Consider the following 72,089-nt stretch of genomic DNA (forward strand, 5'->3'; position numbering starts at 1 on the left):
GCAACTTTGGTGTGACTGAAGACTGTCGTTAGTGCGACCGAAGTATAACAGAAGTGCATAAAATTGAAGTCAGTGTGAATTTTTCCTATATAAAGGGGAGTTTCAAGCCATGGTAGATATGAATTAGGGTAGAGGTGAAAGAGCAAGGAGTTGCAGAGCTTTTACGGAGTCCTTCTTCTCTAATCCTTCAGTTCTTCTTTGAGTTTTTTATTTTTATTTTTAGTTTAGTTCAATCATGTCTATGATTGGCTAAATATCTTAACTAGGTCCAAGAGGTGAAGCTTGTAGTTGTTTTTAATGTTTTAATTTACTTTAATTCAAGTAATTGGTTTGATTGTTGAACAATTTATCGATATTTGATTTGAATAAAGATTTACTTTTAGTTTACTTTAATCCACTGTCGACTTGAATAATTTATTGATATTTGGTTTGAATGAAGATTTATTTTTAGTTTATTTTGATCCATTGTCGACTCCAAGCAAATTTGATGGTTAGGAAAGTTAAGAGTAATTGCTTATCTATTTTGAAAGGGATTGATATATAAAATCCATCAATTTATCATAGACTAAGGGCACGATAGATGATTTGAATTTCTTGTGATCAATACTTTTGTGCTTTATGTGAGAACCAATTCAATTGAAGTTTAAATCTATTTTGATTTATGAATAATGATTTAACCGCTCTATTATCATGTTGGATATGATAAGACTTCGATTCCAATTGAGTAATAGAATTGAATCAAGTGAATTAAACATTAAAAATTACTATAAGTGGATCTTTAGTGTTCTAGTGCTTTATTTCTATTGATTTTCCTTTTTTACATTACTCGATTACATCATTAATATTTCTTAAAATCAACATTTATAAGTTAGTTTTAGTTATAGCTCTAAAGTGTTCTAGAAAATACACAAATATAAGTCCCTGTGCGGGTTCGACCTTGATCTTACCGATTAAAACTACATTGTAGTTGTAATGCCCTGGATTTTTGCCAGCTGGGAATTGGATGTCCTTGGGTAGTACCTTTGATTTATTGACTTGAGTGCATGTGCGTGTGTGTATTTGCACGTGTTTGGGACTAAAAGGATTGACCTTGGATCCATAAAAACTGCCCGACTGAGTTAAACTTAAGAATTTTGAAGAATATAGACAGCAAGGTTCGGTTGCACTAAGAAAACTGGGGCAACTGGGGCAGCACTACTCGGTTGCACTGAGTAAACATCAAACAACCGAGAAAATTTGGACAATAGGGTTTGCTTACAACTGAGTAACTCTATTTAGCAATATTCTGCACATTCAGATTTTGACTTCAAAAATTCATATATATTTTTCTACAACTCTAATTGAGGTGATTCAAAAACTAGATTGAATCTTGATGAGTCTACTTTTGTGAATAAATAAATAAATAAAATAAAGGAGGTATATTTTAGGACTTTTTGGAAACTATACCAAAATCATTAGTTTCAGGCAGTTGGTACTCCCAAAATTTTTAGAATTTTTCTATAACTCAAAATGTAATGAATTTTGGTAAAGATAAAGTAGACTTAATAATGAACTACTAAAAAAAATAATCTAATAATTAAAAGTACTAAAATTATTATATGAAATAGACCTATTGAAACTGAAAATTTCTAAAACTACACGTTGCCAATGAATCGCATATATCTTTTTCATCTTAGAGTTTTTGTATTTGATGTCTTCTTAATTGCTTATAATCATACTAGGAATCATCCTATTTAATTTAATTAATATTTTCTATTCTTTAGTATATTTTACCAATTTGATAGCTACGAGTATAGTTAAATTATGTCCTTGATTGGGGTGATTAGAGCTGAGTTACCATTTTCACTAATTGCAAGTAACCTATACTATGAATTTAGCTAATCCAAACCCCAATAATAGTGCATGAGAAATCTCGCTACCCAATTCATCCCGAAAATGCCCAGATTCACCGAATTAGATATAGATCGCACATTAGTGGTCTGCTAGACTCAAAACTATAAAATAATGATCGTCTTACTAGGCTTGACATCCATCACGGATGTCGAGCCGGGATAGTGTCTAGAATCGCTTAACTTGGACTGAAGGCTGGGTGCATGGGATGTGCAAATGCCCTAAGCAGAAACCTGAAATTTAAGTGAATTGGGCTCTCTACTCTTTATGAAGTTGTGATTTTCCGACCGTTGGGTTTCAACCAAACTCGATGTGTAAGTTAAGGATATTTCCCCACACATATTCGTATAGCTGCGGCCTCGATCGATCATCGATGATCATCCATCGCAAGTGGGGCCCCCACGGCTAATCGGAGTGTCCGATTGCCATCCGGTTGTGATGAAATGTAGATCCCATAGTGGGACACCTACCCCATGGTGTAAATAAGCCGGTGGGCCCCCATAAGACCCTGTAAGTCGAAAACAACATCTCTTAGGGCAAATTTATTAGAGAAACGGTCACCGGGGCTATTTGTGCACATTCTGCCACTATAAATAGCCTCCCATTTTCATTCTCTCACTCCCATACGAATTTTGAGTTGTAAGATCATGGAGAGGGAGAAGAGGAGAGGAGAGAATGTGTGAGAGAAGGATTGGTTTGAAGGATCCTCCCCGCTGCCACTAGCTGATGACATCGCCACACCACGCTGCATTATCAGAATCTCACCGATAATGATTTGAGGTAAATAGCAAACCCTTTCATGAAGATTTTCCTTTGAGAATCGAATGCATGGGGCCTTACAAGCCATCCGTCTTGGGATAGGACGCCGGTGAGCCAATAGGATTGGAAACCCTCTTTCATTTCCGTCATTTTTCAAAAATCCTAATACTATGGTTTAATCATGCTAGGACTTGGGGTCTTGTAAATGGATTAGGAGTGACTCATGCTATTATGAGAGCTGCATTTGGGCATGACCCCGTGTGAATGTCGTAGTACGCCAATCCCGGGCCCCTACTCATCGAATCGAGTTGGGATTTGCTCAAACTAAGTTAGGTAAAACCCTTAACCCTTAGTTAAAATATAATTATATTAAAATTTACATCACTAATGATGAAATTGTCGATGAATTAGGGTTTTGAGCATTTTTCCCAAATTCCCGACACTAGGGCAGCATTCGAGCCAAGGATTTTGACTATAAGGTGAAGATCTACCCCAAGCCTCTACTTGACATTTTAGAATAATTAAATGTATTTATTTACTATTTAATTGATAACATGCTTGATGAAATGCTTGAATGACATGAAACTCTTAATATTATAAAATTCTTGGATGTTGAATGCTTAGAAATATTAGGATGATTGAATTGATTGTTGCGGTGGATCGAGCTTCGCAAATTATCAAAATATATGGATAACCCACTTTAGGGAGGCTATCCCGGGCTTATACGGCCGACCGAAGTTGAACACGGGCGATCGACAGTAGTTAGAGCTATGCGGGATGCTTTGCACTTAATGTCGGTTTGCTTAGGGTCCTCTGTAGTCGATCGCATCAGTCTAATGCAAGCTCGATCATTCTTGTGCTTAGTGATTGTATAACATTCAATAGAATCTGGAATACCACCGTTACCATTAATTTAGTCTACTTATAACCATTAGTGTGTTATGATCTCCAAAGACTCATGAGCCGAGCATGGTGGTATGGGATATCGTGTTTGAGTTGTCAGTCTATGCAGCCTCCCTATAGTGACCATTGAGCACTGATAGAGGTGATAGAATGTTGTTCGAACGGCCCCCGCTAAATTACCTGACCAATGATTTCATGCCAGAGTACCATTCGAACAACCGGGCGTGAGCACAATTGAGTGACGAGCCCCTTTTCTTTGTATTTATTTAGTTTTGAGTGATAAGCCTGCACATCTGAATTGATGGTTTATACTCGGTATTGGGTGATGACTTGTACCTTGTCAATGCTTTAATTTGGATCAAGGAATACTGGTGAGGAGCCGCCACATGCCGCAATGAATCATGTGATCAGGATAATGACTCATGATATAATGGCGATATCCTAGCTTTATTAACCTGCTGTATGAACTGAGACTAATAATCATTTGGCTAATTATGCATATCCTAGGATATGTTGTGATTTGGCGATCAGTAGTTATGGGTATTATATTACTATGGAAAACTAAACCTCTAGATGTGTTAAGTTAGATTTCACCGTGTATAATGGAACTCAATGTTTGGGTGGTTTTAATTGAATGATTAATGTTTTGAACTAAATTAAGTTATTTACTAAGTTCTAGATATAGGATATTAAGGGTTTTTAAAACCAGTCTGCCTCGAAATTCTATCATTTGGAATAACCTAAGGATTACATGAATTTACAAGATGAGTTTTTTCTATAAAAAAATGATTTGGATTTGAAAATCTTTCATGTGTTTTGCTAGGGACTAGAAAATGCTAGTTTTGAGGTGTGATCAAACTCAAATATTGCATGTTTAGCCCTATTTAAGCATTGTTTTCCCTTTGAATTCAAGTGATAAAATGGACTTAATTATATACAGTTTCTCATGCAGGCTAATTTGCAAGTCTAAGTCAAAACTGACCTTAACTTGATGAATTAAAGCCCAAAATAAATCAAGTTGAAGAATTAAAGAATTGGAAGCTAAAGTTGAAGATATGAAGACCCAATGAACCAAGGAAAAGAAATACTAAATGTGTGAAAGTGGCCGAAGATCAAAGTGTACATCAATCGGAAAAAGACAGCAGAATCTCGAACAATTGAAGACATGGTTCAATTGATCAAGCAATTAAGGCCTTCTTAATCGATCAGGCGGAAGAGATCTAAATTAATCGAATTATGATTGGAACTATCTTGACACTTTTTGCAATGTTTGATCGATTGAATCAGGGAGTTCAATCGATTGACCATATAATGAAATTTTAAAATTAGTTACTGGACGTTTTTGAGAACTATCGATTGATGGTTCATGCCAATGTATATATTTTAAGTCAGTTCAAAATTTTCCTATATAAGGAGATGTTTCTAAGCTTTTCTAGACCCAAATTAGGTTTAGGAGAGAGTCCAAGTGAAGGCAAATCTCTTTTAACGTCGTTCTTCTTCTTTAATCATTCATTCATAGTTTGTTTTTCTTAAAGATTTTAGCCATGCTAAGTTAATTTCTTGATGAATTTTATTATTTAATTCATTTTTAATAAAGTTTGTAGGATTTAAATGTTGAATTATAATTATTTTGATTGAATTACTAGATTGGAGGAGTTGATTTATAAAATTGATTGATTTATTGTGAACTTCAGTATAATAGATGCTTTTGATTCCCTGCAATCAATTGTCAAATCTTCATAAGAGATTAATCTATCTCGATTCATATATATTGTTGGATATTTGTGATTGAATTTACGGAGTTATTTTCCGATTAAAATGGATTGGAATCCAGTTTTAGTTGAGTTATCGACTTGAAGAAGATGAATTAGTTTCAGAATTTATTTAGTGGGGATTCCTAGATCCTTAGTTGTTTTTAATTATTGTTTAAACCCTCTTTTTCTTCCATTGGATTAAAAACCTAGACAATTAGTTTATTTCTAATTGTGTTCTTAACCACAAGTCCCTATGAAATGATTTTAGTCCCACCGAGTTATTACTACATCACAATCCTACAGTTGGGATTGTTGCTCAATGAACCTATAAAATGCCTTTGTAAGTCTCCATGTGAGACACCGACATAGGTATGTTCGTGTAGTTCCTTATGTAAGACCGCTACCAACATGGGTGTATATGTGTAGGTTATTGGTGAAATTATAGAAAACCTATTCCGCCTTTCATTCTGCAGGGTAATTGTTGGCAAGTTGAACATTCATGAATGCCAAATTTTTTTTAAAGAAAGTTTCAAGCGCTCCAGTGAATTAGTTTACTTGAGCCCTGTTGCCCTCTATGACATGCTGGAGATCTTCTCGCAAGTCAAAAATGTGATTCACGACATCTTCGAGGGTCGATCGCTGCAAGGAAGATCCTACACCCACATTGACGACTTCTAAATCTTCTTATTCATCTCGTGGTTCCCTTACGAATTTAGGGAGAGAACTAGGCCTTTCACTCTACCTATCATTTTGCTTTAAATGAGAAACACTAAGGATAACATGCCATCATCCCACTAGGCGTGCTAAAAAGATGCTATTATATCAATAAAAAATGAGATCACATGTGTTAACAAATGGCCTGTATTTAGTACAACATGTGCGATTAGGATAGTGCGGGTGTGCCAAAGTTGTAATCGACTCAAGTTCAATTGAACAATTGCGACCTCAAGTGTCAAATTAGTCGTAGGATCAGACCTGTGCATGTTGACTTGATGACTGTCGAACCACAAATGCTATAGCAATCGAATGATGTATAAGCGAAGGATTAGTCCTTCTAAATGGATTCTTTTTGCTATGAGCTAAGGACTTTTCTTTCAATAATGATCATGTGCCTTAAGTTTCTCAATAATGCAATAATGTATGAAAAAATAAAATAAAATAAAATAAAAAACTAAAGGTTGAATTGTGAATTTTTATTGATTATAATGAAGTTTAGTACAATCAATAGAGAAATAAAAATAAGCAAAGAAACAAATAGAAGATACATACATAAAATCAACTGTATGGACAAATAATTAAGGTGAATGGTCAGTAGGATGTGATCGAGGTGTGATCTTCCAGGTAAGGACTCAGCTGATTGGGGGTTTGACGATGGCAGGCTGTGGTTATTTACATTACTCCTATGCATAATTCAAATTTCTCATCGCATCCTTTAATTTCCTCCCAGTTTAGAAGAAATCGGCTTCTCAAACCTTCATAGTCACCGTGAAAGCTTTGATCATCTTTAGGGAGGTTCCCCATTTAGGCAAGATTGTATGAGATGGGCTTACCTAGTGTATTTAGATTGTGATAGACATGTTATCTCGATGAGTCTATATAAGCTTCTTCTTCTTCTTCTTTATTTATTTATTTAATGCATATACCCTCACACACACACACACACACACACACACACACTCCTATGAGTCTACCACCAAGCCTTATCTCAATGGGTCTTTATAAGCCTGTTGAGCACACTACTGCTATTAAACATGTCACTTGTGTGAGAGCCATGTATCCTTCGTCATAGTGTTTTGTCTATGAGTGTGCATGAGACTTTGAGTTGTTCTGTTTTTGACAAGTGACATGTTGTCGAAAAATATGGGGTGAAAGATATCCTCGAGTAAGATTTTGTCCATCCTTTGTACATAGTGCCAATACATGGCAGCATCTGATTGGTCCACGTAGATGTGTTGGGACAGGTGCAAACATTGTGGTCCACTTGAGCTTTGGATTGCTTCATTTATATTTATGTCCTAAAATGATGGGGCAAAGCGGATGGACTGCGTGGATATGAAACACATACGTTACGTTGGGCCCCATGGTGCCTAGGATCAGATTAGGTGAGAACGTTACGTTGGGCCCCATGGTGCCTAGGATCAGATTAGGTGAGACTCTAGACTCACCTATGATGGTGTGGATCTCACCATGGGGCCTACCTTGATGTATGTATTCTGTATCCACATTATCCATCCGCTTTTCCAAATCATATTAAGGCATTATCCCCAAAAATGAAGTAGATCTAATTATCAGGTGGACAATACCATAGGAAACAATGGTGACTGACCATTAATGGGCCACAAAAGTTTTGGATCAAGCTAAGCTGACATTTGTTTTTTCCCTTCATCCAGGCTTTTCTCACCATATTAACACATGGGATGGCAAATAAACACTGCATGCACTTTAAGAAGTTTTTAATGGTAGGGTTTTCAATCACCACTGCTTTCTTACCGTATACTCTGCTGAGATTTAGATATTATTTTTGGGATTATGCCCTGAGATGAGCTGAAAAACGAGTGGACCGTATGAATGTAGGATACATACGTCAAGATAGGCCCACGGTAAACATCGTACACTGTCATGGGTGAGGCTGGGTCTTACCTGATCGTCTCCCCTTTCTTGAGGAGCCGACTACGTGCACCACCGACCTCGTGGTGGTGTGTTGACGAGGCAAAGTTCTGTGGGCCCACCTCATTTCAGGGCAAACCCAAAACTGAAGGCAGATCCAAAGCCCAGGTGGATCACATTATGGAAAGCAGTGTGCCATAGGCCCTAGCAAGGTTTCGATGGTAGCGTCATTGTCCACACTGCTTTCTGTCTCGAGGTCTACTTGGGCTTTTGGTTTTCTTTATTTTTGGCCTCCTGCACTAAAATGATCTCAAAAACATAGATGAACGGTGCGGATATAACACATACCTCATGAAGGGCCACATAACTTTGCCACGTCAACACACCACCGACCACACGATGCAATCCGCATCAACCGCGTTCCTTCCCTGTTTGATGGATCGGAGGGGTACGCGAGTAGGGACTAGTCGTACTTAGATTAGCAAGAAAAAAAGGAGAAAGCGGACAGATGGAGTGGTTTCACTCTCCGAAAAGCGACGTTTATGCTCACCGAATTTCATCCAATAATTTTAGCAATTTCTCTGTAAACAGGACCAGCAATAATGCAAAGTTTGGATTGACTGGTTATTACCTTCTCTTTCTGTTATCCTCTTTCATTCTCATTCTCATTCTCCTCCTTCAATGGATCATCTACTGGGCCTTCTGAGAGTTCGAGTGGTGAAAGGGATAAATCTGGCCATCCGTGACGTCAGGACCAGCGATCCTTATGTTGTTCTCAAGATGGGAAAACAGGTCATCCTCTTCAATCTTAATTACGCATTTTATTTTCATATCAATGAGTTCTCACCCAATCATGAAGTGGGCTTCTTCTTTTTGGATCTAGGAATGGTCACAGTGGTCTCCACCTGATCAATGGCCTGCTGTCTCCTCTCCTGATTCTACATACGAATATGTTTGGATGACCAAAGGATATATGATGTTAACAAGGGAAACACATGACCTATCAGGTTTGAAATGAAAGCAAAGAAGCCAAATTTCGATACTTGTCCATGTGGCATCTTGGTTATAGCCCACTAAATGAATGGTTTGTATCATCGGAGGCCACACTGGTAGACATACATGTAGGGATTTTTGGATATGTAAATCTGTAATTATGGAAATTCGGAATTAAAAATTAATTGTAAAGAAGAAATTAAAACAAAATTACAATTTTGAATAAGGAAGAATTTAGAAAACTTATTTGATTCGAGGCGCGACGAAAGTCACTCGGCTTGAAATTGATTTATCCTCCTTTGGACGATGTCTGTAGTGCAACAGGAATATTGGACAATTAATCTCCAGGATACCCTCGAATATTGTCTCGTCAAATTGGCGCATTTGATGTATGAAGACCCAGACCATCACTATTGTCTAACCCGAAGATTGAACTAGATAAAATCATTGCAAAGATTTGAAGTGAGAGAGAGAGAGAGAGAGAGAGAGAGAGAGAGAGAGAGAGAGAGAGAGAGAGAGAAGATTGAATTGAATTAAAAATTCAGAACCAGAGAAGGCCATTATGTAAACTTCAAAGGTTGCCTCGAATGGGTGTGTACGCACCCCTGCCAACAGTCATAGCTGTTGGGTTTTTTAAAGAAGAAGACTTTTCGTTTTCCGGCTCTGTTCGAAAATACAAAACAAATAATCATTGCAAATCCAAATTTCAAAAGGCAACAAAAACTTATAGGCTTGCAAGTATACTCACGTGTGCACGCACACCACACCCACCACGCTGTGCCATGGCTTGGCCCGGCGCGTGCGCGTGTGGCTCATGGCATAAATTGGGGTTGATGGCATAGCCCCTCCAAACAACCAAATTCACATGCCTCTTGAAAAGGGCTTAAGCCCTATGCAAAAAAATTTTCTTATAAACCCAAAGGTTTTTTCTTGCCTATCCAATGTGGAACCAAACTCACACCACTATAAGACAAAATGCCTTTGTTGCTTTTTTGAAAATTTGGAGGGATTTTTTCAAATAATTTAAAATTATTTATTTATTTATTTTGAAATACAAAAAATACAACAATCCCCTACATGTTTCAAAATAATGACTTTTTGAATTAGATAAAAATAATTGTGCACTATATTAATGTTTAGTAGACTTGAATCGATACTTATAATAGACAAGGTATGTTCACAGGAGTCCGTTGACAAACAGTCTTGAACCAGATTTCTATTAATGTAAAACAACTACATATGTCACTCACACAATTGTTCCGATATAGATGGTTCTGTGTGGTTTGATGCTTTTTGGTCATGCATCTTTACCTGGATTTCACTAGTGCTTTAGAGAATTCGTCCTAGTTCTCATAGGAAGCGGCCTCACCTTCACACTAGTATAGGTGAATTCCATCAAGTGTACGCAACAACTGAATACACCACCAATAAGTATATGACATATGGATTCATTAAGAGTTCCAGACTCTACCTCACTAATTGCTGCTTGCACTGTCTACACCATAGAATGAGCTTTCTTATCATAGTGTTATACGTCTTGTAGTGTTTTATTGTTTACCCATTTGAAACCTATCGCATGTGATCTCCATTTGTATAGGTTGGGTTACCAACACTGGTACCTCATGATATTGGAATCGGCCCAATTCCCTTCGATATATCTAGGACTAGTTGTTTACTAAGTCCTTTAGTCAGAGGATCTGCCAAGTTCTTCTCTGATCTCACAAAATCAATGGCTATTATTCCCGTCTTGTAGTAAATGTTTTACTATATTACGCCGGAGTTGAATATGTCTACTTTTGCCATTATAAATCTTATTATTTGCCATTGCTATATCAGCTTGACAATGACAATGTAGAAATATAGCCGAAACAGGTTTTAGCCACAAAGGTATATCAGCTAATAGATTTCTAATCCATTATGCTTCTGTTCTAGCCTTTTCTAAAGCAATGAACTCAAATTTCATAGTAGACCGAGCAATACAAGTCTGTTTGGTGGATTTCCAAGAGACAACTCCTCCACCCAAAATGAAAACATATCCACTTGTGGATTTTGTTTCATCTGAATCTGTAATCTAGTTAGCATCGCTATATCCTTCCAATATAGTGGGAAAACCAATGTAATCTATACCATATGTGATTCTACCTTTTAGATACCTTAGTATTTTAGATAAAGCATTCTTGATTAGGATTATGAGTGTATCTACTCAATCTATTTACTACATAAGCTATATCAGGCCTTGTGCAATTCATTAGGTACATTAGGTTACCAATGATTCTGGAATATTCAAGTTGTGATACACTTTCACTTGTGTTTTTCTTTAGATGTATGGAATAATCATAAGGAGTGCTAACAGGTATGTTATCAAAGTGATTAAAACCTTTTAACACTTTCTTAATATAATGAGATTGAGATACAATAAAACCATAATATTTTCTGATAACTTTTATTCCAAGAATCACATTAACCTCGCCTAGATCTTTCATATCAACTTGTGATGACAAGAATTTCTTAGTAGAGTTAATAAACTTAAGACTAGTTTAAAAAATGAGCATGTCATCTACATATAAACAAATGATAACTCATTTGTTACCTGTGAATTTACTATACATGCATATGTCTGCATCATTTATTTTATAACAATTAGATTTTAAAGCATTGTCAAATTTCTCATGCCACTGTTTTGGAGCTTATTTTAAACCATATAAGGATTTGATTAATCTACATACTTTATTTTCTTGACCTTCAATTTTATAACCCACAGGTTGATCCATGTATATTTCTTCTTTTAAATCCCTGTTCAAAAAAGTTGTCTTGACATCCATTTGATGTACAAGAAGTTTGTATACAGATGCCAAGGCTATAAGGACTCTAATAGGAGAGATCCTAGCTAAAGGAGAATATGTATCAAAGTAGTATAGTCATTCCTTCTGTCTAAAACCCTTAGCTACTAATCTAGCTTTAAATTTGGCAATGGTACCATCGGGTTTTAACTTTTTCCTAAAAATTCATTTACATCCTATTGTCTTATTCCCAGGTGGCAAGACTACTAATTCCCAAGTTTTATTAAACCGAATAGATTCTAATTCATTATTTATAACTTCTTTTCAGAATGATGTATCATAGAAATTGATAACTTCTGTATAGGTTAAAGGATCATCCTCAATGAGAAAAGTATAGAATCCATCTCTTAAGTTAGTTTCTTTCCAAACCCTTACGCTCCTCCTTGGTTCTATGTTTTTTAAAGTTTCCTTTCTCTAAATTCTTACTACTTGAGGCAATACTTGAAGCATTATTATTTTCAATTTCTTTAGATGCAACTTTCATTGGAAAAACATTCTCAAATAATTTTGCGTCTCTTGCCTCAATGACAGTATTAGGGTATAGGATATTATCCTTAGATTTCAAAACTAAGAATTGGTAGGCTGCACTATTTTCCACGTATCGTATAAACACTTAGTCTGTTGTTTTCAGACCTAATTCCATTTTTTAAAAGTTTCCGGTAACTCTACTTTTGCTAAACACCCCTACACTTTAAGATATTTATAGCTAGTAGAATGTTTCTTCCATAGTTCATAGGGTGTCTTACCCTTAACTTTATAAGGTATTCTATTCAGAATGTGACAAGCAGAAAGAATGACTTCTCCTCACATGTTTGAGGGTAAATCAAAACTATTCAACATTGCATTCATCATTTCTTTCAAAGTTTTATTTTTCTGTTCTGCTATACCATTTTGTTTAGGTGTATAAGGGACAGTGGTTTCATGTATAGTGCCATTCTTTTCACGGAATTCCTTAAAATGTAATGATTCATATTCACCTGCTCTATCTGTTCTAATTCTCTTGATTTTCTTATTTATCCGGTTTTCAACTTCTGTCATATACTTGATAAAGAACTCGAATGCTTCATCTTTACTTCTTAGTAAGTATACCATTGTGCACCTTGAGAAATCATCTATGAATGTTATGTAGTATTTTTTTCATTTTTAGACATGTGATTCTTAAAATCACCCATGTCACTATGAATTTGTTCTAGAATATCAGATTCTCTAAAAACTGATTTGAATGGTTTCTTATGGAACTTATCTATATACACTTCACATTTGGTTGGTTCTTGATTTGAAAAATCAGGTATAAGGCCTAGTTTCTTTATTCTTTTCAGAACATCTACATTTACATGTCCTAATCTATTGTGCCATAAATCAAGTGACTCAACCAAGTAAGCAGAACTGGAATTCATCTTAATAATATCAATAGAGGATACATTTAGTACAAATAGTCCATCACAACAGTAACTCTTCCCAACAAATGTCCCATTCTTGGACAATACAACCTTCTCTGAATTGAAAACCAATTTGACACCAACTTTATTCAGGAGGGAGCTAGAAATTAAATTTTGTCTGATGTTAGACACATGTAGAACATTAGTTAGTGCAAGAGTCTTTCCAGAAGTGAGCCTTAAGATCACTTTTCATTTTCCGATTATTGAGGAGGTTCGAACATTTCCCATGAATACTTGTTCATCCCCTACAACTTAGTAGGAGGCAAACATGCTTTGATCCTTATAGATGTGATGAGTAGCCCTAGTGTCGAGTACCCAATACATCATGTTGACAAGGTTCACTTCAGATACTACTGCAACTATTTCATCTTGTCCATTTTGTTCAGTTAGATTGACTTGAGCTTGAGAAGCATTCTTCTTATGCCTGCACTCTCCAATATGATGTCCAAATTTTTCATAATGAAAACATTTTCTTTTTTCTTTGACCAGTTTCCCTTTCTTATTTTTGAGCTTACATTATTCAACACGATGGCCTAGTTTTCCATAGTAGAAACATGTTCCTTTGAAGTATCGGCATTAATCAATAAGGTGACCTGCCTTTCCACAGTGAGAACATGATCCTTTGATCCTTTTATTCTCCTTATTTGTTTCAATCAGGTTAGCCTTTGAAGCAGTGCCACTGCCATTAGCATTTTCCTTTTGATCCCTTATACGATTGACTTCCTTTATTCGGATATGTACGATAATGTTTTCCATGGAAATTTCAATTTTCTTGTGTTTCATCTTATTTTGGTATTTTTCTAGGAGAGATGGAGTTTTTCAATTAAAGCACTTCCAAGGAAAACATCATCCATTTTTAATCATTCAGATATAAGCCCATGCACTAAATTTTGATATTCAAGTTTTTGATCAGATACAAGTTTATTATCTAACATAGAAAAGTTTAGAAAGGAGTAAATATCGTGCTTTTTGGCACTAACTTCTTTTAACACATATTTCTTAGCCAATGCCAACCAAATATCATTGGCTCTTTCATATGTAGCGTATACATCATACAGTTAATTAGAAAGAGAATTAAAAATATAATTTTTGTCGTTATGGTCATCGCTTACAATAGTTTCTTTATCAGTTTCATATTAGAAAGTATCAGATAGCACATACAATACTTTTAATGTATCTAAAGCAAAGGTAAATTTTTGTTTCCACCTTTTAAAATGGTTCCCAGAAAATTGTTCGATTTTAGATAATTTTGGTGGTCGGGTTTACTGTTATGTTTGCCATTGCTTCAGATGTACAAACCAATAAATCAATTTCAAGATCGTAGGAATTTTTGGATATGTAAATCCTTAATTATGGAAATTCTGAATTAAAAATTAATTGTAAAAAAGAAATTAAAACAAAATTAGAAATTTTAATAAGGAGGAATTTAGAAAACTTATTTGATTTGAGGCATAGTGACCCGACTTGAAATTAATTTGTCCTCCTTTAGACGATGTCCGTAGTGCAACAGGAATACTGGACAATTAATCTTCAGGATACCCTCGAATGATGTCTCGTCACACCGACGCACTCGATGTACGAAGACCCTAATCGTCACTGTGACTGAACTAGGTGAAATCATTGCAGAGATTTGAAGTGAGAGAGAGAGAGCCGGAAGATTGAACTTAATTAAAAATTCGGAACTAGAGAAGTCTATTATATAGACTTCAAAGGTTGCCTCAAATGGATGTGTATGCACCCCTGCTAACAGTCATGGCTGTTGGGTTTTTTTTTTTTTTTTTAGAAGACGCCTTTTCGTTTTTCGACTCTATTCGGAAATCCAAAACAAATAATCGTTGCAAATTGAAATTTCAAAAGGCAAGAAAAACTTATAGGCTCACAAGTATACTTGCGTGCGCACGCACATCGCACTGCGCCACGCCACGGCCTAGCCTGGCCCGGGGCGCGCATGTGTGGTTCATGGCATAGATTGGGGTTGTTGGCATAGCCCCACCTCCCAAACAGCCAAATTCACATGCCCCCTGAAAAGGGCCCAAGCCTTATGCAAAATTTTCTTCTTATAAATCCAAAGTTTTCTTCTTACTTATCCGATGTGGGACAAAAATGCCTTTGTTGCATTTTTGAAAATTTAGAGGGATTTTTTCAAATCACTTAAAATTATTTATTTATTTATTTTAAAACACCAAAAATATAACAATACATATTGTAGATATTTCGGGTCAACCATTGTATAATATCTTGGCACAGAAAATGAAACAGAGCTGTGCGTTTGGTAGGTTTGCTAGTGAAACATGTGCCAACCTCTCATGTCTGCAAGACACCCGAGCTAATGTAACCCACCTTGTAGATAATCATCATCATTATCATCATAGCCTTCTCCAAGTTACTTGGAATTGCAATTTAGCTAAATACTAGTTAAATTACAGTAGAAAAAATTTACAGTGTTTGGATGAGGCAATGCCATTGATTCGAAATACCATGTAAGGCCCTTAAAATTGCTATTTCCTGGTTTCTATTCCAAGTAGAAACTAACTACAATTTGAAAAGTGGGTGAGATTCTCACGTCTTTGACTAATTAGGATCCTCGAATGAAAATTGTTTCTTTTGAGGTGTAGGCAACCAAACATGGGGTCCCTACAATGGAAGGTACAAATGTTACCTTTGGGCATAGTAAATCAAACATGGGCCCATGTGATAGATGGTGCAAAAACTACCTCAATGTGAACTGGTGACTTTATTGGCTATTGATCTAATGGTTTGGATTGTCCAATCCAACTGATTGTTTAGAAGCATGGGCAATCAAAGTGGAACATATGCAATAAAGGATCAAGATCTATAATCATAACCTTTCTAGTATTAATTAATATGGGCCATCTATTTTAATGACCATGGACCGGTTGGCTAGAATCACCAACAAAAGTGATTCTTAATATGTGTGTGTGTGTGCGCGCGCGCGTACGTGTGTAATATATATATTCAATCAACTGTGGGATTTGCTGATAGATCATGTAGGTCAATTAACAAAATTTTTTCTTAGTCATTGTTTAGATGGTAATAATTATCCAATTAAAGTGTTTCTTGAGGATTATCGTCAATCAAAGGGGATCTATATGATTGATGGTCTAGATCAATGACAAGACCTCCACTATAACAAATTTAGACCGTCAATTTTCATAGTCACTGATTAGATGGTTATAATTAATAAACAAAGTGATTTTTTAGAGTTATAACCTTTTTTTCAATATAATTGTCCATACTGTTCATTTTCATATCCGTTGATTGGATGGTTAGAATCACCTGATCAAAATGATTCATGAGAGCTATTCTCAGTCGAGGTCAAGGTGGGGCCTATGAGATTCACGGTCCAGATCATGATTAGATATTTTTTGGCACAGTCAATCTACATCATCTATTTTCTTGACCATTAATCAAATTATTATGATCACTGGGTTAAAGCGATTCTTGAGATTATGGTCAATCAAATGCAATGCGTACATGATAGATGGTTCAAATTAGTTATCAACAATGAGGCCTGCTTGTTTTGCCAATTACCCTGGTAATGTAAAGGAAATGTGTCATCATTACCATTTTACCACTGTCAAACGAAACATGGGAAATGTTGGTCAAATATAGATGTATTTAGGAGACATGTAAAGGAATTTGTAATCATTGTACTTTTTCATTGCATTACTGTGAAAATCTTGAATCCAAACAGCAACATCGGTATAATTTGGTGATGATTTGACATTAAAGTAACGTACAAATGCTATCATTACGATTTTACCTTCGAAACCAAATACAAGAATCGACAGTCAAGTGTAGATGTTGTTAGGAGATAGTTAAAGTAATTTATTATCATTTTACATTTCCTTTACATTATCGTGGTAATTGATGTGAAACAAACATGCCCTACCGTAATCAATCTAGACCATCCATTTTCCTAGCCGTTAATTGGGTGTTTAGAATCCCTTGTCAAAGTGAATCTGTAAAGTTTTCTCAATTTAGGGTGGGGCCTAGATGATAAATAGTCCAGATCAATGTATAGACCTTTTTTAGTGTAATCAATATGAACCATCCATTTTCTTGGTCATTGATTGAGTAGTTAGAACCAATTGATCAAAGTGGTTCTTGAGACTTATGGTTGATTAAAGGTGGGCTACTTTATTGATAGTCTAGATCAACTGTTGGAATTTTATTGTAATCAATGTAGACCATCCATTTTCTTGGCCATTGATCGAATAGTTACCATCACTTGGTTGAAGTGGTTCTTGAGAGTTATCATCATTCAAGTTTGGGGTGTTCTTGATAGATAGTGTAGGTCAATGATCCGGAATTTTCCAGTAAAATAATTTTGGACTGTCTATTTTTATTGTCCATTGATTGGATGGTCAAAGTGATTCTTGAGGTTTATAGTCAACCAAAGGTGGAACGAACGTACATGGTGGATGGTCTATACCAATGATCAAACCTTTCTTAACACAATTAATTTGGACCATCCACGCCTTAATTTATAGTCGTTTTGAAGCTAAAAAACGTATGCGCGTGCTAGTGCACAACTGCTTCTCAGCCCTTGCTTGCTTCATAACTAAAGCAAGCTAGCGCTTCAATTTATAGTCGTTTTGAAGCTGAAAAATGTATGCGTGCACTAATGCGCAACGTCTTTTCAGCCATTGCTTGCTTGCTAACATACCAAAAATAGTCAGACACTATTTCCTGTTTTCCCAGCCATAGATCATCCAATTGAAGCGATTCTTAAACACATTTCATTGGCCATTGATCGGATGGTTAGGATGAATCTTGTGACCCTGTATGTCATGTGCATCTTATGCTACTTGACTCTAAGAAAATGTCAAACCAAATTAGTTGTATCTGCCAATGATGCGCAAAGACCAAATTACAATTTGGTGATGCGCTAGCCAAATAAACAAAGTGCAGTTTGCAGTTAACTTCTGATTATAAGGTTGCTCAATATTTTTTGAAGTTCAAATAGTATTTAGTAAAGTTGTGTTGTGTTGAAATGCTAACTAAGAATTTTGTTTGGCCATGTTCCATGGAACGGTTCTCGTGATTGCATAAAAAATTTCCACGATTGCTGCCCAACTTACAAACCCATCCTCTTTGCATAGGCTGGCACACTGCTAGCAAGTGGAGAATACTTGTGGGCTACCAAATAGTTGATCGGTCTCATTCTTTGGCTAGATGATTTACATGGTCCCACCTGATACACAATTGGGATGTCTTACACAATCCAAGTGGGCACTTGTGTGTGGGCTTAGCAAAGTTGGCATTTGTGATTAATAAGAACACACCCATATTATTCATTGATTTATATATGGTTTACTGATCCAAACTATTGCTCTGGAGCCCCCTAGTTAATGGATGATGTGCTATAGCCTCCCCAATCCTCCATTTTCAATTGTTGACCCACAGCTAGATGGGTAAGAAAAGCTACACCAACATTCCACATTCAATGAATATAGGCCAGGTATCCCATTGCTAGGATTTTTTAAAGATTTTTAGGGTAAGTCCACATATGGGGGCATTAGATCCATTATCTTGATCATAATTCTAAAGCTCACTTGAAACTCGCCTAAGTCTACTCGACTTGGTGACAGCTTGAGATGAGTCACTAGGAAACTTGCTTTTGAGTGTGACTCAATCTCAACTTGACAAGATCTATCAAGTCAACTAGCTGACTAAATGCTACTCAAGCCAAATCATTATCTTGTGAAGAGTGGGCTAGGTAAGGTAAGGACCGTCCAATTTCAGAGATTTTTATGGCATGGTTGATTCATGTTGGGGCATGAGATCAATGACCTGGATTATAGTTCTACTACCGGGCGACTTGACTTGAAACTTGTCCAAGTCAACTCAACTTATATTTTGAGCCCAGTTAGTAGGAAGCTTGCTTTTGAGCATCTCTCAATCTCAACTTGACCAAGTCTTTACATGACTATATATGATAATTAAAATTTAGAAGGGTTGTAGCGCATTAAATATTAGAAGTATTTATGTTAAAGATAAACTATAAAAACTAGCCAAATGGAATGAAAACAACGGTCATGGTCCTTTGTTCAGAGGTATTTTCTTGCTAACCCATTGTCAAAGGTTTGGATCTCACTATTTGTGTTTTACATTTAAACCATTCACAAGCTAAGTGATTCAGCTGTAGCTCGAAAAATCTTGTCAAGTCGAGATTGAGAGATGCTCGGGCTGAGCTCGAGCTTTCGAGTCAAGTTCGAGTTCGTGCTGTCGAGTTGAGTTTGAATTTGACCCTTTTTTCTCTTTGAGTTCGATTTTGGTCCTTTTTTTTCTTTGGAGTTCGAGGTTACTTGTCGAGTTCGGTTCAAGTTGCTGAGTCGACCTAAGTTCAATTTGAGCTCGTTTCTTTTATGAGCTCACTTTGTCTAGTCAAGTTCTTATTTAGACTCATTTAAAGTGTAGTAAGTCGAGAATTGTGGAACCCAATATGTAATGTACATAAAATCCGATGCATAAAATCCAATCCATCATATATATATAGAAGTGAAAATCAAAGTCGACTTACAAACGGAAGAGTGAAAATATTACAAACTTACAGTGTTCGCAACATCAACTTAATATCTTCCATAGGAAGAGTACCTTCCTAGCATATAACTATAGATGTGTTCATGATAGTTACCTCTTATAACTGAACCGGATCCATCACTTTAGCAGTCTGATCCATCCTTAGATGCATTTAAAATTTTTTTTTTTTTTTAATTTTTTACAGGAGATTCATTTGCCGAGCTTGAGCTACTTTCTAAATCTTCATATAAGTACTTGTTCACCTCTCTTGAATAAGAAGGTGGGGAGAGTTTTCCATCATGCTCTTGTATCGATTTAACTCGATTTTTCAAGTTTTCTTTGTGAGTAGATTTATACAGAGTACCAACACCCTGTAAAATGCAGAGAGATTAGAGAGAAACTTTTATGCTCTGTTACTCTTCTTCTTTTTTCTTGTGCTCGATCCTGCTTCGACATCATGTTGTCTTGAAGGACATCATTGATGTTTAGAAGCCTCCTCCATACTATGTTTCAAGGTGAGTTGTAATAGCTCTTCTTCCAATGTTAATAATTTGGCATCCTCTTCTCTACTAGTTCTCTCCACTCTTCATGTATCAAAACTTTCATCAATTAGAAGTCTTTTATAAGGTTTGAATGGGGTGGAAGGTTTCTTATTTGAATCTAAAATGGCTTGAAAAAGAAGTTGGGCCTCCTTTGGGGATTTAGGACACGGTTTTGCATCTTCACCCTGACACGCTAGGTGTGACTTAAGCCGATTGGTTTTGTTAACAAATTTTTCTTCACACAAATGACACATAATCTTCATTTTTTTTCCTAGACCTTGGGGAGTGGACTAAGAAACCGTAGTGCCAAACGTTTGTCGATGGGTCAGATGAAGAGATATCTACACTCAATTTTTTGAAAAAAAATAGTATTTTGGCACAGTTAGGAATCAAATAGAAATTATAAACGAACAACTTGACGTAAAAGCTACACAAAAGCAATATGATAAACAAAACAATAATGAAATATGTTATGATGAAAGCATAATATAAAGAAAATGAAATAAAAGTCATTCCATTTCTTTAGATGTGTAATATATTCAAGTACACAGTGCACCACTTTCAATGTATTAACAATAATTTATAACCTCCTTCATGTTGATGTTGTTGCAAGTGTAGTCTTGTCTTGAGACTCAATCTCCTCATCCTCATCTCCAATATCAAAACTACTACCTCCTCAAATTGGACGCAACCAATCTTATATACAAATTAATGCGTCAACTGTTTTTGGTGAAAGTGAGCTTCGATGCTTGCTCACGACCCTACTCATCGTGCTAAAAGTGGATTCTAATGCTACTGTTGAAATTGGAATTGACACTGTCCCGTGCTATCACCAATAGTGTAGGGTATTTTGATTCATTGACTTTCATCTTCCACCATCGCAAAACATTAAAGTCTAAGCCCGAATGCTTTACAATTGACTCTTTGATATACAAGTTTAGCTCTGATTCCTTTGTCTGATCATTATGTCTTCTTGTGCTATGTAAGACATGTTCTCATTGAATATATTGTCATCGTTTGTAGATGAACTACAACCATCTGCAGCTCTAACTTCTTTATTACCTACTGTGGGTAAAGTAGAAACATACGAAGTGTTTAATTCGTCGATTGCGTCACGAACATTGGAGGTTTCGGTAACCACCCTTTTAACAAAATAAATTTTCATAAAAATGAACTTAACCAAGCCTATCTTGCACCAAGGAACAAGAACAACCACTAATGCTATTAACAAATGAAATTTGTCCCAGTACTTATCGAACTTTATTTGCATACCAATTCCCATCAGTTGTAGAAAATCTGGACCCTCACTCGCACTTTTTTAAGGGCTTCCTTAATCTTCCAAAGAAACGGAAGAAACATATTTGTGAGGGGATACTTTTTTCTAGAAAAGTCATCGTGCAGTCATAAAAATCTTTAAAAAACTTGTGAACTTGTTTTGCTTTGTTCAAATGATCTTCATTAGGCAACCAAGTATACGTTCTATCACACGCCACATATTCAAGGACTACAAGCTCTAATTCCATGACCGAATTCAACATTTTAAAGGTCGAATTCCAACGTGTGCAAGCATCTAGCTTTAACATTTTTTAGGATTTCACATTCAAATGTTGGATTATATCACTCCATATACTCAATCTTGAAGGTGACCCCCTTATATATTTTACACTCTCTTATGTTCTCTATAGTGGGGTCACTTGTTTTCAATCATCCTTGTACAATCAAGTTTAATATGTGGGCACAACATCTAACCTGAAATATTTTTTCCTTTAAAAATAAATTTATAGTTGCCTTTAATTGGTTATGTAAAAATGAAATTACACTGTCATTTGCAGAGGCATTATTAAAAGTTATTAAAGAGATTTTCCTTTAAAGTCTCACTTTAGTAGACAACTGTAAATACAATCTGAAATAACTAGACCAGTATGAGGAGGAGGAAGGTGGGGGAAGTTCAAAATTGTATTGTAGAGTTTCCAATTTTCATCAACGTTGTGTGCGGTTAATGAAATGTATCCCTTTATTTGATTACACGCCGTCCACAAATTAGAAGTCAAACTTATTTTGGAGACAAATTCCAGAACTTTTTTCATTTTTATCTTCTCGTTTGCGTACATCTTCATGTGCTCTCTTCACAGTGATGTAGGAGTTCTTCTCAACTTGAGGGGTTAGGAATTTACTGTATTTCATGAAAACTTTGTTCTTTATCATTTTAAAATGGTTTTTCTTCAACGATAACTAATCTTACATACCACTCTTTCAGCTCCCCTTTGTCAAACTTATGAGTGGAAAGTATACGTTGAGAGTTGTCCCCTTAAGACTGGCTTTTTTAGGATCTAAGTCTCATACTTCATGGGTAATTGAGTCTAGAACGTCTGATCATATGATAAGTTAGTCTGGTGGGTTTTCGTCTATTGATGGCTCCTTGACAGGCTCTTCTGTCACTCTAGCAGATAGTACCAAACCCAAAATATGTGGAATGAGTATTGTTCATACAAGTCCTCTTTCATTATCCTTCGTTTTGTTTGTTCTAAAATTTCCTTTAAGCCTTCTGTCTATTAGTGAACTTACAAAATCCCTTAACTGTTGCGTCAATTTTTATCCTTTACATTGTGTTTTCTAGGACCTAAAGATGAAGAAGAAGATAGGAAGAGGATATGAGCATGACGGGCTATACTATCTCGATCGTGACGTTGTGAGGACAACAACATAAAAAGACATCTAAGCTTATCAATGGCATTCTGTCATTGAAGATTCTTAGTGTCATTGCTTGTTGTCAATTCCATTTTTGGAGTGATGTGTGTGAGTTAAGTAAACACTACCATGCTATTTTTTCACCCCGTATTGGGAAGCGTCGTTTAGTTCATTTGTTTTTTTTTAGTTCATTTAAATATTTGGGGTCTAGTTAAAATATCTAGTAAGTTTGGGTTTAAGTATTTTGTTATATTTGTTGATGATTGTTTACAAATGACACAACTTTATTTAATGAAAGATAGATTTGAATTATTTTTGCAGGAATTATTTTATATTTTTTAAGACTTTCTAAATAAAAGTGCAAAATCGATTTAATTTGAAAGTGTCTATATTTCGATCTAATAATGCCAAGGAGTACATTTCCCAAGCTTTTAGTCATTTTTTTTTTCTCGAAATAAGAATTCTACATCAGACATTATGCACACATCCTACAACCAAATGGGGTTAAGAACAGAAAAATCGTTACCTCTTTGAGGTGACTCATGCTTTCTTAATTCACATAAATGTTCTTAAGAGTTTTTGAGTGATGCGGTACTCATAGCCTTTTTTTTTAATAAATGGATGCCCTTGTTTAAAGGGTCAATCACCTCATCAAGTTTTATTACTAGATACTGTTATTTCCTCTACTTCTTAAAGTTTTTGGATGTTTTTCTTTTGTCCATCGGTTGGAGTCTGGCCATGATAAGTTTGATCTTTGAGCATTTAAATATGTTTTCCTTAGATATTCTCATACACGAGGGTACACTCAAACACATGGTGTTGATTATAGTGAAACCTTCTTTCTTGTTGTCAAGTTGAATTTCATTTAGGCTATATGGTTGGTCCCTCTTCCAACTTTATGTAAAAAATGCATTCCTTCATGGTGATCTTACAAAGGAAGTTTATATGGAGCAACCTCCTAGATTTGTTGCTCAATGGAGGTGACAAAGTGTGTAAACTACAAAAGGCAATTTATGAGTTAAAACAATCTCCATCTATTATTGGATATTGTACATTTATGGGAGGAAATTTAGTCACATGGAAAAGTAAGAAGTAGAGTGTAGTGGCCTAATTTAGTGCCAAAGCCGATTACTGAGCAATGGCTCATACCGGTTCATACCTCCTGTGAGCAAGGTATTTTGTAATGGTAACGGTTACCTTTATGATACGGGATGCAATGGCTATTACGGGAGCCATAATGTTTGTTACGATCTCTCTTATTTTCTTTTTTATTGAAAAAAAAAAGCCATTACGACCTTTTTTCTTTTTAAAATGAAAAAAACTCAAAAACCTATATCGGCCCTGTAATGGACTGTTATGGGGTCGTTACGGCCTTTATTTGGGGGGGGGGGGGGGGGGTGGGGGGGGTGTAATGAGCTGTCATGGGGGATGTAATGGCCTTTATGGGCCATTTTTTCCCCTAATGGCCATTACAACCACTACGACCCTGTAACATGTAACAGTTGCCGCCATTACCTTTACATAATGGCCTTTATAGCCCCGTAACGGCCTTTACGGCACACCATGGTTGTGAGTTGATGTAGATTAAGAAATTAGTGTAAGAAATGGAATTTACTATCTATACAATTATTTTGTGACAAGTAGGTTGCTTCAAACACAACAAACAATCCGATTTATCATGAAATAACTAAACACATCGAAACTGACCGTTACTTCATATGTGAGAAAGTTTCTAGTGGTGAAATCTCTACTCCATTTGTTCGATCTCCGCACCAACTCGCTGATGTGTTCACTAAGGTTCTTCGTTCCACTCAGCTACACATATTCCAAGCTTGACATAGATTATATCTATGCTCCAACTCAAGCTACACTTATATTCCAAGCTTGATATATATAATCTTTATGCTCCAACTTGAGGGAGAATGTTAGGGAATGTGATATGGGCCTATGTAGGCACACATAGATGGATTATTTTGGTCTAGTACATGGATGGGATTTTTGGTTTTGTTTTTAATGGTATTTCTATAATTATGAAACTTTCATAATATAAAAGGAGAGGAGGGGTGCGAACCCCAAATTCAGCCCATTCTCTTCTTCTCTATTCCATATCTCGTTCCACTATTTTACAGTTACGATCCAGTTATAGAATGTAAATAAACCATAGCTTTCAGTTGTAAAATGCTTTTATAAGGGAATTTTAACCTTGCCAAAGTATGAAATTGCTATGTTCAAAGGTTGCTTGCACGTCCTTATGAATTTTCCCAAGCCTTTTGCGAATTGGAAAGTTAAGAAATACTTAAACGTGTGAAACTCATGATATTTTTCCTAAAGCCCTTTGAGTTGAAGGGCCAAAAAAAGTAATAGAATTTTAGGAACTTGAAAATTTTGAAGGGCAATGCTAACCTTTTAAGGTGAGACGGCTAAGAAAAAAGAACATAAAAAAGTTTGTTCGACAAAAAAAAAAAAATCCCAACATTGGTGGTAAGGATCCTTCAATCTTGAAGATGTTTGGCGCATGGGCCATCTGCGTGATGGGACCCAGCAGTTCAATGGTTTGGAATCCTGATCACAAAGCAATCAATCACTCTTGCACAGTCTGAAACCTAATGTAATGTGCATATTTTAGGTTGAGGATCAAATATATATATATTTTTTGGTTAGAATGGCTTCCATTTAGTTGTGCCCTTGAACCTGCAATAATAACCACTCAGATGACCATTATGTCATATTGAGGATCACATAATTCATCAACACTTCCAACAAAAAGGTTAACAAAGATGGTTTCTTCATGTACTAGTTTTTAACTAGCCGGAGAACTTCAATAAATATTATTTATGCGAAATTTAAATACACCCTTATTTGATGGCCTTTATTTTATTTGTTATCTAGTTTTCCTGGATCAAAATTTTATGTGCTGCTTGATCAAATTTCTTGCTAGTGTGAGTTTCCTAGGGAGGTTGGTTTTCCTAGGGAGGTTTGTTTTTCGTTTTCTTTTTGCAGCATGCCAGTTGTATTCTTTGCCTTCGGGCTTTCTTCTAATAAAATTATTATCGTAAAAAAAAAGGATTAAATATGGGTTGCGTATGATTTTATTGGGGTTGGAACCAATGAAAAATGGAAAGCTTGCCCATTTGAAAAGCTCATGCTCTGCCTCGGTAGCTAATACTCAATTGAACAGGTGCATGTCATTTCTTCTACCAAGCATGTTCGTTCACTCTTCATACAATTTATGGATGCTGCTTTTGGAGTTCACATTAGCTTCTTGCTTTTATAGATGTTAGGATTAGTTTGTACCAGTGTTTTAAGTATCGATGATATCGGCTGATATATCCCACGATATGTCTTGTATCCAATGTTTTAAGTATCGACGATATCGGCCAATATATCCCATGATATATCTTGTATCCCACCTATGCGATATGAAACGCATAGGTAGTGCCGATATATCCCACATGTTCGATCCAATGAGCATTTTCAGATCCCCTTTTTTTTTTGAAATTATGTTAAATCAGTGTCAAATGGTTATAAATCCATTGGTTCTTCATGGTTTGCATGAAAAATCATGGAGTTGGAGCTTTAATTTCGATATCCATTGGTTCTTCATGTTCTTTATGGTTTTTTCGAAATTTTTCTTCAACCAGCTATCAATTAAAACTAATTTCGAAGTATTTAGGAGTATTTGATGAAATAATTATTAAATACAGTCTAATTTCGAAATTTGAGTGTAGGTGGTCCGATATGGGAAAAATTGGGAGAAATTCAAAATTTTCCTAATATCTCCCAAATTGATTGCAATCAATGTTGCACTCCAAACATGAAATCAAGCATTTAAGAGGGCTGATCTACTCCTTGTCAATTTTCAGAAAATAAAAATCATTTTTTAATTAAATAATAATAAAATATTAATTTTTTGAAAATTTCCTCCAATCAGCTGTTAATTGGGACTAATTTTGAAGTATTTAGGAGTGTTTGATGAAATAATCATCACATACATTCTAAGTGTTATGCATCCAATTTGAATATGGTTACATTAGTTCAGTCAGACAACACATAGCTTAGAACCCTATACAAAGGAAACCTATTATGTGAACTTCTCTTTTGAGATGTTATGATTTAAAAGTGTGTATTAAGGTCCCTTTTAACAATCCCAGAAGTTTCATTAAAAAATTGAACCATTTTTCCAATGTTTTCGCATGTTTCCTAAAAAATGCAATAAATTACCCAATATAAATGATATATCCCATGTGATAACCGATATGTATTTGTATCTCAAGGATGCGATATATAATATGATTTGAACCAATATTTCAAACACCGCTTGTATCCCACCTGTGCGATGCGAAACACAAAAATAGTGGGATATACCCCCACATGTTCGATCATTTGAACAGTTTTTTCCCCCCTGCAAATCATGTTAAATCAGTGTTAAATTGTTACAAATCCATGATTCATGGATTGGGAGCTTCGATTTTGATATTTGAAGGAGATGGGCCGAGTTTCGGAAAATTGAAAAAAATCAAAATTTCGTAATTTCTCGCAAATCAGTTGCAATCTATGTCCAAACATAAAATCAAACATGTATGTAACCTGATCTAGTAATTCTTCGTTTGCTTTCGAATGTATTGCTTGTGTTTTCACACGTCTTCTTACATTTATAAATTATATGAATAGACTTTGAATATACTTGCATCAATTTAGTTAGATAACGCATAGATTAAGACCTTATACGAAAACCTATTATATGCTCTTGTTTTTTGTAATGGTTTGATTTATAAGTGTGTATTGATGTCTTTTTTAACAATCATTGAAGTTTCATTGAAAAACTCGACCAATTTCCCAATGTTTCCCCATGTTTCCAACAACAACGATACATTTTGCGATACAACTGATATATTCCATGTGATAACCGATACATATCCATATCCCAAGGGTGCGATATGTAACGGGATACCGATATTTCAAACACTGGTCTGTACCATGCTTTGTGTCAGATACTTCGCCTTTAAATGGACTCATCCCATCACTGTGAACTATTTGTAAATATCACTTACCCATACAATCATTGTCAATATTATACCTTTTGTTATTAGGTTGATTTGGCTTGTCCTTGGATGTGACACTAAATTCACATTTGGTGCTCTTTACTCCGAAATACATTTAAATGGACTCATCTCATCACTGTAAACTATTTGTAAATATCACTTGCCCATACAATCATTGTCAATATTATACCTTTTGTTATTAGGTTCATTTGGCTTGTCCTTGGATGTGACACTAAATTCACATTTGGTGCTCTTTATTCCGAAATACATTTTGTCTGTGGAAGTGTGGAAACTCCATTCTAAAGTCTACTTACTAAGAAAATCCATCAAACCAACACTTTTCTCAAGTGAGTGCAATTTGGCTAGTGGCTAAATTTATGCTCATGGCCATTGAGCAAAATACAAATACTACAACATCCAAAACACACCCTTAAAAGCTTTAAAAAAAGCTTGCATAACTTGCATACGTATATGTGGGGCGTGCCTACCACTAACGTGGGTGTAACGACATTACGTGCATGAGATCCACCTGTCCATCAGGGGTGCCACCCCATCTTTGGCCTTGATCCCAAAAATCAGGAAAATCCAAAACTCGGGTGTTTATGCTTGCTAACAGTGTGAATTTGAAATAGACTCCCACTCCTGCACCCAAATATCACACTGATCAGACACTCTTAACCATATGATTTTGACTATTGAAGTTGGATGTCAACCATTTTCCTTTGGTATGTCAATCTGATAGTCATCAATTTGATGGTTAGGATCACTTTGATTTTACAGGCTGTCCTCTATCCACAGTTGGTCTTACGATTTGTAGATTCTGGATTTATTTACTTGTGGGCCACATATATGGTGCAGAGTTTTCACCATTCAATAATTACTGGCAATCATGCACCTTGGTTGGTTCTGACCTTCATGCAGAACATTCTTACATCAGTAAGCATGAGTGAGACTTAACAAGATTGAAATCTATAGAAATCATACCGAATGACAACAAGATGTCACTGCAGGTCCCTAAAGAAGCCACATGTGGACCAAAAGTGCACCCAAACCAGCAGAATTAAAAAAGGAAGACTGAGTTGTCATTTTAGTTTAAGTAATTTTGAAGTTGATGATTATGGTCTTTAATTACAAAATAACTGTGGATGGATAAATATGAAGTTCTAGAATGTTGAACCTGGTTTCTCAAGAGCTCATTGATTGTCAGTTCACTCATTTAAGAAAGTCATTTAAAAACTTTAATAAGGAAAGGTATGGAATCAAAGTTCATTGCTCAAGAAATAACTGGTTAGGTTGCTTAGGATTGATGTCTAGGATTAATCAGTGCTTACATAGGATTTCTACAAAGTCAAACACTTTCATACACACATGCACCTACCATTGAGGAAAATTCTCAGTGATATTTCATCTTGGAAGTTACTAGGTGTGACGGCCAATTTGCATGTTCGAATGTTATGCTTTTGCAAGGTCTGATGCTTAAATATAATTAGTATGGCCATAATCATAAATTTTGGAAGTTTGCTTTGTTATCTGCTGGATTCTTTTTCCAAGATTGAGTTAATTGATTAGTTTGAATCGATTATAAGTTGGTAAAATGATATCTACAATACTAGTTAGAATATTTCTGCTTTTTTGTTTATTTATTTATTTATTTCTTTCTTTCTGTTCATGTCCCTTAACAAAATCATTATATGCTTTCACTTTATTGAGTGAGCATGAAACAGGGATGCATAATGCCCTTACCATGGTAGGACCTTAGTTAAGAATGGGTGGCAATAGAGGATTTGCAAAGCTGGTCATGAATGGCTGTAACAAGGCTATGCTGATGATGATTATAATTGTTTGGTTGTAGCCATTTATTTACAAACCACTTCCTGCTAATGCTATTGCAATGCAGTTCATCATCATCTATTGCAATGCAATTCAGCAGAATAAAACTTAAATTCACTTCTTTGATCTTTCTTGTAGTTGTATTCTGCACATATGTGATTTTTTTTATTATTATTATTTTGTATTGCAGAAACTGAAAACCCGTGTTATGAAAAAGAATGTCAATCCTGAGTGGAATGAAGATTTAACTTTCTCGATTGCAGACCCTACTTTACCAATCAAGCTTGTACGTGTTACCCTACCTCCGCTTATTTTATTATTGAGTTGTGGTGTTTATTTGGGTGAAAATGTTGATAACTTTTGGCTCCATTACTGGCAGTAAGTGGTAAAATAATTCTGTTCAGCATGATAGATGCATGCAAATGCAATTGGACTGGTAAATGGTAAAAAATATGTTTCTGCAAGGGGGATCGCAGTTTGATGATATTCGTGAAGTCATCTTTAAAAGTTTTACATATGTGGTGTTGCTATTTGGCTTGAAGAGGCATACGATTAAAAAAGGTTGTATTCTTGTGATTTTAGTGCTAATCAATCTATTAAATGTTTGATTATATCCAATACACATGAGGGAATAAAACATGATTCCCTATTTGTATCTCAAAATGTCCAAAATTTCCATTTACCTTCATGTACATGCCATGGTTCAAAAACTCGACTCGACTTGATCTCTAGTTATAGTGGGTTGACTTGAAGACATGAATGAGTATTCACATGACTTGACTTGATATTTGTCAAATAGTCCCACGGTTAAGCATGGAATGCCGATGATCAACAAGCAACAGAGAGGAAGAGAAGCACGTAGTAGAAGAAGAGAAGCATGGAGATGAGAGGAAGAAAAGATGTGTTTTGAGAAAGAGAGAGCTAATGTGAGGAGAATAGGAGAGGGTTTTTGTAATACCAAACCCTAATCCTCTTTCCCTTTTTTATTAATGCATAAACTGCATTTTACAATAGAGCCTAAGCCTAAAAAGAGAGAGGCCCATGGCCTTTCTCTTCCCATGAGGTCGACCGCATGGAACCATTTTCACATTATATATATATATATATATATATATATATATATATATATATATATATATATATATATATAGGGAAAAGGTACTATGCGCTCGACCTCACGATAAGCTCCCGTGAGGTCGAGCTGTGTGGGCCCCACCATGATGCGTGTTGACCATCAACACCGTGCATTTGATGGGTCCCCTTTAAATTATGGGATATCCCAAAAATCAGCCGTATACGGAACTCAGGTGGGCCATAACATCTAAAATCATGTGAAGACACCGTTAAAACATATAAAAGCACTTGGTGGGGCCCACCTGAGTTTTGAATGCTGCTGAAACTTGGTCTTAACCCTCATCCAAGTGGGACACACATAATGGATGGGCTGGATTTGCAAAACACATCTCGGTGGGCCCAAAAAATGATTATGAATGTTTTAATGGTGCACGGCCCCTCCCCACTTCTGTATGTGGTGTGGCCCACACAAGTCACGGATTGACTTGATTTTTGAGACATAGGCCCACGATGGAATGGTGCATCTGACTGATGGGGTAGATGTTCGAAACGCATCACGGTGGGGCCCACACAACTCGACCTCATGGGACGGACTCGTGAGGTCGAGCGCATAGTACCTTTTCCCATATATATATATATATATATCAGATACAACTAGAAAAGGTAACTACGGCTAGATCTCTGCTTCGCTTCGCTCCTCGACTAAACTTTATGCCCTGAAATGTTATCAAATTCGGGTGAGCATAATATCTTAGTGGGATCATCTCCTCACAAAGTTTTGAAATTTCTGAATGTATACAATTGACGAATTTTATTCAAATTAAAACGTAAAGAAGGTCACATAATACAAGAGATGATATGCATGCAATGCTTTTTATGCATAATGACTTAAATGATTGTAACTTCATGTTCTCATTACTTTTAGGGATAGACCAGGTTAGAGGACCCGTGCATTTACTTTTAGGACCATTCCAGGACATATCACCCGTGATACTTTTAAGAAAATCCTAAAGTAGAGCGCTTGTGTTACTTTTAGGGAATCCATAGTAGAGCACCTGTGAATATATTTTTAGGGAACCCAATGCAAAGCACCTATGAATTACTTTTAGGAATCCCAAGGCAAAGCACTAGTGACTATACTTTCAAGGAAACCATGGTAGAGCATTTATGAATTACTTTTAGGAATCCCAAGGCAAAGTACTTGTGAATATACTTTTAGAGAAACCAAGACAGAACACATGTGAATTACTTTTAAGAATCACAAGGTAGAGCACCTGTGAATATACTTTTAGGAGAACCAAGGCAGAGCACCTGTGAATATATTTTCAGGAAAACCAAGTTAGAGCACCTGTGAATTACTTTTAGGGATCCCAAGGCAGAGCACTTGTGCTTTCAATTCTTAATTCAATAATAACATGCACATGATATGAATGCAACTTGGTGATAAAGAGAGATATCAAATACTAAAATCCACCAAAAACATGCATCCTTCAAGTCTTAAATTAAATCACAACATAACTCTTGGAATTTAAAGTCTATTTGAGATTGTAGTTTTAGTCTTAAAAAATTGAACACGTTTCATAAGTTTTAAAGGCCAAATGGGATTATAGTTAGGTTAGTCCTGGGGTTTTAGTTTTAGACAGATTCAGAGTGTTGAGATTGTATGTCATTTGATATTGAATATGTTTAAATTAACATTATAATTTAGAATATAGCAAAATTGGAGGGATCACCCACTTGTCTTAGTGCGAAAGGATCCTGAACTCAGCTTGACTCAACTCGACTCGATGCGACTCGGTTACACTAGGTTGAAATTCGATGTGGATCGATGCAAATTTAGCGTATGATTGCTCGAACTGAATTGTCTCTCTCCAAAGGGTCCAGTAGGGCTGGATTCGAACTCGACTCGAGTTTTACTCAACTTAGTGTGGCTTGGTGTGATTCAATTGCAATTTGGTGCAACTCGGCACTAAACTTGGTGCACAGATTCTTTGGATGGGCAGGTTCTCTCCAGTGGTTTTTTAGCAAGGTTGGATCGAACTTGGCTCAAACCTGGCCTTGAACTTAGCCTTGACTCGGTGAGTTGACTCAGCGACTCCTTTTTCTCCCTCGTTCTCCTCTCTCTCTCTCTCTCTCTCTCTCTCTCTCTCTCTCTCTCTTCTTCTTCTTCTTCTTCTTCTTCTTCTTCTTCTTCTTCTTCTTCTTCTTCTTCTTTCCCCCAACAATGGACATTTGACTGACCAAACTTGGCTCGACTTAATGAGTCGAACCCAACTCTCTCTCTCTCTCTCTCTCTCTCTCTCTCTATCTCTCAGAATCCTCTTAGTTTTTTTGTGATTCATTCTCTGCCTCTACTGTGAGGGTTTTATAATCCTCTTAGTCTCTTATGGTTCCGGAAGGCAGAGTTGTTGAAGGTCTCACGATCGTCCATATTCTCATGCATGGAAGATTCTAGTGAGTTTCTTACGTAATTGTTGATTTGGTTACTATTTCTATGGTCGAGATCTAATCTTGGTGAAACTAATTGTGATCATAGGGTAATCAGATGTTCCTTATAGTGGTCGGTTTGGATCTTGTATCATGAATCATACAAGAATCTATGGCCACAATTTCTTGATCAAAGGAGGGAAGGTCGTTAATGGATAGATCTCGACAAGCCAATCTTTTTGGATGGTTTGGATTGAGTAGAGGATGCTCAGGGACCGAAGTTTTTTGAGGTTCAAACAATTCTAGGTGGTTATGGAGACAGAGATATTCTCTGCAGCAAGCTTGTGCCGATCGCGGAGAAGAAAGCGGAGCGGGTGGAGCTAGTTCTTTCACTCATGACTTCTTGTTAGAGAATCATAGTGGGTCCCATTACCTTAATCGGTTTTGGATTTGTGGGTCACGACCCTTATTGTAATAGTGTTCCATGACAACTGGAATTTAAGAAGAAAGAGGAGAGGAAAATGGAGGGTGGCGTGTAGGACGCAGATTGCCTACAAAAGTCTTTGCATGCTTCTTTGTGACGGGAAGTTAGGTGGGGCCCACCGTGATGTCTGTGAGAAATCCACTCCGTCCATTTGGTTTGCCACATCATGTTAGGATATGGGCCCAAAATTGAGGCAAATCCAAAACTTCAGTGGGCCACATGATTAAAAAAGGGTAGGGAGATGCCTAATGTTGCAAACTTCCTGGAGTCCACCAAGATGTATGGTTTGGATTAGAGGTGGGTTCGGGACCCACCCCCACTGCGTCATCTTTTGAACTGGGAAGAAGAAGAGATGAAGTGGGAGATCTCTTGCTCAATCACGGCAACGTATACATTACTATGATTTCACAACAACATATGTTGCTGTAGTGTTTTCTTTTTCTTTTTCTTTTTAAAAAAAAAATTTTTTTTTTTAAACAAAACCCCCTTATTCACACGTAAGACATGTCGGAGTTGGGGAACATCCACTGATAACGACTAAGATGGTTGGTGGTTCTGATTGTTGAACGATTTTGATCAAGGGTACCCAAACCATGTGGTCTAGATTGATCCAGGATAAGGTAGAATGGATGGTGTATATTTATCTCCTAACACAACTCACACATCCGGATACTTACTGGACTCCCCATGACATTTAAAATTTTTTTTTTTAAAAATAATAATAAAGTCAAGGTCCCACACGTTGTTGGAGTCCCGTGGATCAGGATGTCCACTGGGATTTGGCTGACGAGGGGTTGAGATTGATAGATGGTTTGGATGTAATGCACAGTTGTGTCAAAGCTAGTATAGTTGGGTGGATGATTAGATGCACAGTGGGATGCATGATAGATGGTTAGATCTAGAAGGTGGGTGGACAACAAGGATGTATAGATGGACGACTAAGATGTGTAAACCACCTTGGACAGTTGGATCTTGATGCATATGCAATTGATGGACAATTTAAATGATGTTTTGGTAGATGGTTTGGATGGCAGGGTGGTTGACATGATGATTGATTGTGATCAAGGGTTAGATCTACGTCACGCGGTTTGATCTACATCATGCTGCCAGTGTATATATATGCTAGTGGGTTTCACACTCCTCAAACATGTCAACCAAGAGTCTTATTGGGCCTAGCATGTCTTCACTATATTATTATTATTCCAAGGACCTTGGACACGATATGGCCCCATTACACCTCTAGTTAGAATTTTAGCCATACACGTTGCTTTCTGCTCACTTTCTATTCATGTTAAACCTAAAGCATTGCTACCCCTATGTCTTGTGCACGTGTGAAGTTCCACAGTCAGATTTCAACTCATTAAACGCTCACTCAGGTGGTCCAGACGACGGACGGTTTGGATCAATGTTTAGGAAGTCACTGTAGGCTAATGGTGGCTCATGTGTGGTGGATAATAGGGTGTGCATTGTGATTTTGGTGGATGACTGTAGGTCTAATTTGATGAGCGGTCTCGTTTGACAAGAGGGCTGGGCTAACGGGCCACATGATGTGATGCACTACTGAGGTTGTTGGGTATAATGAATGGTCATTAGTGTTGTGAATCTATGGTGGATATCATATGTCAAATGAAGACGGATTAATATCCAACTTCATTGGTTTGTTGTGGGTTGGTATGACTTGATGTTGGATGGTTAGATTGGGTGTACAAGTGGGTATCTCACTCGGGTAGATTTTTAGTGTAATTAAGTGGTCCTAGTTGGGTGGTCTTTGTGAGTGTAAATGACGAGAGTGCAAGTGTACATGTACACACACAAAATCATATAATTGATAATTACACATGTCAATGGTTCACAGTAAACAGATCGATCATGCATACCAATGGTCACATCTTTCACAGATTGATGGATGCATGTATGCATGGATGTGTGGATGGATGCATGTATACTTAGATGAATGCAAATGTACTCGCATGCACATGTACGCATGCGCACATTATACATAGGCACCTGATGACACAACTCTTAACACTCTTCTCCCTCAAGCTAGTGCATAGATATCTATCATTCTTAGCCTGCCAATGAGAAATAAAAACTGATCGCGAGTTAAAGATTTGGTGAACATATTAGCATGTTAAGCTTTTGAGTTTACATATTCTATGGAACTTCATTGGAGGCAATTCTCTCTCTAATGAGATAGTAATCAACCTTTATATGTTTTGTCCGCTTATGGAATATGGGATTGCCAACAATGTGCATTGCAGGTTGGTTATTGCCAGTGTTCACAATATCGATATTATTGGCTGATATTATTGGTATCGCGGTCCAGCCAGATATGAAACCCCAACAGAAGAGGCTAAGAAAATAAATAAAAAATTCACGGAATCCTTGGTATTGATCGATATATCGCACAATATTAGTCGATATCACTAAATATCATGCAATATCAATGATATTATCACTTTTATCGAGATTTTAATATGTTTTTTTCGCGATATTTCGCTGTACAACACTTACCCGATGACGGGAGACTTGGGACAACATAAATATCCAAAAAATTGGATTTTTTTTTTTTTAAAAAAAAAAAAAAAAGTGAAACTTTCAACATGCTGGATTTTGGTACCTGTACAAGAGATTGCCCTGATTGGAAGCTACATTTGGTGGGCCATTCAAATTGAAGCAGTGCGCCGTTTGTAGGTTAGTGCAAACAAAGTCTTTGATTCCTTTCTCTCTCTCTCTCTCTCTCTCTTTTCGATTTTTATTTTTTTTCGAATAGATTATTGTTTGTAAACGTTTGATTTTAGTAGATAATCTGAAAAAATCTTGAGAAATTTGGAGAAATCCGGAGATTTAGGAGAATTTTGGGGTTTTAGGGTTCCGAAAGGACTGAAACCCTCTCGTGCTTTAAAAATGGCTTCCGGGCCCTTTTTAGGGTGCAAATTCGAGACACTGGAGACGGATAGTCTTGTCAAGGGCTTTGTAGGGCCCACCATGATGTATGTGTTTTATCCTCATCATCCATCCATTTTGATAGGTCATTTTAGGGCATGAGCCCAAAAGTAGCTAGATATAAGGCTCAAGTGGACCACACCACAGGAAACCGTGGCAGCATTGATGTCCGTCATTGAAGCTTTCCTAGGGCCTATCGTGATGTTTATTTTCCATCCAATCCGTTCATAAGGTCTGATGGGCCTAGATGAAGGGAAAACATAAATATTAACTTGATCTAAAACTTTTGTAGCCCCCTAAAATTTTTTAATGGTGGCCATTCAATGACTATTGTTTCGCGTGGTGTGGTCCACCTCAGATTTGGATTTGCCTCATTTTTTGGCCCATGCCCTAAAATGATCTTTCAAAATGAATTGATGGTGTAGATACACTATATTATGTCCAGGTGACCCCATAGTCAGCGTCCCACCCAATTCGCGGTTGGGCGTGTGGTATGGATTTGGGGAAGCGGATTGCGTACGTGAGTAAACTCATTGGGGCCCACTTCAATGTATGTACTGCATATCCACACCGTCCATCTGTTTGGACTACTTATTTTATGGCATGGTCCCAAAATGAAGTAGATACAAGTTTCAAGTGGACCACACTACAAGAAATAGTGGTCATTGATCTCCTACCATTAAAAACTTTGTAGGGTCCACTGTAATGGTTATTAACCATCCAACCTGTTGATAAGTTCATACAGACTTGGATGAAAGGAAAAAAACAAACATCAGCTTGATCCAAAAATATTTTGGCTCACAAACGAGTTTTAATGGTCAATAACCACTGTTTTGTGTGGAGTGGTCCATGTCCACCTAAAATTTGTATATACGTTATTTTTGGGACCAACCCTTAAAATCATGTGGCAAAACAGATGGACGGTGTGGATATGCCATGCATGCATCGAGGTGGGTCCTATTGTTAGGATCCCACCCACATCGCTGGTTCCGCGTCGCACATGAAGACGAAGGGGAGCGGATTAGGTGAGACCTCGGATCCACTGAGGAGGGTGGGACTCGTGATTGTGGGGTTAACATTGATGTATGTGCCTTAATCCACACCATCCAACCATTTTGAAAGCTCAGTTTAGGGCATGATAAAAGAAATGAAGTTGACTCAAAATCTTTTTTTTTTTTTTTGAAAGATCACTGAAATTTCATTAGAAGAAAGAAAAACAAAATAGGAAAAGGCAAGAAAAAAGCAACAAAACAACGAACAAAGCCACCACCCAGCAAAGAGACAGTCCGCCGAGAAGGTGGACCTTACAGCACTGAGAAAAGGAAAAAATCAAAATTTCTAAGACTAGCGTGAGACGCAGCCCACTCAACATAAGCTGTAATACTGTTCACCGGATGAGAGGTTATCAAAGCATCTGCTATTTCTTTCGGTCCAAACGGCCCACTAAATTGCAAGAATCGACATCCTCCATAGCCGCTTTAACTACTTGCCCAGGCTGACCCCATACCAGGCGTGGAGGAGAAGATCAACTGAGCTCGGATTACACCAGCTTATCCTGAAGCAATGCAGAAAATCTGCCCACACAGACGCTATGAACGGACAGTGGAGAAGGAGGTGATCGATCGTTTCCTCACCCTTCATGCAACAAAAGCAGATGTTGACCATCGGCAATCCCCTTTTTTTCAGATTATCAATCGTTAGATTTTTTTTTTGTGCCCCACAAGCCAGCCGAACACCAGAATTTTTTGGGGGGCCCCACATCTCCAGATAAGGGAAGACGGAGGAGAAAGCATGGCAGGAGAGGAGGATAGCTTCTGATACAAGGATTTGACGGAGAACGCACTCGATTTATCCCATCTCCACTTGATACGATCAGCAGATGAAGGATCCAGCTTGATACTTTGAAGCTTTTGAAGAAGATCAACATAATCGGAAGCCTCCCAGTCCTGTAAGTGTCTTCTACAGATCACGTTCCAGACTGTCTCTTCACCAGATGTTATAACGCATCTGTTGATGGTTATTTCATTGCTTGGGGCTAGCTGGAAAATAGAAGGATACTGATCTTTGAGGGGAGCATCTTCCAGCCAGGTGTCTTCCCAAAACCGAACTCGATCTCCCTTCCCTGGCTCGAAAACAACTCCTTAAAGCACCTGCTTGCGCATCGACAAAATACCCCTCCAAATCGCTGAGGCTCTGTAGGTAGAAGAGGGCTTAGACCACCAGCCCCCAAAGGAACAACCATATTTATGTTTGATCATCTGATTCCATAGGCTGTCATTCTTAGTCCCAAGTCTCCAAATCCATTTTCCCAAAAGAGCGCCGTTCATCACCTTGAGGTCCCTTATGCCTACGCCCCCCATTTTGAAAACTACAGCACACCTGCTTCCACTTCACAAGATGATGTTTACTTTTATCGGACTTGCCGTTCCAGAAGAAGTCCTGCCTCAGCTTATCGATCGACTTCAAAATACTAAGAGGGCATCTGAAGAGGGACATGAGGTGCACAAGCAGATTGGACAAGGCCGCCTTTATGAGAGTGAGCCGACCGCCTCTCGAGAGAAAACGACACTTCCACTTGGCCAGATAGGAATCGATACGATTTATCACCGTGTCCCATGCAGATTTAGGGGGCGCCCTCGTACATAGAGGGAGGCCCACAAAGGAGGAAGGGAGGGAGGCCGCAGCGCAGCCCATCTTTTGAGCATGATCTGACACCTCCTTGAGCTCTATATTGATACCGCATAATTTTGATTTGGCCAGATTAACTTTCAGTCTCGACACCACCTCGAAGCAATGAATGACAGTGTAAGTTATCCACCAGCACAGAATCTGCCATGCAGAAAATAAGAGTGTCGTCCGCGTATTGAATGTGGGAAATTGCCTTTGGCATGCCTTTTATTCTGATACCACTGATGAGACCTTCCTCTTCTCCTTTATTCAATATTCTGGAAAGGGCCTCTCCAATAATGAGGAACAAAGGTGGGGATAGAGGATCGCCCTGCCGCAGGCCATGCGAGCCCTTGAAGAAACCTTTGGGGGAGCCCTTCAGAAGAATGAAAAAGTGAGGTGAACTGATACATTCCCCCATCCACTGTCTCCATTTTGCACCGAAACCCATCCTACTAAGCATGTCCTGTAGAAAATCTCAATCGACATGATCGTAAGCCTTTTCGATGTCCAGTTTGCACATTAGAACTTTGGAGCCGGCTTTGTGAGCAGAGTCCAAGCATTCATTAGTAATGAGAGCGCAGTCCACAATATGCCTACCTAAGATAAACGCACTCTGATTGCCCGATATAATCTTACCTATAACCATATTCAACCGAGAAGCAAGCACTTTAGCCAGGATTTTATAAGGGCTCCCAAGAAGACTAATGGGTCTATAGTCCTTAAGCACAGCAGCCCCTGAAGCTTTCGGAATGAGCGTGATGAATGAAGCCCCCAGACCCTTCAACAGTCTGCCTCTTTCATGAAACTCCCTCACAAACTCCATAAGATCTCCCTTAAGAATTTTCTAGAATACTTGAAAAAAATAAATCGGGAAACCATCCGGGCTCGGGGCCTTGTCCCCACCAAGCGCCGCCACGGCCTTCCACACTTCCTCCTTGCTGAAGGGGGCTTCTAGGTTGCTAGAGTCGATATCAGATAAGTTCGGCATATGCAGATTGTCCAATCTAGGTTTGCCTCACCTCTCACCTTGAAATTGCGCTTTAAAATAGCGGATCGCTTCTTCAGCAATTTGCTCCCTGTCTTCAATCCGGGTGCCGTCAACCACAATACTACTTATTTTGTTTTTTCTGGCATTCATACTGGCAATAGCGTGGAAATATTTCATATTGCTGTCACCTTCCTGAATCCATCTAGACCGAGATTTTTGTTTCCAATTTATTTCATCTTCAAGAGTGCGAGCAGATAAGGCCTGAATAATCTAAATGCGTCTAGAAAGAAAATCAGGTGGCTTAGCACCTGCTTCAGCTTCAGCATCGAGCGCTTGTAATTCTTTCAGTAAGGCTTCCGAATTTAATTCCCTATTTCTGAATTCAGACTTCTTCCAAATCTTGAGTTTCTCTCTCAACATCCTCAGCTTGCAGCCAAGCCTGTACCCAGCGAAACCTTCCACTGAGAAACTATCCCACCAGTCAGCAATCATTTGCGAGAAACCATCAATTTTGGTCCATGATAACTCAAACTTAAAAGGTTTTGGGCCCCAATTTTGGTCATCCGATGCAAGAAAAATCGGGCAGTGATCCGAAGTTGTTCTCGGGAGAGCTGTCTGGGACACTAACGGGAACTCTTTCAGCCATTCCAGGGAAATCATAATTCTGTCCAACCTGGAAAAAATCAGGTCTGCTCTACCGTTAGTCCACGTGAATCTGGCCCCGAGAAGGGGAAGGTCCAACAAATCTTGGTCATTGATCCAGGAGGAGAAAGCACGCATCGAGGGGGATGTCCTGTGACTGAGAGATTTTTCTTCGACATATCTGACCACGTTGAAGTCTCCCACAAAATAGCATGGGCCCACAAATCTCTGCCTGGACCTACCTAATTCTTCTAAGAAAACCTGCCGACAAGAGTCCTGCGTAGGGCCATAAACCGACGAGATGAGGAAGCGAAACGAAGACGCTTTATCTTGGAGGATAATCGACACCGAGTAAGTCCCAGACCAACTATCAACCAACGACCATTGGGCTGATTTCCACGCCACGAGGATGCCTCCCGCAGATCCAATCGCATCCAACGTCACACAGGATGCATCAGCCACATTCCAGAGCGATCTTAAGAGCCAGTCGTCAAATTTTTGAATCTTTGTTTCCTGGAAACAAATTACATCAGGGTTTCTCCTCCCACACGAGTCCTTGATGATTCTTCGCTTCTGAATTGAGCCCACTCCCCGCACATTCCATGAGAAGATCTTCATGTGATCACCGCACTTCCCCGAGATACCTGGGTGGTCACCCTCGACTCGATATTGTCAATTGAGAGAGGTTTCTCAACAAGCCTTCGAAGCTCCCTGTTACTGCAGGATTTAGATAGACGTCTTGTAGGGGTTCTGGACTCGGAGATTGGCCTCCCACGAGTTTCCACACAATGGAATAGAGCAACAAAATCTTTTGGGCAGTCCTCGAAAGAAAGCCTTAGAGCCCTTCCCACGTGACTAACAGCCTTTCTCACCCATTCTTTCTGATGGATTTTATCAACGAGTTGCGCTCTAGCCCTGTGCTCGTCCATCTTCTCCTTAAAAGTGCCATCCTTTTATGACGGCGAACCAATGCACATTTGAAGTAGTTCCGCGTCGAGAATATCTTCTCCAATCCCATCTTGGAAGAAAGAAGATAGATCCTGGTCAGATAGAGCATCCCTAACAACGAGGGAAGAAGACATCCTAGAGGTTGGCGATGTGGGCCCGTCCGAATCCCATGAGGAATATTCAAACTCAGCTTCAGAAACCTCTGCCACTTGATGTTTCTCCTTTACTTTCTTTCGACGTGTTGGGGACCCTTTATGTTTGAAGGCGCAAAGGGTCGGATTTAGAGACGGGGATGTATGGACCGGAATGAGGCACCGATCGAAGTTCAAGTCGGCTTGAGGGGATAGGTTGAGATTGAATGCAACCTGTCGAGTCTAACCATCCATTCCCGAGTCTATATCCAGGGCTGGATCTGAACCGTTGCTCCTGCAACAGCTGTCGAAAAATTGCACGAGATCAACATCTGCGATGCCAGGTGTCCACTTTGGAATAGCATGTGATGCATTGGAGACTTCGGCCGGCCCCTGGTGACGTGGTGTAATCTCGGGAGGCCAAATGGATGATCCCGAGTGTCTCGAGCCCCGCACATAAACACGCGTCGATTTCGCAGGAGAGAAGTTGACAGGTCTGACGCCAGACGTCTCCTCTCGTGTGAGTGGCACGCCTAAAGAAATGGAGTTGTGAGTCTCGCCAGGAGGTTCATGCGAGACAATCGCATACGTGTCACGCAGATTAGAGCAAGCGCTACCTATTGCAATCGGAGGCCTTGCACATGGGAGTGGGGACGCACGACTTTCGCTAGGAGGAGAGACTGCACGCGAAACCTGAGCAGCGTCCTCGGTTGGGACATGCGTCTGGCATCCGTGCAGATCACGCATACCAGAAGAATCTCGAAGCACGCCAGGAGAGAGAATTGTTCCATGCTCCAGAGGAGTATGGAACAGGAGATTGCGTCGAGACCAAGCCCGCTGGAGGTGGAGGAGAAACTCTCCTTCAACTTCCAGAATCCTCCCCACCTAGGATGAAGCTCCTCCTTCGTCTGTCTTTGAATCGGCAGAACCACCACTCTACCTTCCACCATAACCTGCAGTTGAGATGGCAATGAATCGCCTTTTTTTCTTCTGATTTGAGCTCATATTACCGCCATTTCCTCCCCCATCTTTGTCTTCGTATCTACCTGGATAAGAGTACTGAGCCTGTTGGCTGCTTCGATAAAAAATTCATCATACCATAGCTCGAGCAGGACCCCCCAGATGAGAATGCAGAATTCTTCCATCCCAAATATGGAATAATCGCTCCATTTTTGAACCTTCAATATCAGAGCATCAGAGTGGAGAGCTCCAGCCATAGTGAGAAGCTCCGGGTTTATTCCCGGACAAACCTTAATCCACAAATCATAATATCCTATTGGCTTGATAGAATAGTTTGCCGGACTCAAACCACAACACTCCGCGATCCACTGTCGGACCTGAGAAACCGAGGCACCATCCCGGGTAGTCACCACTACCGTATCCTGCAACTCCCTTTTTGAATGCTCCAGTCTATCATTGCTAATACTAATGACCCGTTGATCAGGGGTGGTTGTGACCTCGAAACCAATATCTGGACGTTTCTCCAGAAAGGAGGAGAGATTAGTTTGCGGTCGAATGTGAGCGGTCCGAGACAAAGTTCCCCCGGCGTTTAGCAGTGCATCCTTGAACGAAGTCCCGCCGAGATAGTGGGCAGCGTGAGTAATCCTACTAGGCCCCGCTGAATTCCCTGGTTTCTTGATTGATACCTTTCACTCAATTGGAGTTTTCTTGGGATCCATCCTTTCTTGGGATCCATCCTTTTTGGGCCAACTCAAATCTTAGTTGGACCACACTACATGAAATAGTTGTGATTGAATCCTTACCATTAAAAGCTTCATAGATTCCATCGAAATGCTTTTTTGCCATCTAACCCGTCGATAAGGTCACAAACACCTAGATGAAGAGACCACACAAATATCATCTTGATCCAAAGCGTTTATGGCCCACAAGAAGTTTTTAATGGTCAATCACCATTATTTCCTGTACTACGGTCCATTTGGGATTTGGAATTGCTCCATTTTTTGGATAATGCCCTAAAATGAGCTTTCAATATGGATGGACGACGTGGATGTAGTCACATAGATTGTAATATTGATGATATCGGCCGATATATCCTACCTGTGCGATACGATATGCACAGGTAGTGCCGATATATCCCACATGTTCGATCTAGTGAGCATTTTCAAATTCTAATCTACTTTTTGTTGAAATTAGTGTCAAATGGTTACAAATCCATTGGTTCTTCACATTTTGCATGAAAAATCATGGAGTTGGAGCTTTGATTTCGATATCCATTGGTTCTTTTTGTTCTCCATTTTTTTTTTTTTTTTTTTTTTTTTTTCTTTTTGAAATTAGAGTGTATGGTGTTCCGATTTGGGGAAAATTCATAATTTTCCTAATTTCTTCCAAATTGCTTTCAATGTTGCACTCCAAACATGAAATCAAACATTTATGGGGGTTGATCTATTGATTTTTCAAGTCCTTGTCAATTTTCAAAAAATAAAAATAATTTTTACTTTAAAATTATATATATATATATATATATATATTTCGAAATTTCCCTTCAACCAGCTATCAGTTGAGACTAATTTCGAAGTATTTTGGAGTGTTTGATGAAATGATCATCACATACACTGTAAATGTTATGTATTCAATTTGAATATAGTTGCATTAGTTCAGTTAGAAAGCACATAGTATACAAAGGAAACCTATTACTTGCACTTCTTTTTTGATATGTTAAGATTCAAAAGTGTGTATTAAGGTCTTTTTTAACAATTCCTGAAGTTATCATAGAAAAATTCAACCATTTTCCCAATGTTTTTCCCATGTTTCCCAAAGTGTGCGATAAATTATTTGATACAAACGATACATCCCATGCAAAAACCGATACGTATCTATATCCCACGGATGTGATACATAACGAGATACCAATATTTTGAACATTGGTCACATACATCACGGTGGGCCCCACGGTCAGGTTCTCCCACTAATGCAGGGGCATTTTCACACCAGGCTTGAGTGGGGTGGCCTGTGGGATGCAGGGGCACACTTGGGGTGGGCATCCTACGGAACCCATGGATTTGGGGCCTGTGTGAGGCGGAACCCATAGATTTGGGGCCCACGAGGGGGTGGAACACATGGATTTGGGGCCCACGAGGAGGGTTTGGCCAAGGACCTAACCCTTGGATTTGGGGCCTAGGCTATGAGATAAAGGGATTAATTCGTCATGTTTTATTAGTTCAAGCTTTTAAAGCAAGTGATTAATTGTCTTGCATCACCCACCCACCTCAGTGGATCCGAGGTCTCACCTAATTCACTCCCAGACGGAAGTCGCGCTTGGCGTGAGCGGGATTTCGCTGTGACCCCAGAACTATTTTTTATGGGAGGGTCTACCTAAAATTTTCATCTACTTCAATTTTGGGACAATGGCTTAAATTAGTCTGGCAAAAATAGATGAACGGTGTGGATGTACAATGCATACATCTAGGTGGGCCCTATGGTCAGAGTCCCACCCACATTGTTGGTTCCAGGGGTCGCAGCGAAGTCGCGCTCATCAAAGTTTAGGTGGATACCTGTATCCACCTAGGTCGGTGGATCCCTTGCTATGGGGCCCACTGTGATGTATGTGCTTTACATCCACGCGGTCCATCTATTATAATAGTTCATTTTAGGGCATGATGCCAAAAATGAAGCGGATCCAAATCTTAGGTGGACCATACTGTTGAAGTCATGAAATCCCTTGATATACATTGATACACCACACTCTAACAGCTTAAGCTTTTGCAGTAAATGGCTGTTTGACATGGTATCAAAGCGGAAGGTCCTATGTTCGAATCTCGAGAACAGCAAATATGCCTTGCTAATATATTATTCTCCCACCGGGGGTCAAGAAAATCAGGTTCAGCTCAGGGACCGGGAAATCAAGCCCGACCTATTTATGGTGTGAGTGTCCCTCCACCCTTGTCAGTATGTTCCCGTGTGGAGTTCCCAATATACATTGATACACCACACTCTAATAGCTTAAGCTTTTGGAGTAAATGGTTGTTTGACATGGTATCAGAGAGGAAGGTCCTATGTTTGAATCTCGAGAGTAGCAAATATGCTTCGCTAATATATTATTCTCCCACGGGGGGTCAAGAAAATCAAGTCCGGCCTAGGGACCGGGAAATCAAGCCCGACCTATTTATGGTGTGAGTGTCCCTCCACCCTTGTCAGTATATTCCCGTGCGGGGTGGGAGAGCTTAAGCTTCTGGAGTAAATGGTTGTTTGACACATACCACACGAAATAGTCGTGATTGAATGCCCACCATTAAAAACTTTATAGGGGCCACCTGAATGTTTATTTGCCATCCGACCTGTTGATAAGATCAAGAAAGACTTGGATGAAGAGACCATACAAATATTAACTTGATCCAAAACATTTGTGGACCATACCACACGAAATAGTCATGATTTAATCCCCACCATTAAAAACTTTATAGGGGTCACCTGAATGTTTATTTGCCATCCGACCTGTTGTTAAGATCAAGTAAGACTTGGATGAAGAGACCATACAAATATCAACTTGATCCAAAACTTTTGTGGTCCTCGATAAGTTTTTAATGGTCAATTGTCACTGTTTCTTGTATTATGGTCCCCTGAGATTTGAATCTGCTTCATTTTTGCACTCCAAAATTAATAACAAACATGTATGATGGCTGATTTAAACATTTGTAGTGGGTTTTTGTTGCCTTAGTAACAAACATGCATCATATTTGAATATAGTTGTGTTAGTTTAGTCAGACAACACATAGCTTAGGACCCTATATAAAGAAAACCTATTATGTCATGTGCACCTTCTTTTTTTTTTTCTTTTGAGATTTTATTATTTAAAAGTGTGTATTAAGGTCTTTCTTTTTTTTTTTTTAATAATCCCTGAAGTTTCATTGAAAGATTCAACCATTTTATGAATGTTTCCTCATGTTTCCCAAAAAGTGTGATAAATTACGCGAGACATACGATATATCCTGTGCGATAACCGATACATATCTGTACCCAGGGTTGCAATACTGATATTTTGAACATTGCTCACAATGAGATGATGCCCATAAATCTCTGATCTCAATTGGCTGAAAGCTAGATTTCTTAGTTACCTGGATAATTATAAAATCCACTTTGTTGGATGTGCCCAGTTCTTTGATCACCAATCTTTTCTCATCCCCCTGGTACCTCGAGTATTTCAAGACCACACCTTCATTTGGAACACACTTAAGAAACTGGACCCTTCCTCTGTTGGCAGAATGCAAATAGGCCTTTTATCATAGTTGACGGACTATTGATGGTTTCAGAGTTCTTGACTTCCTCTGGGAGACTTCGACAATGATTTGACTGGGGCGTTGATCTCACCTCTGGCTGCTTCGATGCAACTTAAAATATCTTTGAAATTATTTTCCCCACCTAACATTCCGATTCCAATAATCTGGACTATAACTTTCTCGTCACCTAGGGAGAAACTGAGGGAGAGGATTGATAAATAGGGGGGATCATTAGAACTACTGAAGCTTGAGTCTCAAGCTTCAATTCCTCCACGCATTGAAGAGCATGCCTCACAAAAGCAGACCTTCATTTATAGTTGTAGGAGCTCCAAGGAATGGCATATCGATGTTGGACCGGATATCAGGGGGATGGGATTTGGAAGAGATGATATTCCATTGACTAGCAAGCTTGGAGCTCACTGCAGTTGGGCTAGACACCTTCAATGCAAGCTTGCTTTCATTCCTGAAGAGCAGAGGTTGAAGACTGGGGAGGGACCTGGGCACCAAGAGACTTGGGAAAAGAATAACTGGGCCTGGGAGAGAGACGGAAGTAGTGTACTATAAGAGGAAACCTCAGCATATATGGTCAAAGAAGGATTAGGTGGGGATGAATAAGCGACTCTAATAACATACAAAGAGGGGACTGCCTGAAAAGGAGCGTTGACTGCTATCTGCTCCTGGGCATTCTTGTTCTGGGCCACTGTTGGAGGTCCGAGGTTGCAGCCCCATTGAGGAATCTGGAACTGCCACACCGCCTGGGTGCACTGGTTGAAAAACACATACTCCACAGATTGCCACGTGACCCAGAGAAACACAAAGGAAAGGAGGCTGAAGGACATCATGGGCAGAGAGCCAGAGACCCCTTGCCCTGAGGGCGCATTCATACCAGTTGGCATGCTAGGCAATGAATGTGGATTCTACAGAGCTATGAATCTGGGAGAAAATATCAAACCCTGAGATATGACATCAGCAACACCAGGCTGGCACTCAAGGGTGGAACCCTGAGAGAGATCCAACTTAGCACCAGCTGGTAGTGGGAGCAGACATAAGAAGAGGAACATCCCATAGAAGCCCTAACAACTACAGCGCCAGCCATGACCACCATGGGAACTGTAGTCCTTTTACATGGTTAGGATTAGCCAGTTATTGTGATTTTAATCTATAGTCCATTTAGGGAGCTTTGTGATGAATGAACAGTTTGGATCACATCATATACATACCATGTGTATATCTATGGTCCATTTATGCAGCTTTGTGGTGAATGAATGGTTTGGATCAATCATAAACATAAGATATGTATGTTACAGAGAGTAGTGCAAGTGGCTAGGTCACCATTCTTTTATTTTATGTACACTAGATGCCTTTAAATATAATGCTGTTGCATAAGATATTATGACGGTGTTTGTCATAGAGACAACTGTTAACTGAGATTTACTAGAGCCTTATATATAAGATATAATAGTAATTTAAGTAATTTAAACAACTTAAATTGTTGAAAGAATCAATTTTGATTTCTGTAAGCTTTGCAGACTCCTTTTCCTATAGAGCGATTCCTCGTTACATAGCAGCTGTTAGTGTAATTTATTACCTTAATGTCATATTGTACTTGTTGAATGTGAGGTCATAATTCAATGATTTAAACTGTTTCTTTTGTGGGCCATCCATAGGTCCTTCAAATCTTGAGCATTGTTTGCTGATCAACCATCCACTGTGTGGCATATCATATAAATGGTGCGGATCATTGCAAAATGGCCCCAAATCCAAGGGCTATAATCTCGAAATGAAAAATTATTATACATTGGGATTTATTTTTGAGGGCCAACTGGGCCTTCTTGCATTTAAGCTGATTGCGTAAAATCTCTGCCATCTGATCTCTTTAACAGTGTTAGGCACAATCCCAACCAGACATTGAAAACCGATCAAATGTAAGTTTTGCCCCCTGTTTCTTGTGTTATATATAATAAGAACATATTAGAGTTGGCACGTGCAGAGATGAAACGGTATGCAGATGGTGGGAGAGAGGAGAGGCCAATGTAGTTGTAAAATTAGTTTTCTTATACAAGCATTCACCACTATTTTAAAACAGTGGGGAAATCCAAACCATCGAACTGAACTTCAGATGCAGTACAACCTAATATTTACATTGAGAGCATGATATTTACCCTTGGAACTTGCAGATGGAATTTACACCACTTACTGTTTTTCTTCTAAAAATCTATTTGACAGCCACCACTTGGATGGTTAGAACTGTTTGATTGTTGTGGTTTTAAAGAGATGCTCCATCTATAGTTTGATCCACAATTCAGGTGTAGATAAGCATGGGCCTCCAATGTGAGGAGATGAGTGATGACATTTTTAAGATGATGGTGAATGGTCAATTCCCTACATGTCCTTAATTAAGAACCATTTGGATGTCATTTCATTACACAAAGTTTTAGCAAGTGAGAGAAATAATTGCTGGGAAAGTTTGGCCATGATTATTCATGTTATACGGTAGAGATAAGTTATTGGCAATGGCTGTCATAAGGTCTTAATGCAGTTTCTTCAAACATTGTTTGCAGACAGTGTATGACAAGGACACATTCAGTCAAGATGACAAAATGGGAGAAGTCGAGTTCTCCATTCAGCCATTCGTGGATGCAGTAAGGATGAATTTGGAAAGCAACCCAAGTGGTACAATAATAAGGACAATGGAGCCAACTCCTGAGAACTGCCTTTGCGCAGAGAGCCACATCATGTGGTTGGATGGTAAGGTTATTCAGGACTTTTGTCTCCGACTCAAAAATGTGGAATGTGGTGAAGTGGAACTGCAATTGCAGTGGATCAGCCTCCCTGGCTCCAGGAGCTGGTAGAGAAGAAAATACACATCCCTACTATGGTGGCAGTTTTCAGTATTCACTCTTGCATGAAAGTACTTCATAGGATGGCGTGTTCTATGTCGAAACTTCACTAAGCATATATGTACCTGCATGTACTGCTGTCTGTCATGGCTTAAAATACTGGCTACTTGCTGTGATGTTTTCTTCTTCTTCTTCTTCTTCCTTTTTTTTTTCTTTTTTTTTTTTTTTTTTTTGTATAATTAGCAGCAGAAATACTAGATGTTGTGGTGTGGCATTTATCCTTGTTTACTGGATAACACTGACAATTATCTGTAATTTTGATATTATTCAATCATATTTCTGCTCAACTGAGTATCGATTTATCATAGAAATTTAATTATGAAATTATTCATCGTAAAGCCTCTGTAAAATTGGAAGATTCACACTTCCGCTTTCCTTACCTATTTGTGAAATTCTTATAGAGGTTTTTAGCAAGGTTCAAACTACCCAATAATCAGGTGTATTTTACTCATGTGACTTGATCTAATTTTGATTCATTACAATTATTGATGTGAAAATAGGTGTTGATTATTGCCTCACAGCTTGATTGTAGTGTTGGTTAGAGCATGTAGGCATCAACTGGGTCGGAATCCCTGAGGACGGTTTCCCAGTTTTTAGTGATGCAGACAGCCCTGAATCACTACCAAAAAACAGATGTTGATTATTCACTTGGTATAGCAATTGAAGGGAGATTATGAATTATTTTATGTTTCCAAGCATCACACATTTGGTATTTTTGTTGCCTACTCCAACATAACAAGTTCGAAGCATCTCGTCACATGCTGACAACATCTACATCATGAGGTCAAGCTGTGCTTGTGACTAACATGGAACTTTCCTATATGTGTGTGCGCGCGCGTGTGCGTGCGTGTGTGCATGTGAATGCAGATCATTCATCTTGTGGCTTCAGGTCTAAGCCAGGTGTTGCTACATAGCTCCCAGGCCATAACGGCAAGAGGTCAAGTGCCCTGTTTCCTCCCAAATTTCTTTCTAGAAGTGTTTTAGAGGAATTAAGATCCCTTTGCCACTCTTCAGATGGGTTTGTTCTCAACATCATGACCCATTCTTTCATCAATTTTTGGCAACAGGCTCAAGTTTCCAAAGCTTGGCTTTCCTTCTCTTCCTATTTCTTCGACTCATGATAATACCCCATGGAGAATGATGGAACGCCTCTCAGCTTTTATGGGTATTACTCTAGGCTTTGGAGAGGACCTATTGCTGTGGGGGCAGCTGTAGGAGAAGCAGCCACCTCTTTTTCCTCAGCTAATTAATATTGACAGTGTACTTGTTTGCTTTTGATGAGCTTGTAACATGATGTGATGCTTCAGTGGCCACAACATGCTTTGCCTTCACTTGGATGACTTGTTCAGCCTGTTTAAACAAGGGCTGTGTATTTCTTTTGCTTTTGACACTAGCTTGGTATTCTTCTACTCATAAGTGAACTACCCTATACACCTTAGCTTTTCCGAGTACTTGTCGCATGATAGTGTCGATTCGACCAAAAAGCTATCATGAATCCAAGGCTTTCTGAGCAGAAGGTTGCATGAGTTTTTGGAATCCATCACAGAGCAAGTAATTTCTACACAACTCTACTTTCTTTTGTTTTTTTTTTCCCCAATGGATCTTCGAGAGTCCACGTTGTACCCTTGGATGGTCACCCTAGCTTGACTGACATGATTTGTTGGGATCCCAAAGAATGCCTACTTCAGAAATAGCATCACATTCACCGCTGTCAGTGGGTCCACTGGTATCTAATGTATCCTTGGATCTCCGACCTAGGATGTTAGATAGAATGCCTGGTTATGCTTAAGATCTCTCAATATCAAAGAAAGTGATGTTTGTAGCTTTAGTTGCTGTCATTGGAGGCATTTCAAGCACTGTTTTGGTTTGATCTCTGATCGATGTAGGTGAGGCATGCACTTCTTTCTTTTATTATTATTATTATTAAATTTTTATTTGATGAGCAAAATTTTATTACTTCCAAAGGGCTAATTTTCAATTTCCCTGAATACAAGGAGAAAAGAGAACGAAAAAGCTCAACCCAAATCTGAAGAAAAAACAAAACAACCCACATCCCAGGCATGGAGGAAGCTCACATACTAGGCCAGGCCAGGAAGCAGAGGAGAAACGGGAGCACTAACAAGCCAGAGATTGAAGCCTATTAGGGAAAGGAGAACCCACACCAGGCCAGGGAGAGAACGAAGCTAAGAGAGAGGGCCGCACCACCCAAGTGGAAGGCCTCACCCAACAGCTGAGAAGGGACAAGCTTGAATGACAAGAGCAATCAAGTATCAGGGCCGGGAATATGGAAGCGAACAAGCTCAGAAAAAAAATCCGCCAATGCCTCCTAGAGTCCAAGCCCACTGAAACTTGTAACCTTGTAACGTAAGTGGAAATAAATCTAGTGAAAAGCTGTGTCTGCTAGGTAGAGAAAGATGGCTCCTATATAGCTTTAGCGGATTAATTGTTGGCCATCTCAATTGATATACCTGAAATATTAGCAGAACCCAATTTAGAAAGACTAAAATAAAGAATCCTGAGGAATCTACCAGGAGGCTCCTTGTCAGGGTTAAGAAGAATGAGATCCTAACAGGCTACTTGGCAAGAAGGAGAAAAGCAAAGGAGACCCATAAGGTTTCCAGAAACTTGGAAACAGAAAGTCTTCATTTCCCTGCAAAAAATGGTAAGAGAAGCATAGCAGGGCCAGAAGGATGGGCTCTTCTGGAGACTACCGTGAGAAGATCCCAAAGGGCTGGGATAGAACTGGAGACATCTGACTCTACGGAAGAATCCAAAATAAATATGACTCTAGTCTAACATCCTCAAGGATAGATATAGGATATGAACTCCTTAGAGGCAGGTTTGTCTAAACAAATCCTTGAATTCCTCTTCTTTCAAACATGCCAAGCTGAAGTAGGAAAGACTAGACTCGAGAGCAAGTCACATCTCTAATTAGCTAGGAGACTACCAATAAGATGCCCGATGGAATCAAAAGGGATTCCCAAAGGAGACCACCCAAGCCCAAATTTAGAGTATATCTTTGTGGGATCCCAGCCTTTTGCAAAATCGCTCGTGTGCATGCATGTCCCAACTTGCATTGTTGATAGATCATACACTGTACCCCAGTGCACCTAACAAACCCACCCAAGTTATTTGTTTCAGATGACCTTGAGAAATCTATCATGTGGACCGCGTCGTCGTTGCGGTCGTAATGGTGAAAACCGTGTGCCAATCCGACGCTTCGTTAGTGAGATATGACCCATCGAATGTACGACTCAAATTATGTATCCTATAACACAAACAACCTTTATTATGTTAGGCCCATTGGACTTGAGTCCATGTGGGCCTAAAGCCTACTTTTAGAATATGAAAATTACCACAAGATAAGACAATCACTACATGACAAATAAGAAGCTAGCATATATAAGACAAGCACTGTAAGACGAAATTGGATTCTATCCCAAAACCCATCATTAGCTCTCTCCCCATGCCTTAGAAACTAATTATGACCCATGTCCACCTTATCCTATACATGCATCTAATGCATGTCTTGATTTGTGCCACATCACTTCAAACAACCAATTGCAACACTCCACTTCATCATCTACCATGCATCACCTACAACCCATAACCCTTATCCATCCATTAGCCAATGCATGTCAAGATTTCTTCCACCTTGGCCAATGCATGCTTAACACTATCCACCTCATCCATCCACTACCCATACCATACATCACCTTCCATCTCACATTTAGCACCAATAAAATCCCATAAACTTGCCACATCATCTTGCTATCTTAACCCCCAATTCTCTATATAAGAGTAGGAGCTCTCTTGCACTTATTCTTTTCCTATACTTAGAAAATTTTTGAGATTTTAAGAGAGAGTGAGAGAGAGTATAGCCAAGGTGTGGCCCACCATCAAACCCAGATGGAGTAGACCACACATCATCATCCAACCATCCATTCATTTGAGGTGAGTCTACTCCCCTCTTTCCATCTTCCTCATCCTCATCTTTCTTGATATGTGTGGGCACCATTGGTGTGGAGTTTTTGTGTGCATGTATTTATGGCTATGGTGGTCAGCAAGGTGGCCCACGTCAATATGGCGCACCATGATGAACATTATATTCATACCCTTCGCATGTAATCTCGTTTTTGTATCTGAACAACAACTTGTAAAATTCATATAAAATCAATTATGCTAAGATCGTAGTTGAAACTTGGAAATAATATTAACCACAATATGAACTAACTCTAGGCCAAATTCCATAGCCATCCAATGGTCTAATCATCCGTAGTATCAAGTTTACTTGGCTGCTGTTTAGTAGCACATGCAGAATTCTGATTTGCCTAAAACGGATCCATTTTTAATTCCTTTACTGAATGTATTAAAAATATATGTTCTATTGGATTCATAGAAAATCGAACTAGCTTTCTAACGGTGTATAATAAGCCTCAATTAAAGTTCGAACGGTTGAAATCTTGGCCTTACACGAAAAATGTATTTGGGAGCTTGTTATGACCATTCTTATGTAGGCCATATCTGTGATTTCAACGGTCAGATGTATTTGATATTTGTTTTTAATTTACTTGAAATAGTAAATAATCATATGTATGGTCCTTATGGTCAGATTCTTTCATATAAAGATAAACCTTAAATTGTTTCGTATGGTCAAAATGGATCCAAGGCTCTATATGGTTGGAAACCTACATACAACCTAAATGATATATTATTAAACCATCCATTAGCTCGGATTTTCCAATAGATAATCTGATCATAGAGATTTGATCAATATATTTCATGTGCTACTTGATGTGTATGTTAGATCTATGTTGTACATAACATTCATCATCTTATTGTGAACCCACTTGGTAATGGGACCACCTTGGATTTATATATATTTTATAATTCATTCAATATGGAAAGCTATGTGTATTGATGTGTGTCTCTTATATATGCCTTGCCAGCGTGTGGGCCTCACTTGACATTCTATCTATTTCCTTTCCACTGCACTTTTTCTATTTACTGAAAACTTTCCAAGTAGTTAACTGTATTGCATGTAGGCCTCTTTGTCACCTTGTGGTGAGCCTCACACTCTGTAGTTAAGGGTCCCACTTTGGGGGATATTTAATACTTATATAAGTGAGCTGGGATGTCCCACTTTTTTGTCAGGAATGATCCCTAAGTGTTTGGAAATTGAGCCCTAACTTGTGACAGACCCCATTTGTTGAAAACTGTCTGATTATGTGTTTTGTACCAACTTTGGGCAAACTGTCTGATTATGTGTTTTGTACCAACTTTGGGCCTCTGTAGTGGACCACACACTGGAGATATGGGTAAACCATCACTTGGAACCTTTAACCTTACACCAATGAATAGATAAATAATATTTAAATTGGGCCAAATCAGACCTCACATGATCAGGGAGTGGATTCCAAAATAGGGCCAGGTATGGTTGTGCAGAAAATTAAAGTGCATATGTTTGGCCGTATACCAAATATTACGTGTGTACAACAGTTGGTCCCAAATTATAATTTTTGAAGTACATATATAATATAACCAAGGGCACCTGATGGCACACTGAAATGTGGTCCCTTGTGATCATGAGATATACTCAAAATTGGGCCAAAACTAATTCTACACTATATTTCCTGCACAGTTTTTCCAAGTATCCATGTTTGGGCCAGCACCGTAAATTGTACAGACCCAACCAATGAGGATCGCCTTATACTTTTTAAAGCCTATATATAGAGCTACCAGATGGATCCTTCCTTTCACCATATGTGGGTCACATATGATCATAAATCTGAATTGAAGATGGCCAGAAACCAACATTGCACAAAAATCTGTTTGACGTAAATTTTATGTGGGGTCACGTCAGTGGGGTCCACCACCTTCCTAAAGCATTTAATACAACATCTAAACTCTGAAAAATAACTCTCAGGTATTGTTGGGATAAAAACCTTAAATGAGCCATCTAGTATGGGCTATCTTGTATGGGCCTTACTTTTTTATGTAATGAGGACTACCTAGCGTGTTTTGTAAATGTGCATTATATAACTTATAAAATATTTAGTGGACTGATCTTGCTGCCTAATTTTTTGTCTTAAGGTATGGATGACCTTGGGCCCATCTAAATGATGCAACCTTAAAAACTGGCCCAACACTAAGAGAAATAGTTGGGGAGTGAAAAGCCTACAATGGTACTCTTCCTTGAGCCCGTTGGGCAGGCCCATTACCTACTGGGCAGCGTGTGTTGCATAATACCTCTAGTCAAAGTGGACCACGCTTAGAGAGGCCTATTTTACATTACATAAACTGGATAATTGGGCTTTTTCTTGGTTTGTTGTGTATTTGGTTAGTAGGCCTAATATGATGTATGACATGAAAAATATTAGCATGTTGTCCTTGTATTTGAGATTATGCATTGTTTCTAGTTAATGGTGGAATGTATGGGGCCCACTTAGTTGTGGAATTAAATCCACACCATTGAAAGCCTTGTAGTTGGACATTTATGCCTTTGGGTTGGCCTATTGGCTCACCAAGTGAGACTCACAATTGACCTATACGACCCCATGCCTTGCATGTAGTCTAATGTCAATGTGGAACTCACACTAGGTGGGACGCACCTAGTGATGGGTGAGATGATGATACATGTATGGTAACATGATAGTGATGATGGTGAGTTATTGGTTGAAATGATAGATATGATTTAATGGATGGTGAATTATGGCATATGCATTGATGATGGATGAGTAATTATGTGTGGTACTTATGACATTTCTTATGTTAATCATGAAGTGGAAATGATCCTCATGGTAATGATGATGATATTATATATTTATATGCATGATGACAAAACATGCTAGTTGACCACCATGCTTGATATCCAAGTGATAATAATACACGTATTGATTGTCGTGATGATAATGTCAATAAGATAACTATGTTTTATTTGATGCATGGATAATGATAAATAAATGATGTTGGTGGACGTAAGGATAACCTTATGCATGATAGACAACTAATGCCTAGTGCATGTATAATGATAGTGTTGGATGATGGCTAAGATATTGATGATGCATATGAATTTCTATATGCTATGTACTTTATGCACATGATTGCATGATACATGTTATGAGGATAAATTTGATGTTGAATGATGTTTATAATAATGATGATACATATTATGAGGATAAATTCGATATTGAATGATGTCTATGATAAAGATGATACATGTGAGAACTCGTATACCACCATAACCTATGCACCTTATGTATGTGCGTGTTATATGAGCCCTGGTGGCCATTTGTTAAGTATTCACAAGAGGTATAGGGCCTCAGTGTGCTATTAAAGACACTTAAATATATGGACCTTTGCGTCACATTGGCTATTCTTGTGTTGGGTCTAGTGCCTTGGGCTTGTGAAAGCTTACTTGCCCATAGAACTAAGGATGTAAGTTGGTTATGAGTAACCGTTGGATGAGAGGCTAAGTGAGCCCACTTCTATGGTCAAAGGGAGGATGTTTTGATTATTGTTATCTTGCTGGTCTATTTGGCCAATTGACACTATTGTTAAGTGGCGCCCATGAGGGCATGAGATGATTATGGCATGTGATGTAATATATGGTGAATGCACATGATATATTGTGATGTGTGGATGATGTGTGATATGTAGCTCACACACGATGATTATGGCATGTGTTATGCAGCCAATATGTGATAGATATGGTATAAAATGTGTAGCTTAAACATAATGTAGGTCTCATAAGACTAGATTATAGATTGATGATTAAATCTTAGTTGGGCCCAAGTTAAGGCCCATTGCTTATGGGTACTAAGGCTGTGATCCAGCCCATATCAAGAAAAGATTAAGGGTGTAGATGAACATTCCCATGGACAAATGGGCTAGTTATGACTTGAGGGTCTATTATTGAGTATCTACATGCCATGCCTTGGCAATTTGATTTATCCTGCCATTGTTATGTTGGTATCAACCTGATAGTTTGATACACATGGTTGATTTGTGAGTATTCATTTTATATGCCTACATGAACACATCCTGAAATTAGAGCCCTTGTGTTATTCCATATGCCTGGACATGATCCAGAGGAGTTGAGAGATTTTGGATATTTTTTTGATTTAGGCCCTCGTGCTGGTCCATATGAGGATGAGATGCATCAATATACTATGTTTGGGCCCTCGTGTTAGTCCGCATGGTTATTTGGGGCCTCTTGTTGGTCCGTATGATAGTATTTGGACCCTCGTGTTGGTCCTTGTGTGTGGATGAAAGTTCAGAGGAATTGGGATATATACATGCCATTGTGATCATACACTTGATTGCGTGGGCTTTCATGGGTGACATATTTCATGAGCAGATGTTTTATATGGTGGCCACGTGATGGCCAGTTTGGTGAGATGATTGTGTTGAGGTCTTGGTGGCCACGTGATAGTATTTGGACCCTCGTGTTGGTCCTTGTGTGTGGATGAAAGTCTAGAGGAATTGGGATATATACATGCCATTGTGATCATACACTTGATTGCGTGGGCTTTCATGGATGACATATTTCATGAGCAGATGTTTTATATGGTGGCCACGTGATGGCCAGTTTGGTGAGATGATTGTGTTGAGGTCTTGTGATGGGCCAAGTAGTATGATAGGTGCAAGAGTTCTTTCCACTGCCAGGATCGGGAAGGGAAGAGGTGTGACGAGCCTACCTACCGTCGTGTGCCGGGTCGAGGTGGGTGGTATTCTGACTGCTGAGGCCAGGCAGAGCGAAATAAATCAGAGTCCCCAATTGTTAAGCCGATAGCTAGATGGGTAGGGGTTGATACGCCCAATACTTTGCTTTTTAGAAACCTTGTCCCACTCTTATGTGAGGATGATGGTTTACCTATGTCTGGTACGTCTGTAATTTTTGGTGGAGATGTACTAGCATATGATGAGAGATGTTGTCCCACTCTTATGTGAGGATAGTAGATTACCCATGTGTGGTATGTTCGTGATTCCTGGTGGAGATGTATCATGTATTGTGGAGATGTACTCGCAGAAATAAGGGATGTTCAACATTTGACTTATGCATTCATTCATCCACTATTCACTCGGACTGGTGGTGCGCAAATAAATCATTATGTGTACCTTCGTAATGGCTACAATTTCAGTTAGGAATGGGACAAACTTAAAATCAAGAGTTTACTACATCGAGTCTAACTATCCAAATCTGGTATGGGACTGGTTTGGATAAAAGTCCTTTGTGATGAACCCCACGGCTTTCAATATTGCGTACTATCATTCCGACTCCACATGCCAGCTCTGCCATTGCCTTTCCATCGTATGCCATATGCTATATAGTAGAAAATGAAATTTGATTATTTTGTTCATGATGATTGGCTATTTTCATGATTCATGGTCGCTTGTTGAGTTGCATGCTTATTATTAATGTCATTTTGTGTAGTTATACAACATGCTTGATTGATAACCTGCTCACATATGATAACATGCTCGGTTGATAACATGCCTATGGTTGTTTTGGATGTCTCTATGGGAGCGCACTGATAAGCCGTGTTTTACTCCTAGCATGCAGTGGACTCACAAGTTATGGTTTGCTCATATACGAGTTACATTTTTTCAGGATGCACGCAAGAGCTGTTGGAGTTTGCTATTGTTTCCTTCATTACTGTTGAGCTGGTGCACCATATTATGTGTGACATGTTGAACAAGTTTGTCTTTTCAATATGCATTGATACCATGTACAAAATGTGTAACCGCCTAAACAGATTAACCGTTCAGAGAAATTTTTTTTTTTTTTCTCTCTGCCATGAGTTGGGTTTGGTGTCGGGAAGTTTGTTAACTGTTCATTAAGTCTGGTAAGTGGCGAGGGAGTTGCTCTGACCCGAGTTCAAGACTTGGGAAGTAGTAATGCCCGGGTTCGGAATTTAGGGCGTGACAATCTAACACTAAAAACAGAACATAAAAGAGCAAATAAAGAAAAGACGGTTGATAGATTCAACTTCAGCAGAACAAAAAATACAGGTGGCATTAACCTGGATATGCCACACTTAATCATTCCAAGGAACTTCTTGGGAATTTATACTACAAGCCTTTATAAAGTAATTAAATGAAGGCCACCCACAAGGATCCAAGGTCCAAACAATTTTATCTTCCACATGAAAGATGGGAGTATTAAGAATTTCATAAAAAACTTACATCCCCAAGATTATAAATAGCACTATTCCCAAAATGATTGATTAGGTTATCCTGGAGAAGCCAGGGTTCCAATCAAAACAAAGTATAAGATACTCCATGAGTTCGTTGGAGAGGGACCTCTTGATTTTTAGAGACTATATGAGCAAATCATTGCTCGGGAGGCTGACATGTGTTAGAAAATCCAACAGGTCCTAATCCACAGGTTCTTTCTTCCGAGTCTTGGGAACTTAATTTTTAGTTGCTTCAAGGGAAAGCTTGTTTGGCATAATTTCAAATGTCAACAACGAAGATGTTAAATCTCCACGTCTCGAATCTCTTTAGACGTCCCATTTTTCCTGTATAATGGATAATATTCCAGGCCTTATCAGGTAGAACTCATTCAATCACATCCCACCCGCTTCTTTGTCAAATGTTGCGATCCCCCTACATATAGAAACTAGTCTATATGATAGATATCAACGGTAAGGTTTCTTTACGCAAACAATGCATGAATGCATTGGAGTTAGACTGGACGCTTTACTGACTCGGTACTCAGCAAAATGCCCATTCAAAGGACACTTCCTTTTTTACTAGTGATTGGACTTTATTCCTTTTGGCTTTAACTGATTTTGCCCATTTTCAAGTGCAAAGGTGCACTTTCTACACCACCCCCTTCTCCTCCCAACTTTCTCTTGGACTTGCCTTTAAGAGGCTCAATGATAACCATAGTTGCCAAAGCTATGGTAGCATGCCTCTTCACAACGATCTCTAAATGGATGGTCTGAATTGCGAGTACTCTTGACACAATTGTTATGGAAGAGTATGTACTTCATTAATTCTCATGAAGCTAGTAATCTCCTGAGTTCCCGATCCAAAAAGAAAACAATATAAGTTCCAATAACACGTAACTGTTATTGATAATTTAGAAGCATCTAGCTTGGTTCATACAGTTGGATCATTAAAAAAAGGGGCATTAGTGTCATCCCCCGAGTTATCTAACTGTTGATCTATCACTGATGTCTTTCAATGGATGATTTCTCATAATGGTTCATCATCCAACATGGTGGATGCTTGATGAGATTATTGGGCTGATCTGATTGATCACTCAACCCTAGTGACCATGCCCATGCTTGTGATCATTAGTGACATCTACTCTTGGTTATCATGGTGGGCCCATGGTGGGGCCCAAAAAAGCCGATTGGTTCGCTCTGTGAGGTCGGTCATGGCATGACACCATGTGCTCCAGTTGAGATGTTACAATCAATGTTCCCAGTATCAATGCTATTGGCCGATACATCCTACGATATATATTGTATTTCACTTGTCTAGTATAAAACGTGCAAGTAGTGTCTAAAATTTTCCGTATCGCAGGATATATCACAACATATCACCAGTATCGTAGATATCGTGAAATATCGCGGTTAGTTCTTTACAAAAAATAGTCCGTATCAACAATATCTATTGATATTGACAAATATCGCGTCAACACATGACAAGTTCGGGTTTGAGGACAGAAAAATAAAAAATAAAAATAAAAATCCATCCATATCCCTTTGATCAGTGGTCAATTTTCCCATATTTCAAAGTATTTAGGAGTGTTTGGTAAAATCATCGTTACATGCATTCTAATTTTGAGATGTGGGAAAGATTGACCGATTTGTAAAAAAATAAAAAAAATAAAAAATCATTTTTTAAAAATATCTTAAGTTGGAGAGGATGAGTACTAGCTCTATGTTAGATAGTATTTTTACAAGTATCATTCTATTATGATGTAAGCATAGTATTGTCAGTTTGTGGAGTAACAGTATTATGCCCAACTCCGTCGAGATGGAGAATGATTTTGAGCTACTGTGTAGCTTTATATGGGTTTGAGTCATAGTCATACACAATTCACAACTTTTGAATATACTGCTTGTGTTTCCATACATGTCTTCTTATATTTATGGATTATATAAATTGACTTTGAATATAATTGCATCAATTCAATCAGACAGCGCATACATTATGATCCCATACGGAAAAAAAACTATTATTTACAATTGTTTATTTATTTATTTGATGTTTTCATTTCTCAGTGTGTATTGATGACTTTTATAACTAGCCTTGAGATTTTATTGAAAAATTCGACTAATTTCCTAATGTTTCTCCATATTTTTTAATAACAATGATGCATTACGTGATACAATCAATATATCTCATGCAATAACCAACATGCATCCGTTTGGATCCACGGGTGTGACACATTACGTAGTAACAACTGTGGAAAATATTGGTTACAATACAAGTCAATCCATGTGAATCAATTTGTGAGATGAGTGAGAATGCGCATTTGTCGGAGCAATGGGCATTTATATGTCACTAGCCTGGCATGGACGGGCCCAGGTCTAGATTTTGAACTAGTTTGGCTGGGCCTTTCGGTGGCCAGACATATATCTCACAGCATCCTAGGTGGACTGCAATGTGCCACTGAGATGGCTTTACGTGGTTCAAGGTAGTAACATGTACACGTGGTGACCTTTAACGGCCATGCGGACATCTTTACAAAAATCCCACACACCTTCAATTCATCCAAGGTAATGACAACATGAGTACAAGGCGCGTTCATATCAAAGGGCTTGACAATTCTCATGAGATGGGCCCAATAATATGTGTGCGTCGGTGTTGGGGCTACACATGCCATCTAATTTTCAACATTTAGCATGTTTGGGACCTCGCACGTGTTCCCACACGACACAAGAGCCTAAAAAGTAGTGGGTTTCAAATTAGATATGCCAAAACAATCCGTGAATAGCACATGGGGCTGTCACCAAAATTGTGCCCAACGCCTTGTCATCATTTGGAAAGCGCCGATCGTCACCGTTAATAGGGTGATAGGGTGGGCACACCATCACAATATCCTAGACATGGTGCAATGCAATGAAGAGCTGTCTCGATGTGGAGAAAGGCAATGGGCTCAAATGGCCACTTTAAGATAGGCCCATTAGTGATTTTATCTTCTTCTCATTCTTCAACAAGCACACTACCCGCTGTTTCCTCTAAAACTCAACTTCCCCATCCAAATTCCACACTCAAGAAGCTCCGGACTCATGCTAGTCTTAAATATGCAAGCAACAGGGTCTGTCAATGCCATCGACAGATCACTTGATGCTATCGAGCAGAGATTGATGCCATCGACAGGTGCTCGATGCCATTGGAAAAATCCGAAAAATTCATGTTGGTTGCTGGAATGTTTTGCTGTTGCTACTTGATGTCATCGAAGGTTTTCAATGTTATCGATAGATCGTTGATGCCATCGAAGTCTTGTTGTGCGTGCACGCAGAATTATGCAAATGCGGGATTTGTTTCCTATTCCGGTTGTGATACTTTAATATATCAGGTGTAATTGAGATTTGGGAGTAATAGAGGAGTTCTACGGTTTTCTAATTGGTTTCTAAGGGTTTCAAGAGCATAACTAGGTCTTGTGAAGTGAATTCGAGGCTTGTTCGAATTGGTAATACTATCTCTTGTAATTTCTACTTTCATAGTGCATACTCGTTGCTTTGTGCCGTAGTTTTTTTTTTTTCCTTGAAAGGGTTTTTCCACGTAAATTTTGGATTGTTTGTGTTTGGACTTGGTTGTGCGATTGCATGTACTTTACTTGATTCATCTCTATGTGCTTCCATGGTTCCCCAACAAGTGGTATTAGAGTTAATGTTAGGAAGCGGATTAAATCTGGAAGTAGCTTATAAATGACATCTAACACGTAGTTCGATGTAGAAAAATATTCCGCAAAAATAATTTTGAACTATAAAAAGTTAAGATGAATGGTATCCTAGTTCAACAAAGATTGGACAATGCTATCCTTGAAATGCAATTGGAATATATGACAGATGACAAATGGCATAAGATGGATAAGAAAGCGAGAACCTTTATCCAATTGTGCTTAATGGATGAAGTCATCTATAATGTTATGAGAGACGAAATTGCAGCAAGTACATGGGCGAAATTAGAGAATATCTATGCGAAGAAATCTATTGAGAATCATTTGTACTTGAAGCTTCAGTTGTTCAATCTGAAGATTTTGGAGGGGGTTGATGTTTAAACCACATTAGTAACTCCAACAGGTTGATTTGCAAATTGTTGGATGTGGAAGAAACGATGCAAGATGAGGATCATGCATGCATTCTGCTAAATTCTCTCCCAATGTTGTATAAGTCATTCAAGGACTCTTTGTGCATCGATAGAATGACCATTGCGTTGAGACCGTTATCTTAACCCTTCAGTCAAATGCGATGAGAAGGAAAAATGGTGACATGGGTACTTCCAAAGATGCACTGGTTACGAGAGGGAGAAATTCTGCGCAGGAAAGTGGATCTTCACGATCGAGGTCTAAATCCAAGAGCAAGGGCAAAGGCAAGTTGAAGTGATGGAATTATGGCATGACTGGGTACATGAAGAAGGATTGTCAGAATCCTAAGTCGAGAAAGGATAATTCAGACAGTTCTTATAGGGAGGCCGACACTACGAAATCCAATGAGGAAGTGAACGGTAGTGACGTGCCGACTGCATCAAAATCTAGGTACTTCGATGAAGAATATATTTTGGATATGAGGGCTTTATACCACATGACTCCTCATTGGAGTTGGTTCACCGGTTACAGTGAGTGTGATGGTGGCTAGGTGTTTATGGGCAATGATAATGCCTGTACAGTGGTAGGTGTTGAAATGATGTGCATTAAGATGTTTGATAGCATGGAACGTATTTTGACCGAAGTGAGATACATTCTTGATTTGAGGAGAAGTCTGATATCTCTGGAAGTACTTGAGACACTAGTGTGCAAATTCATTAGTTTTGATCGTGTCCTTAAAGTTTCAAAAGGGGCATTTATAGTCATGAATGTGTAGAGGAATGGATACTTTTACGGGTTGATCGAGGGTACTTCATCGGGTGGAGTTACAATGTCCGTAGTGGATTCCATATCTGCATGTATGTGGCATGCACGCTTGGGTCATATGAGCGAACGGGGTATGATGGTAATTTCTAGCGGTTGTTTGATTCCAATTTTTCAAAGTTTTGATTTTAGTATATGCGAGCATTGTATATATGGTAAACATTTAATACTGTCTTTTAAGTCTGAAAAATATGTATGTATGTTTTTAATTATGTACATTCTAATGTATGGGGGTCATCGCCCGTGATTTCTAGTGGAGGGTCGTCATGGTTTGTCATATTAATTAACGAGTATTTTAGGAAAGTGTCAGTTTATTTTATGAAAAATAAATCCAATATTTTCACCAACTTTAAGTAGTGGAAAGTAATGGTGGAAAAATAGTCAAGGAAAAAGGCAAAAGTAGTGTTGGGGACATATAATAGTGGGGGAATTCACTTTTGAAAAATTCAATCAGTATTGCAAAGACAATGGGATCGTGAGGCACAACATAGTGCTCCACACACTAGAGTAGAACAGTGTGGTTGAGCAGATGATTAGACTCTCTTGAAGAGGGCCCGATGCATGATCGGTAATGCTAGGTTAGGTAAGGAATTGTGGACAAAGGCCGTTAACACTACTTGTTACTTGGTAAATCAATCCCCTTATATGACTAATGAATGTAAAATTTGAGAGAAAATGTAGAATGGTCAGTAGGTAGAGTACTTGGGACTACATGTATTTGGTTGCGATGCTTACTCTCATGTATCATCAATGGAGAGAGATAAGCTAGATCAAATGACTAAGAAATATATCTTTGTTTTCTATGATAATGGTGTGAAGGGCTACAGGTTATATGACCAGGTCACACGGAAAGTTATCCTTAGTCGTATCAACAAATTCGACAAAAGATCCTTGTTCCTTAAGGATGAATACAAGGAAGTGGAAAAGTTAGTTGTAGACGTTTAGATAGATAGAGATGAGACACAGGCTAATACAAATACGTAGACAAAGACACATGAGAAGTAGTGCAACCACCCATGAGAAGGAATCTGCTAAGGGATCGTAGGTTACCGGTGAGATACAGGGATGACTCAAATGTCACATTTGCCCTCACTATAGATGAGGGGGATCCGTGTATTCTTCAAGAGGCTCTTGATGAGCCAGATGCCGAAAAGTAGAAAGTAACGATTGATGATAAAATAGACTCATTGTATAAGAACGAGACTTGGGAGATGGTGGAGCTTCCCGTCGGATGAAAAGCGATCGGGTGCCAGTGGATTTTTAAGAAGAAACATGAGAGGTATAAGGCAAGGTTGGTAGTGAAGGGGTATGCTCAGAGAGAATGTGTAGATTTCAATAAGATATTCACGCCTATGGTGAAGCAAATATCTATCAGATTCGTGTTGGCGTTGGTTGTCCAATACAATCTCGAGCTAGAACAAATGGATGTGAAGATTGCCTTCCTGCATGAAAAATTAGAAGAGCAAATTTACATGAAGCAAACAACATGTTTTGAAATATAAGAGGTGGAGAATAAGGTTTGTAGGTCGAAGAGGTCATTGTACATATTGAAACAGTGACATAGGTAGTGGTATAGGAAATTTGATTCTTTTATGGTGGGTCAGAGGTTTACCCGGAGTGAGTATGATCATTGTGTTTATTTCAAGACACTAAGTAATGGAAAATTCATTATCTTGGTATTGTATATTGATTACATGCTTATTGTCAATCATAGCATGTATGAGATCAACATACTGAAGACTCAGTAATCAGGGACATTTGAGATGAAAGATCTGGGGGCTGCAAAGCTATTTCTTGGCATTAGCATACGTAGAGATAAAAAAGAGGAGAAGGCTATGGTTATCTTAGGCAGAATACATTAAGAAGGTATTGATGAAGTATGAGATGGACAAGGCAAAGCCGGCCAGAGTTCCTCACGTAGCTCATTTTAAGCTTTCTTCTGTCCCAAAACAAATGAAGAAAACCAGGTTATGTTTCATGTGCCTTATTCAAGCATAGTTGACAGCTTGATGTATGCCATGATCTATGTAAGATCGGATATTTCATATGTAGTGGGTGTTGTTAGCAGATACATGTTTAACTCTGGAAAGCAATAATAGGAGGCATTGAGATGACTACTTCGATACATTCGAGGTATGTAGGACTGTCTTATTATTTGAAAAATCAAGGGACAAGTTAATAGGTTATGTGGATTCTGATTATACGGGAAGTGTGGATAATAGAAGGTCAACTTTCGGTTACTCATTTGTGTTCACCAGTGGAGTGATCAGTTACATGTCGACGTTTTAGTTTGTGGTGGCTCTTTTCACGAGCGAAGCTAAGTATATGGCGGTAACAGAAGCATTTAAGGAAGGTGTTGGTTGAGGGGAGGGGGGGGGGAAATCAGTTGGGGCTTCAACATGAGTCCATGTCGATCAATTATGACAACAAGAGAGTGATTAATTTGGTTAAAAATTCTGTTTATCATTCATATACTAAACATATTGATGTGTATCATCATTTTATCTGACATGTGCTTGAGGAAGGAGGTGTGACTTTAGAGAAGATTCACACGAGCGTGAATCCAGCTGGCATGCTTATGAAGGTGGTTCCCACAGAGAAGTTCAAGTTCTGTGAAACTTCTCTGGGCTTGGCGAATGTGTAAATGGAAGGCAGAGTGTGCATGAGAAACGATGGTGGAGATATGTTGCAAGGCAGAATTAGAGATAATGATAAAGAGATATGAAGATTGAAGAGATGGTTGAGATTGTTGTTGATGTCTTCAATATGTAATTACTAGGGTCTGTTGATGCCATCAACCGACCACTCGATGCCATTGAGCAGAGATCAATGCCATCGATAGGTGCTCAATGCCATTGAAATAATCTAAAAAATCCATGTTGGATGCTAGAATATTTTGGTGTTGCTACTTAATGTCATCAAAGGTTTTCGATGTCATCGATAGATCGTTGATGCCATCGAAGTCCCATCGAGCGCACGCACAGAATTGCATAAGTGCGGGATTTGTTTCCTATTTCAGTTGTGATACTTTATATGTCTGGTGTAATCGAGATTTGGGAGTAGTAGAGGAGTTCTAGGGCTTTCTAATTTGTTCCTAAGAATTTTAAGGGCACAACTAGGGCTTGTGAAGTGGATTCAAGGCTTATTCAAATCGGTAACACTCTATCTCTTGTAATTTCTGCTTTTATAGTGTATACTCATCGTTTTGTGCCGTGATTTTTTCCCGAAAAGGTTTTTCTATGTAAAATTTAGATTGTTTGTGTTTGGACTTGGTTCTGCAATTACGTGTACCTTGCTTGATTTATCTCTGTGTGCTTCCACGGTTCCCGTACAGTCTTATAATAGATTCTGGTAACCCACCTGTCCTGCAGTAGTCATACCCACCAATTTTCATCGAATTCGACATCCATGGCTGTCGGCAACCAAGCTGGGAGGTTATTGGTGGTATGGCTATATCAATTAGAAGAGACTGCTGGATTATCTCTCATTCATTCATAGACTCTAATGTGGTCTTACCAAATTGATTCACATTACTCAAGTTCTTTGAGGGAAATAGTTCCTCCAAATTTAATTATTCATTCCTTAAGAAAAAAAAAGTGTCATGAGACATTTACATCTACATGAATAAGAAAAGATACATGAACCACAAGTAAGTTTAACTAAAGATGGTGCGTGCCTTAACCACATGTGTGAGGAAGATGGATTAAATAAAAAATAATATGATAATTAAGAGGGATAAGAGAAAAGACAAAGATGAAGTGCCATGCCCCAAACTTGGAAACCAGGCTCACAAAATTCCCGATCGCCGAATCCGGCACTAATAGCTTCCGTAGGACCCCATTTTAGGCTCTCAGTACCCATATACTAGGTTCCGATCCTAGGATATCACAAAGAAGATTTTCAAGATAAATTTGTTCCATAACAAGCATAACCATAAGCACAACCCACGAACAAAAACCAGAACTCTATTACAAAATCCACTATGATAAAAAACTTTAAGTACAATGCACATAATGGGAAATACAGTAACAATATTGGAACTCCAAAAGCTCGACTGCACGTTCCTACTCCTGCTTAGCTGCAACTGCGTCCTAGTGTCACCTGTACATATCTATCGTGTATAAGCTTATAGAAAGCTTAGAGGGTGGTGAAAGTGTGTGTGCAAGGTAGCAATGCAAGTATGTAATATCAGAGTAATATGAAAACATGCTAGTAAGTCCATGGATGCTAACAGCCGTACCAAGGCTATGCGAGGCAAGGCATGAATGCTATCAACCATACTAAGGCCATGCGATCCAAGGCGTGAATGTTATCGGCCACACCAAGGCCAAATGATGCAAGGCCTACTAATGTCATGTGCAAGATACAGCTCAAGCATACCAATCCACATATTAATCTACCTCATCTCTGGAGCATTATATATCAGTACAGTTCTCTTTGGATAATCACTGTGGTTTAATACACTATACACCACATTACTGCCCTACACTAGACGCACAACCGTGCAAGTGAAAGAGACCTCACTACCCGCCTGGCTAATAGCCAACCAATATCTATCCGGCACATCGATAGTGGATCCATTTATGAGCTGGTCATACTTAGCCTGACAATTGCCCCCTACCCTCGGGCGGGTAAGGCCATACTCCCTTCCAACCAACAACGACACAATGGGAGACGCGGCCTTCTGGTATTCAGCCCTCAAGCACTCATACATCCACTCGGTCTAGGCATTGGAGCATCCTCCATGGTACATAAGGGTTTGGGGACTTTCACCCTGTGACATCCTTCGCACCCCCGTGCTTAACAAGAATTTTCGGTATCCAATCCTATCATCCACGCTATATCTGCTGAGGCTACAGCCTTGATGTCACTAGGGCGTATAGTAATCATAATCACACAATGCAAGATGCATGAGTCACACAATCTAATCATGCATCAATCCTACACATACCGTGCGCTCATGTGGGACAACTCTGCTTATTAGGGAATCCCATAAACAACTTGCCTAATGACATATGTAATGGTTAACCACATCTTATAACAAGCATGCAGGTGATGCGTATGGGCATGTATCATGATGCTGTGCTATCACATACTCATAATCGATATCGATAACTGACCTATATAAAAGGCGGGGTCCATAGATGGACAGTCGATCTAAACCATAATATAAAGATCAACCCTCAATTATGGATATACCAAATTCGATAGCACAAATCCATCCGTCTACGACGATGATGAACTCTCCTCATATCGAGGTTGGGCTTAGGTGGCCTACCTATAATCCTTAGGATCTGGAGCAGGCTTCATTCACCATACTATCATATAGCCCGTTAGATGCCCTAGGGGGGCCCAAATAAGTCCTAAATGGACTCCAAAATTAAAAAAAAATCTTACTAATATCCAATAGGGGCCTAACATCTTAGGTTAACCCAATATTAATAGATGGGTCATGCACATATCAATGGGGCCCAATGATTTGGGTCAACCCACTAGAGAAGGATGAGAATGAGCCTAACAATAGCCTAAGGGAAGGTCACAATGTGGATATTTAACCATCATTTCCCATCAATGTGGACATTTAACCAACATTGCACCCAAAGAGTGTCCCACATAGAGCTAAACATATAGTGAGCGCATGACCTCACATAAGGGCCTCACATACATCATAATGGGCCTCACACAAGGGCCCAACATACATCACAATGGGCCTTATATACATCACATCGGGCCTCATCATATGGGCCTCATATACATCACATCGGGCCTCATCATATTGGCCTCATATACACATATCGAGCCTCATCATATGAGCCTCATATACATCACATCAGGCCTCATCATATGGGCCTCATATTCGTCATATTGGGCCTCATCATATGGGCCTTATATACATCACATCGGGCCTCACTCCTGGGCCACAAATACATCACAATGGGCCTTACTAAATGGGCGACAAATACATCCAATGAGCCTCAACAAATGGGCCACAAATACATCACAATGGGACCTATGGGGCGGCCCATAATCCAGCAAAATAGATGGGCCCACATGCACATCATATACCTTAAGGTGGGCTTACAAGATGGGCCTGAAAACAATCACATCATGGTGGACCCCACGTCCCATGGACAATGTAGATATACATCAAGGGAGGGTTCACGTCCAGCAACAGATGGACGGTTGGATATAGAATACATGCATCAAGAGGTCCACTGTCCCCGACAAATGGATGGTGTGGATATAGAGTATAAACATGAAGGTGGGCCCCACCCGTCCTAGCCTATGGACGGTGTGGACTGCACGTGTGCAACGAGTCTCACGGATGGTGCAGATAATGCACACATATCATGGTGTGCCCCACAGCACCATCCAGGGATGGACGGTGTAGATACAAAATACATACACCTAGGTGGGCCCCACCCTCACACGTGCAGCACGTGTGGGGTGGGCCCCACGTCCAAAACAAATGGACGACTGGATGAAACATATACATTATGGTTGGCTCCACATGGCAGCACCATCCAACACTCTAGACGGTGTAGATATAAAATACATACATCAATGTGGGATCTACCCGCCCACACGTGCAGCACGTGTGGGGTGGGTCCCACCCGTTGCCAGGTGGACGGACGGTTGAGATATACCACATACCTCATGATCAGCCATAGAACTTGTTGACGTCAAACAACATCTATATAGTTGGGGCCCACCT

At 38.8% G+C, this 72,089-nt stretch overlaps 1 protein-coding gene across 1 annotated transcript; it reads left to right on the forward strand.

Annotated features, from left to right (window-relative positions):
* The first annotated feature begins 8,366 nt into the window (after positions 1–8,366).
* LOC131227265 (protein C2-DOMAIN ABA-RELATED 4-like) lies at positions 8,367–50,564 on the forward strand. Its single transcript, XM_058223029.1, has 3 exons — positions 8,367–8,705; positions 30,024–30,119; positions 49,939–50,564. The coding sequence occupies exons 1-3, from the start codon at positions 8,595–8,597 to the stop codon at positions 50,227–50,229; spliced, it is 498 nt and encodes a 165-aa protein (XP_058079012.1). The 5' UTR covers positions 8,367–8,594; the 3' UTR covers positions 50,230–50,564.
* The last annotated feature ends 21,525 nt before the right edge of the window (positions 50,565–72,089 follow it).

The sequence above is a fragment of the Magnolia sinica genome, chromosome 15 (genome assembly GCF_029962835.1).
Source record: "Magnolia sinica isolate HGM2019 chromosome 15, MsV1, whole genome shotgun sequence".
Classification (NCBI taxonomy): Eukaryota; Viridiplantae; Streptophyta; class Magnoliopsida; order Magnoliales; family Magnoliaceae; genus Magnolia; species Magnolia sinica.

Coding starts and splice junctions, on each gene's coding strand:
- LOC131227265 (XM_058223029.1), top strand. CDS start 8,595: ATGGATCATCTACTGGGCCTTCTGAGAGTTCGAGTGGTGAAAGGGATA. Junction 8,706..30,023: donor TTCTCAAGATGGGAAAACAG/GTCATCCTCTTC, acceptor TTTGTATTGCAG/AAACTGAAAACCCGTGTTAT. Junction 30,120..49,938: donor CTACTTTACCAATCAAGCTT/GTACGTGTTACC, acceptor CATTGTTTGCAG/ACAGTGTATGACAAGGACAC.